This window comes from Chenopodium quinoa, unplaced genomic scaffold, assembly GCF_001683475.1.
Source record: "Chenopodium quinoa cultivar QQ74 unplaced genomic scaffold, ASM168347v1, whole genome shotgun sequence".
NCBI classification, from domain to species: domain Eukaryota; kingdom Viridiplantae; phylum Streptophyta; class Magnoliopsida; order Caryophyllales; family Amaranthaceae; genus Chenopodium; species Chenopodium quinoa.
The window spans coordinates 207,400-279,488 of NW_018744369.1; the positions used below are offsets into that span (position 1 = coordinate 207,400).

Genomic DNA, 72,089 nt, shown 5'->3' on the forward strand with positions numbered 1-72,089 from the left:
TATTTAGATGGGGCTTGACAAGAGCTTTCCAACGATATATTATAAGCCCAATTCCGATGAATATTGAGGAAGTTATGGCCAATTTACTAAACTGGGCCTGGTTTGAGCTTTATATGCGGCCCAATGATCTAGGGGAGGGCCTAATATGATTTATTATTTCTAATGCAATTAGGAATGGTTTTAGTCTTCTAGATTCTTCTAGAAGGTCCTTTTCATTCCTAATTCAATAAGCATTGATAAATTGACTTTTGTTAACTTTTCAGAGTTTTAATTAAAATCAAAGAGCATTTTTGAGGAAAAGATACGATTTTATCCTCCTGTACGGAAAAATTTATCTGTTTTTAGAAAATGCGTCAAAAACATGGTTAGCGCCTAACGCCAGGCATTGGCGCCTGATGCTAAGCATTGGCGCCTGGCGCTAATGTTGGCGCCTGGCGCTAATGTTGGCGCCTGGCGTCAATAAGCTAGCGTTGGCGCCAGCTCTGTTTCAGGTGCGCCAATGCTCTGTTTTGATATTTTATCTTTTTGCTGATTTTCTCTATAAATAACGTCGTAAAAACTCCGTTTTTATTCATCAACAACCACTTTTCAATTATATTCACCTACAACCAGTTTCATTCATCAATTTTCTCATTATCTTCTAATCCATCTCTCTCTCCCTCTCTCTAAAATTGCTTTTCAAATACAAAATTCCGCATTCACAAGATCTAGATACACCTAGCCATATTCGAAGTTGCCTTCGCCCTAGACGTGAAAGGCTTTAATTTCTCAGGGTTTGATCCCAAATCTCTCTTTCAATTATTTAATTTAATTGTTGTTTTATTATTTTCCTTGAAGTTACTAACGTGTTTATTTTGTTATTGTAAAGAGGTACGAGGCATCAAAGTAAGTACTTTAATGGTTTGATTGATGTTATGATGTATAAATCATGTTTAGGTTGTTATTATAATTCCTAATATCATGTCTAGGGTAGCTTTAATATCAAGTATGATTTCTATGATGCCTTTTATGTTCTTCCTAATATTTATTCATGTTAGTATCTTGTTAGGGCTAAAGATTTGATTTTTATTGCTTAGTGACATGCTAGGGTTTGTTATTAATCTTGTTAGTATCATGCCTCGGATCTTTGTATTATTATGCTTTAACATGATTATTATAATGATTAATATGATTATTATTATGTTGCTTGATGATATTTATTGTTTATTGCTTGATCACACCTTTTATGCATGTTTAAAGGGAGTTTGTACTTATAATCACACTTAATAAGATAATTAATAATCTTGTTAGGGTTAATTGGATTATAATTCAAGTGATCGCCAATAATAGATTTATTTGTGCATTAAATTCAACCAACATAGATAAACAGGTTTAGGTTAATCCTATCGATTGCATGTTAGTCAGAAAGCGCACATGAATACGATCAGAATAAAGTAGAGGCCTATTATTTGGGCAGGTTCAATCTCTTTTAGGTTGGATTTGTACCTTCATCCCCGAACCCTTATTTGGTTCTAGACCTTATGGAGTTGACGATCTCTTGGATCGTTAAGGGGTGTAACCTTCACCATGTGAACGGTTTAAAAGTTCCTAAAACTTGTTGGCGACTCTTTTGCTCTATTTTCTCCTCTTTTGGACGCCACCGTACTTTAGTGTATGATCACAGTGGGGTTCAAGCTAGGGGGTTAACGCTTGAAATTATTCCCTACACAACCGTTTCAGTTTCTTCAATTACCGGTGTTTTCTTTTTGAGTGTTTCCATTGCTTTAATAATTTATTTGTATTTTTCATTGTTACTTAAGCAATGCTCATTATCTTGGGTTAGAGAAGACAACAAGAAATAAGGAGAAGAAGAAATATTATTATACTCTGAGATCATTACATCAAAGAGTGATATGTCCTCAGGGACTTGATCACTAACTATTCTAGGAGGAGAAATAGAAGGGGAAGGTGCTACTACTAAAGACCTAGAAGACTCTATAGGGAGAGACTCCGACTTAGACTCTGACTCAGACGACTCTTCAAACATTGGTCCTTGCCCTGTCGTGATGGATATTTTTCTTCCACTTGGGGTAGTCACCTTGATAGTCTTGCGCCACCCTTGTAGTGATCCTTCAGCTGGAGTGATTAGCTTCGAGGGATCGAAGCTTTCGCTTTGTAGGACTGTTTGAATGAGCGAGGAGTTATCTTCTCTGTAAGTTGGCTCATTCTTTTCTCGCCCAAATAATAATCCCATGACGTTAAAGTCAAAGCATGGGGGTACTTTCTCATATGGACAGGAGTTGGGATTTCATCTATGAAGTAACAATCCAAGAAAATATCAATCCCGGTTGCCTTATGCCGTTTACAACAAATGGCTCGGGAAATTCATGGAATGGATAGTCCTCTCCCTCTTTTATTAATTGACCATTAAGTGTAAGAGGGTACTGATCCATTGGGATTGCTTTCTTTTGAGTGCGAGCATCTCTACGTGCCTTTGATTTTTCCTGGGCTCGCTTGAGATCTTTCCGAGTCGGTTCAAAACCAAGTCCGAAAGTGTCTAACTTAGGGAGGCCAGGTGACTCCAACGATTTTGCTATTCCTTTCTTCTTTCCTAGGGTCTTCCCAGGAAAATGGCCTTTTTTTTAGAATAGCACTTACAATCATGTTGGAATGGGGGTCATGGCAAAGAGGGGTCCTTTCAACCTCCTGGATTAAGGAGACTTCTTCGCTAAAGCCCCATAGATCTTCATCATCCTCGTCGTGCTCCACATTAATTATTGGGTTTTCTATGGACTTGATCCTCATAGGTGAAGCATCGATGGTGATAGGAATTCCCCCAACTATATCTTTTACTTGTTGGTGGAGAGATGAGGGGACGACCTTTAGGTCATGAAGCCAAGGGCGCCCTAACAGCAAATTGAACGAAGCTTTAATGTCTACTACTTGGAAAGTAGTAGCATGTTCTATTGCTCCCGCCGTTACGTTCATGGTAATTTTGCCAAGAGCTTGACGACGAGTGATGTCGTAGGCCCTTATTCCTTTTGTAGACGGAGTTAAATCTTCATCCCTTATGCCTAGCATCCTCGCATTTCTAAGTGGACAGACGTTGATGGCCGATCCGTTGTCTACAAGAGTCATAGGGACATTCATTCTCTTGCAAACTACTGTGAGGTTAATTGCCTTGTAATGTTTGTCACCTTCTGGAGGTAAATCCTTGTCAGAAAAGGTGATCAAATTTATTGGACTAGGAAGATCACTTGTGAGGAAGTTGGCTAACCCCTCAGGAGTAGTGTTAGAATCTATCCCTATTTTGTCCAAGGCATTCATTACAGCCAACCTATGTTCTCGAGATGTCGCCAAAAGTTTCCATGCGTTCATCTCAACTTTTGTCTTCTTAAACTGCTTAACGATATCATTGTCTTCAATGATAGGTATGGGAACTTGTTGTGTGGTTGGCATAGGTTGTGTTGAAACGGGAGGTTGCATTCTCCCAGATCTTGTGAGGACGTCTATTGATGAGTCTTCTTCATCCCAAAAGTCATCCATGGCGTATGACACAGACGGTGGAGACCCTACTATATCTTTTAAGTAGACATCGTCTTCATCACTATCCCAAACTCCATTAATGGTTGCATCGTTTTCTTGTGGAACTAGGACTAGTTTGTTTTCAGCAATCATTTTCTGAACTAAATCCTTGAATTTGAAACAGTTTTCGATAGTGTGATCCCCTGATTGATGATACTGACAGTAATATCTATCTGTCCTTTTCAATGATTCGAATGGTCTCGGTTCGAGAGGTTTGATCTCGCCACTCTTGGAGAGCATTTCGAATATTTGTGCATATGGGATCCCAATTGGAGTGTAAACGAGGGGAAAACTAGGTAGTTATCTAATCTTCCCTCGGCAAAACTAAATTTATAAACACTTAACAAACCCTAATACAAGTATAGAGGGAAGTCAAGGGTCGAACCCAAAGGAACGATAATGTTCAAACACTTTCAATTACGCGCCTAAGTTAGGTCGAAGACGAAGGTTAGAGAGAATACTTACAACTAACAAAACAAGTATCCAAGGAAATAAAACACTAGGAACGGGGATCAACAAGTAATCATGTCAATTGCAACAACTTGGGAAGAGCATGCCAATCAAAGGTTGTGAGGACTAATGATAAGAGCAATCAATAGGAATCAAAGAGCTATCTCCTAATTGTTAAGCTAGGGTTCACTATGAATAACAAATTAAGAGAATCACAATCAAAACCAATCGATAATTGCAATTCCTAAATCAATTGTTCATGTCATTAGCAATTACAATGCAATCTAGCATAATTCTCAAGGCCTAATTGAATTACACACATGAAAACCTTCACTAATCACTTTAATCTCAACAATCAATCAACACAATTCCCAAATTAATCACAATTAATCAATCATACAAGTTTCACCCAATTCCTAGCCAAACAACTATTCAAGAATCATCATCTATCAACTAACAACTATGGAAATCAAGAATAAAAAAAATATCAAGAACAATTACACTAATGAAGCATCAAACATCAAAATTAAACCAAACAAACATGAAATTAAACAAAGCAATAAGGTGAGATAGAGTTAAGAATGCTTATTGATAATAGAGAAGATCTTGAACACAATTGTCACCCTTGTATGTTCAATCTCTCAATCACCATTGAAATCCTTCACTTTCTCTCTCTAAAACTACTCCTAATCTAGCCTAATCTAGAGAGAGAAGCTCTCAACCTAAGAGAGAAACTATTCTAAGACTAAGAATTATGTGAATGAATGATAATAAAAACCCCCAAAAACAATATATAAACAAAAGCAGAAAAGAAACTTAAAATCGTAAAAGACCCAGAAGCTGTGAATGAATGATAATAAAAACCCTCGAAGAAATCGGCCGCGTCCGCGGACACCCCGGAAGCTGCGCCCGCGAGGCCAAGTCCCGCGCCCGCGGGGAGTTACTGCCCAAAATCGACAGAAATAGGTTGCGGCAGATTTGCAGGGCAAACTTTGGAAGGTTGTAACTCACGATCTAGGAATTGTATGAAGGCGTGCGACCTATCAATGGAAAGTTCGTCAAGTCTAGTTTCCAACCCAACTTTAATCACCTCAAACCGATCTGTAGAACTCGAGATATGTTCAAAACAATGCACAAAGGTCCTTTTTGATACTTTGTAAGCCTTCATTTTCCTTTGTTTCTTGGATTGGCTTGACTTGCGTGCTTGGCTTCCCTAACTTGGCTCCGTTAAATTCCTTGAATGCACTTGAGCTCCCTCCTTGATGATTAAATCCCGGGAAGCTCAACACACCTACAAAACAAGTCAAACAAGCGGAGAAGCGAGGGAAATAGCCGAGAAATTAATAAAATAATAAGAAAACCATTAAAAACACGCATTTCTCTAAACTAAACACAAACACGCAATCAAGAATTATTCCCTAAAAACACGATATAAACGACTAAAAACGAGCATAGAAATATAAAGAAAACATAGCTTAAAGGTGCCATAAATGGCACGGATCAAATTCCCCCAAGCTAAACTTTTGCTCGTCCTCGAGCAAAATAAAATCCAACCCAATGGGAAAATGATGAATTTATTCAAGCAAATAAAGAAACAAGAAAGATAGAGGATGAGAATATACACTAACTCACTTTCGTAGGAATCATGGTCAATTTTAGCAACTAAAGACAAACCATTTAAACCCCTAGATCGCCCTAGAGGACGAGTGATGCTCTCGTAAAGGTTTCCTAAGAGATTAACCCATAACTCTCATAATAATACAAACAAGGCAAAGCATAAAGAAGGAAATCAAAAGAAAAGAAGAGCAAACACATGTTCATGAAAGGACTTTTTAAAATGTACAAGCACAAATGAATGCAAATCATTCTAAATAAGTAAGGGAGTGCACGCTCCAAGATACCTAAGGTTGATTGAAACATAAATATGCTAAGCATAGGAACTAGTTATCACACTCCACTTTCATCCCAAACGGTCTTACCGCGTTCCCCCTACTAATCTCATATCTCCCATTAGTGAGTGTCTCATAGATTCCACGAAGGAACCGGAAAAAGATCAAATTTTTGGCTTACTCGACATCTTGACTTCGCATCCCCTTTCTTTAGGCTATAACCCATGATTCCCTCCACCGATGAATGACTCAACCCCTAGGTCAAAAGGTCTTCCCAAAGGTTGTAACGTAAGGTAAAAAGGGTTAAGGTAGGCTAAATTTAAAATTTGGTGGTTAACCTAAATTGTGAAGCAAAGATTGCACATTTCTTTACTCCATAACCAATTAATCACCAAACAAAAATACAAACACCCCCAAGCTTATTCAAAGCTAAGATCACAAACAAGATCACAAACATATACACAAAAAGCGTGAGAACGCTTCCCCCCAAGCTTAAATGGAGCATTGTCTTCAATGCTCAAAAAGGAAGAATACTCACATAAAAATATTTTTACATTTTTCACTTTTTTTTTCATATTTCTTTATTAGTTCTTTGTCCTCGCCTCTTTTAACTTTGGACGGCTTTTTCAAATTTGCACTTGCTTTGTCCTTGCCTTTTTTTTACTTTGGACGGCTTTTTCATTTATTCACTTGCCATTATTCACAAAATATACACAACACAAACTTGCTTTCAAGAGAACCAAATATCAAAACTCCTGCACCACGAACTCCAACAATAATGAACAATTGCTTCACAAAAACCAAGAATGGAAACGAAAATGAAACAAAAGGCTTAAGATCTAGAGATGTGGCTTGAAAAGAAGGGAAAAAGGCTCAAAGGGTTAGCAAGTAGGCAAATGTAAACCCAAAAACCGAAGAAAATGAAAACTATCCTAGAAAAGAAAAATTACCACCCCGAAAAGATGCCTTTGTCCTCCCTAGGTGGTTCGGTCTCGGTCTTGGGAACCATAAGTCAAGATTCTAGATTAGGTCTGCATAGTCAAGGATCCATGTCGATCATGCAAGTAAATGTTGAAGGCTTGAAAAATAATGAACCTCACACGGATGTAGCCAAAAACTCAATATGGGTGTCAAATCTACGTATTATAATTTCATTTAACAAAAATACAATTTCATTTAAACAAAAATACAATAAAAAAAATTAAAACAAAAATACAATTACTCTGCTTGTAACGATTACAACAAATACAACTAGTATATACATGTAAAAAATTTATACAAATCCCATACTAAAAAAAAAACTCTCTAATGTAGATGGTAATATCGGACTCGGTATTAGATCACATCCTTAAAACTGATGTGTTACTGTTCTTTGAGAAAATTTCTTAATTTAAGGAGGCAGTACTTATGTATTTGGATGGGACAGCCTTCACTTGGAAACAAATCCGCCTATTAGAAAAAAAAATTGCACCAACATATATTAGATTATAAGGAAGTAGCAAATTAAAGATAAAAATAATGATAACCACTGAAACGATGCAAAGCTTAACATAAGTAATTGACGACTAAGATTAAAGCTTATCAACATAACCAAAATTAAAAAGAACGCTGAAATTACATTTGCATTTAAATGGTAGAGAAATAACCCACCTTCACCCCAGCCTCATTGCAAACCTGATACGAAGGAATCTCATTTAAGCTGAACCAACTTCGGAGATCAAGGAATTGTGATGCTGCCTTTTGAGGATCACAAACCGCTAGGCTGCTACCGTCCGATGCCGACAACAACTAAACAAGGACGGACAGGAAGTTAAGAACACCACCGGGATTTACAAATTGACTTTGGAGCCGTTGAATTAGCTTGATTTAGAAGAGAAAGTAAATTTGGGCTTTGAGGTTGGGGTTGGCGATTTGAACGAGGAAAAGCATGACGGGGGAAAGGAAATCGGGGATCAAGCTTTAAAGAATAAATCAAAATTTGAGAGACATAGATGAAGGTTAAAGCAATTGTAGGAAAAAAAAATGAATGAGGAAGCAAATTTTTTGAAGAAAGATAAATGCGGTGACAAATAAAAACCCTAACAGATCTAAAATTAGGAAAGAGAAAGTGATGGGAGGAGAAAGGTAAGAGAGATTTTGAAATGAGGGGGTGAGGGGAGGGTGGCGGGCAAATGAATTTAGGGTATAGGTTTTTTTAATTATTTTTTTTTTAAAAAAAAAGGGAGACCATTTATTTAAGAGAGGTGGTCTCTCCTTTCTTAAATTAATTAAATAAATAAAAAGAGAGACCATTTATTTAAGAGAAATGGACTCTCCTTTTTAAAAATGGAATAAATAATAAAAAAAAGACCATTTTTCAAAAAAATGATCTCTCTTTTTTAAAAATTGAATAAATAAGAAAAAAGAGACCATTTATTTCATAGTAGTGGTCTCTCCTTCATTTTGATGTCCCTCAAATTACACTTAAGATTTATTTAAGATATTGGGTCTCTTGAAACAAAGAGACCACATATTTAATTAAATGGTCTCTTAATTGAGGTCTCTTTGAGCATTTTTGTAGTAGTGTATCACTCCTAACTTTGTACCCTATTAATTTTTATTACCCCCAATTGACTTAAAACCGGTTGAAGAGATAAACCTTGCTGACTTGGGATTGATTGGACACATGTCACAATCTGATTAGTTAAAAAAAATCATATTCCCAGTCCCAACCCTCAATTTCACTGGGAAACGGTCGGCCAATGATATATCCATTTTATATAGCGTTTTACCCCCGCCCCTTGATCATAGTTAGTAGTGTTTTTGGCTCTTTATTAGAGCCACTTTTATTACTAATTGGTGTTTTCTAGTGTTTTTGTAGATTTGGTTGACTTTTGTAGGAATTTGCACTATTGGAGCATTTTCCCGAGATATTATGGAGTGTCTACGAGCATTGGAGGAGCACGACCAGTTTTTATAGCCTAGAGTCGGTTAGAGTCATCGAACCGGTGATTAAGGGCTTAGCATTTGAGATTCCGAGGCATTTAGACCTAGTATTCAAGACTCGTAGAGGAAATCCGGATTGGGCTGAAGAATAGGAGCCTAATCAATAAGTCCAAGCTAGCCCAAGTGGCCGGGCCCGACCAAGAGAGCTCTCGCCCGAAGGCGCGCCCGGCCGGGAAGGGAAGAGAAGTTCGCGCCCGGCCGGGCGCGAGAGAAGCTCATTGTGAAGAAAAGAAGGGGCCCGATCGGGCGTGTGGTTTATTAGGAGCTAAATCCGGCGATTTATTTTAGTTTTAATTAGGAGTAATTGTTTTAGATATAAATACGATTTTAATGCTTTCGATTAGTATCTCTTCTCTTAGACTTTCTCACTCTACTTAGCTTTAGATTAGTTTCTCTCTACAACTTTGTTCTTAATTCAACTCCTTAATTCTGATTATTTTGGTAACGATTTCTTCTACTCGAATCTCAGTTATTTACTTTATTTCTTCCATCATGTCTCCTTTAATTGATTTGTTTAGTTTATATTTAATTATGTCTGAGTAGTTTAATTCTAGGGTTTTGGAGAATCCATAATTAATATTAAGGGATAATTTGTTATTGTTGATTATTGATGTTGCATGATGATTTCTTATTGAATTGTTTTAACGCTTTACAACCAGATTATGAATCGAGCAGATGTGATTTGCTTATAAAAGTATACACTACAAGAAAAATCTTTTTTCATAGCGATTATTTCGTAGCGATTGTACATTAGCTACAATATGCAAGTATGTTTGTGAAATAATTAAGGATGTCGTATCATTTTTACAATCGCCGTGGTTTTCCCATATAAAATCGATACGGAAAACATAATAATACATATCCACACTATTTTTACACATTTATATAATTTTGAGAAATCGTATCATTTACAATCGCCACTAAATCCTAAAAAACGATACGAAAAGCCTTTTCAACACTAGATATATAAATATTGTTTGACAAAGAAAATATTAAATATGTCATAGCTTATTGGTGAAACATTTAATATAAGAGTTTGAGGTTGCATGTTCGAATCTTGTAAAAATCATACGCATGTTTTTTTTTTGAAGAAAATGAGTTAAATATTTGTAGCGATTACAATCGCTACAATAATCACCACGATTGGATGTAGATTTTCATATCGATTATTGAGGCCAACCCAAGCGATATTGAAAACCACTACTACAGGCTAAGGCAACGGGGGATATTGTATCGAATGACCATTCGTTGGGAAAGCTTTTTGTTGCAATTACAATCGATATTAAAGGTTAAAATAATCGCTACGAAAAGGTTATTTTCTTGTAGTGATAGCAATATTGAATTGATGAATCGAGCAGATATTAATTTGATATTAAAGGCTATTTCTAATAGGAACTTAGATCAAGTAAATTGCGAGAGCCTGTTAGATCTATGTTGATTAATAAATTGCGAGAGCCTGTTAGATCTATGTTGATTAATAAATTGCGAGAGCCTGTTAATCATGTTAATTGTGCAATGTTAATTATTGGTTGTTATGTTTTATCCCTGAATATTAATTATTGGTGAACCTGTGACCCTAGGCTTTTTATTATTGATTTCTCCCTACTCTTAATCTCCTCAGTTTAGTTCCTTTTTACAACAACAATTTTGGTTACTTAATAGCACTACTAGAAAACAGTCAAATAACGACGGAAATTTTCCGTCGGAAAACCCGTTTCTGACGGAATTTTCCGTCGGAATTGGTTGTCGGAAAACCTTTTGTCGGAAAATGGGCCTTTTCCGACGAAATTTCCGTCGGAACCACTATTCCGACAGAATTCAGTCCGCCGGAAGATATTTTACGACCCGAAATAATCTGTCGGAAATTTCTGATGGAAATTCCGCCGGAAAATGCTTTTAAAAAAACAAAAAAAAAAAGGCCTACCCCCACCAGCAGCCACCACCCCAGCCCACCTAACACGTGCCTTCACCCACTACCCAACACACCAAAACCTCCACCAGAACCCACCTAACAAAACCATACCCCCTAACCCTACCCCCCAAAGCACCAGCCACCACCCACCACCCAACCCACCTAACCCGTACCACCACCCATACCAAACCAGAACCCACAAACCAAACCACACCTCTCTAACCCTACCCCCACAACACCAGCCACCAGCCACCACCCAACCCACCTAACCCGTACCACCACCCATACCAAACCAGAACCCACAAACCAAACTAGACCCCCTAACCCTAAACAACCAGACCCACCACCTAACCTATCGGAAGCTTGGAATTTTCGGCCCTAATGAGTAACTAAATAGATTTTGTTTGGATTTTCATCCTGTAGACACCCATTTGTGTCTCCCCAAAACCAAATCCAGTGATGAGTACCTTTCACGTCGAATCGTAATCGAATGAAGTGAAAGTGTGGAAAGTCTAGTGTTGCGGATAGTTTTAATTTCTTTTCTCTGTTTTTGAAAACCTATTTTAAGAAAATAGCCAATCCAGTTTGGTTGGTCCATGATATGGGTCTAATAGTAGTGTAGTTGGATAGGGATTGAAAAGAGCTTTCCAACGATATATTATAAGCCCAATTCCGATGAATATTGATGAAGTTATGGCCAAATTACTAAACTGGGCCCGGTTTGAGCCTTATATGCGGCCCAATGATCTAGAGGAGGGCCTAATATAGATTTATCATTCCTAATGCAATTAGAAATGGTTTTAGTCTTCTAGATTCTTCTAGAAGGTTCTTTTCATTCCTAATTCAATTAGCATTGATAATTGACTTTTCTTGACTTTTTAGAGTTTTAATTAGAATAAAAGAATGTTTTTGAGGAAAATACGATTTTATCCTCCTGCACGGTCAAGTTCTATTTGATTTTAGAAAACGCGTCAATAATTTAGTCAGCGCCAAACACCAGCATTAGCGCCTGACGCTAAGCTTGGCGTCTGGCGCTAGCGTTAGCGCCTGACGCTAACCTCGTTTTTACGCATCAGAACTTTGTTTCGATTTTTTATCTTTTTGGCTGATTTTCTCTATAAATAGCCTTCTAAAAAACTCCGTTTTCATTCACCAATTCTCACTAACTCTCATCAAGAATTTCTTGATTCTCTCTCTCTTTTCTAAACCAACCCTTTTTACAAACACAATTCCTCATACATTAACACTAGACACACCTAGCCAAGTTCGAAGTTGCCTTCGCCCTAGACGTGAAAGGTTTTAATTTATGAGGGTTTGGTCCCAAATCTCTCTTTCAATTATTTAATTTAATTATTTGTTTTATTATTTTCCTTGAAGTTACTAACGTGTGTATTTTGTTATTAGAAAGAAGTACGAGGCATCCAAGTAAGTGCTTTAATTGATTTATTGTTATTATGATATAGAAATCATGCTTAGGTTGTTATTATGATTCCTAGTGTTATGTTAGGGTGTTTTGATCTTCCTAGTATCATGTTTAGGGTAACAATTATAATTTCTATTATCAAACATGACAATTGTGTTTCCTGCTTCCTATTTTCTTTCCTAATAGCATGTTAGTATCATGTTAGGGTTAAAGCTTTGATTTTTTAATGTTTAGTGACATGCTAGGGTTTGTTATTAATCTTGTTAGTATCACGCCTAGGATCTTGCTATTATTATGCTTTAACATGATTATGATATTATTATTATAATTATAATTTTACTATTATTTTGTTGCTTGATATTTATTTTTAATTGCTTGATCACGCCTTTTATGCATGTTTAAAGGGAATTTGTACTTGTAATCACGCTTAATAAGATAATTAATAATCTTGTTTAGGGTTAATTAGATTATAATTCAAGTGATCGCCAATGATAGATTTGTTTGTGCATTAAATTCAACCAACATAGATAAACAGGTTTAGGGTTAATCCTATTGATTGCATGTTAGTCAGAAAGCGCACATGAATATGATCAGAATAAAGTAGAGGCCTATTATTAGGGCAGGTTCAATATCTTTTAGGTTGGATTTGTACCTTCATCCCCGAACTACCAGTCATGGTTCCAGACCTATTGGAGTTGACGATCTCTTGGATCGTTAAGGGGTGTAACCTTCACCCTGTGAACGGTTTACAAGTTCCTAAAACTTGTTGGCGACTCTTTTGCTCTATCTTCTTTCCCTTTGGACGCCACCGTACTTTAGTGTATGATCACAGTGGGGTTCAAGCTAGGGGTAATGCTTGAAATATTCCCTACACATCCAAATTTATTTTATTTTAAATTAATTTAATTCCTAGGTTTTTCTATTTTCCTAAAATAAAATCTTAATTATATTTTATCATATACTAGTTTAAGTCCCGTGCAATGCACGTTTATTATTAAATTTTATAAAGAGTTATTGTATTGAGTTTAAAAAAAAAATTAAACTCATAATACTAATTCAAAAATAAATATAATTTTAATTTTATATGTAACTCTATCAATGTCAAGATTAGTGACACTTAAACTTGATTTAAAAATTTAAAAAAAAGACTTTGAAGTTTTTATTTTTTTTTAAAAAAATTCTAACGATAGTACCCGTACATGCTGCGTTAGTATTGATATGACTTTTAAAAGTAGAAAATAAAGTGTACATATATATATCTTAACAAAATAATTTTATTTTTAATTCAATTAAACATCATTGCAAAGGTAACAAAATTGGAAGAAAAAAAAGTTAATAGTGTTATTATCGAAGACTAAAATAATATATAGCAGTATTGTTTAATAATAATTACCTCATTTTTTTTTTACAAATATAATACCAAATAAAAGACTACTTATATGTAAAAAATATATTAGTTGGGTTTATATGGAGAATTATTATTGTTAAGAATTTTAATTAGAAGAAAGATATTTTAAATTATTATAAAATGATTTATGTAAAGAATCTGCATAAAAACGGAAAGTAAAATGGGCGGGAAAATTGTTAATGAGATTGTGATATGTGTCATGTTAGATTCGCTTTTAGTATAGGTTATTGATTGATGTTTTAAACTTTTAATAATCACTTCTCTTATACTTTTTTTTCAAGCAAACCTCTATTGCCTTTTAATCATTTTCATGATCATCTTGCAATTCCGTATTTTCATAACCTAATTTATACTTGCTCACCAAGTTAGCAATGCTCAATCCTTTATTTTATTATTGCTTCTCAAGTAATTCCTTATCCTTTAATTTTCATATTTAATTCTACACTTAATTATATACCATAATTCTCACACTCTTACACCCATAAATAGTTAAAACCCCTCTTTTAAAAACCAAAAAACCCACAAAACTAAGGAAATGACTTTAATGCCCCCGTTATTCTTATGCATGCCTAAAGAAGTTATAGCTTTAGGATTTCTCACAATAATTCCATCTTTTCTTGTATCCCTAACTTTATTCACCTTTTTCATACACAAACCCACCTTATTATATTTTCTCTTACTTTATCTTACACATACTTACGATTTTTCAAAAATTTCTTAACTATATTTAATGACATATACGTAAAAAAGGAGGTAGTCTAATGAACGAATAATAAAATCAACACAAATTTTCATATATGGATAGCTAGGGCTTGTTTGACATTTTTTTTGTTTTCCTGTTTTTTTGAAAACTAAAAACCGAAAACAGGAAACAAGAAAAAAATGTTTCCACTTTTCAGTTGTCAGTTTTCAATATTATCATGATTTTAATAAGTTTGACTATTTTTTTTGTTTATTATATCATATGATTTAAAAAAAAACCAAAAAAATAGAAAATCACAGCGACGCCAAACGAATCCGTTTACATGTTTAGAAGTTATTTGATTGGTGAGAGGTTACTTGATCATGCGTTACTTAGTCGATTAAAGGTTATTCGGTTTTTGGTGTCTCAGACTCTAGGTACACCAAAAATGCATCATAAAATCAAATTAAAAGCTTCCACTAGGCAAACGGAAAAAAAAAAAAATCCCCAAATTGATTAAAAACAATAAAACAAAGAATAATAAAAATCACAGATCTGCAGCAGCAGCTTCTTCTTCTGTGAGTACAAGTTCGTCAAACATCACCAAACTCCCCAAAAATAAAAAAATCCAACTGACATTCAAATGACAATGTATAGAAATCCAATTTCTGAATCCCATGATTTTCATTTTCTCTCTCCTCTGAACTGAAATGCAGCCAGGAATTGGAGCATCTTCATCATCTTCATCATCGCCATTTTCGTTGAGTCCTTTACCTTTCATTTACAGTTTTAATGGCGAATTAAGCAATACCTCCGTTGAAGGTTTCGACAGTTCTAGGGTTTTTTTCTTGGCTTCTTTGTGGTTGTTTCGAGGCGTTGGCGGTGGTGGCAGCAGTGGTGGTTCAATGGATTTTTCTAAGGTTGGAGAGAAGATTCTGAGCTCGGTTCGCTCTGCTCGGTCTCTTGGTTTTCTACCGGCGGCATCCGATCGTCCCGAGGTTTGTTGTTTTCTTTCTGATTTTGATTTTTTTGGGTTTATTGTGATAATGTGGTTAGGTTACTGTAATTAGAATTATTGGAAGCCAATTTTTTTGTTATATGCTAATGATGTTCTGAATTTGAGTTGATTAGATGGTGTAGAATTCTGAATTTTTTCTAGGTTTCGTTTGGTTGTTGATTTGTGATGTTTGATGCGAAATCGTTGTGTTGGGCAATATTCGCTTAATGTGGCCTTGGTATGCGTCAATTGAGATTTTGTGATTCAAAGATGAGATGAATAAGGGGATAAAGTGGCAAATTTGATGTGATCAAATTCATCTGATACAGTGTATTAGCTGATCAGAGCTGAGCAATCGGATTAGCTTAATTCGGCCTTGGTATACCTCGATTGAGTGTTTGTGATTTAGAGACGAATAAGGGGACATAGCGGCAAATTTAATGTGATCAAATTCATCTGATAAGCACTATTAGCTGATCATAGCTGATAATTGGATTAGTTGATTAATCTCTGTTTGAGATTGAGATGCATGTTCAAGTCTGATAATGAGTTAATTAGCTTGTTTGAGCATTTGTCGGAGGCAGATGAGGTTTAAGTGATTGGTTTTAGGCAATTGTTGTCTGAATTCCATTGTACCACTAAGCAACACTAAATTAGAAATAGATCAAGCTTCAAAGTCCAATGCAATTATAGTCACCTATATTTTTTCCCCTGTTTTGATTGGATTTCGGAAAATATTATTTTTGTAGCACGTATTTGTACCCTAGATTACAATCAGAAATATATTATGCTAATTTTCTTAAGAATATGAAACAATATGATGGTAAGATTCCCTAGTTTTCATAGGCCTTATGCTTTCTCGTTTCTCTTAAACCTTATCTGCACCTCGTAAGCCTTAAGGACCAGTGCCATGCTTCGATTTTTTCAGTAGCTAACTAGCTATACCTGTTTAAATTTTAAAATTACACTTTTCTATGAACATGCATGGTGTTACAAATGCCATATGGTTATTTGTATTTGGAACTATTCGTCTTGTTTAGCCTTCTCTCTTTTGGAGTTGACCTATATCAATCCAAGGATTGTTACTTAAATTATTAAATATATATTTCCTACATTCAGATAGTTTAGGCAACTTACTCCAAACATGTTGATAGGTTCATGGGTTTTTGCTTCATTTAGAGAAGAATGGAATGATTATCCTTTCAGATTGAGTATGGGATGAAGCCATATAGGTAAAAATATTGATGATCAACTTTAATTGAATTAGGTTTCTGTGTTTGAGAGGGTGGCATCAAACACTAAACCTCAATGCTCCATTGACTCTTTTCTAGTGTATTTACATCTTCTGTTGAGGCATTGGACATGTCCAAGGTTTCTACAATGTGCTTTTACTCCATTAGATACGTATACGTTTCTAAAGTTCTGGGAGTTGGAAGCAGAAGTCAAATTATATCTTTGAGCAGGAAAAAGGATTCTTGTAAAAGATAATGCCTTTTCCCCACTCCAAAAAGAGAAAAGAGAGAAAAATGACAACCATTTAAAAAGCTGAGCTTTTCCTGTTTTCATTTCTGCCTTCAGAAGCATGGGAAAGAACATAGACGAACTTGTATTCTAGTAGTATAAGATCATATACTTATGCTACATAATTGTATACATTATGTTATTGGCTCTAAAGAAGGCAATAGGCATCTACAAATTATATGGGTGGAAAAGAGGGGGGTGGGGGAAAGGGTAGGGGAGGGCTATCATGATCATAAGACTACCTACATCCCTTTGTACGTACATGCCTTTTGAGGATCTTAATCCTGTGGCTTATGACATAGTCAACGAGGATTGTTGACTATAAATTTTTTGTTTTGTTTTTTTTTGCCCCGGGAGGTGGGGGTATTTTCTGTTAAGTTTGAATCGAATTTGTAGACCAAAGTAAGAAGGCTTAAGTTCTAGGGATTTGGTAATGACAATGAGTCAATGACTCTATGGCATGGTTGTATGTCTTTTTATTTTTTATTTATTTTTTTATTTTTTTTAAAAGAAATCCCACAACATGTTTGAGGGGCATGATAAAATTTGACTTCCCTTCTAAGACTATTTAAGGTTTAGGGCTCCTCATATAGTGTTTCATTGCTTGGCAGCTACAATAGGGTGGGGGGGGGGGGCTTGATAGGAAGCGAACTCAAATATTGTAGTCCCCTATTATCTGAAGGGGATCTGATGAAGGTTTAGTGAATCAGCTCATACATTTCTAACCGTGATTGCTTTTTCTGTGGCACTCAAGTTTGTCTTTGTTCACAATTACTTGAGTTTAACTGGCTAAATGTAATTTGCTGAAAGACTTGAGTGATCTATATGAATTGAAAGATTGCTACTTCTCCTTAATCTTGTCTTTGTAACATCCTCTTCTAGTTACTGAAAAGTGTTTGTTTATAAGAAGTCTCCATGGGCATATTTTTTCAGTGGCTGCAATCATTTTAACTAATTCTTCCATTGGTGTTTGGCTTTATGCAGGTTCCTGCCAGGGCAGAAGCAGCAGCAGCTGTTGCTCGAGCTCTTGCAACTCTGCCCCCTGATCAGAGGTTAAGTCTCCCATCAAGTTCGGCCGAACTGAGTTCCATGTACGGAAGCAGATCTCATGATCCAGTTGCTGAGGAATTAGAAGAAGAATTTTATGAAGAGGTTTGTTGCTTCTCAGTTTTTTTAGTTTCAATTATTGTATTGTTACCTCACGTTTCTTGTTGTGTATGTAGTAGAATGGCCAAGTCATTTTAGAATTTCGCTGCAGTTTTCGTTAGTTTTTGTTTTCTTTACCCTTTTCTGTACAATTAAATATGATTTTGACATTTCTTTGTGTCGAGAAAGTGGTATTCAAGTACTGGTCTATCTTGGGAATTTGGACATATATAACTACTTTTTTGTTTCTTTTTTATTTTGCATTTTCTTGTCTATTTTGAGGAGTTCCTCTTGCACATCAAGGCTTCTATTCCGAGGAACTATTTTTTTTTTTTAAATTTCTCAAGGGTCATGGTGATGATGTGATAGAATGCAATAATAAACATATTATTTGAAGACTTCACTCAGTCACGCACTCACATACATTTTTACTGGAATTTGTTCACTTAAGCAAGATATGTGGTTTGGATTTTCTTTTAGAACAACGATTGATTTGATACTTAAATAAATGAAAAATGCAAAACTTTTACAGGGAAATTTTCACTAATTAATTGATAAGATTGTAAAATAAAACATAACACTAGGCCTTTTATTTTGCTTGCCTAATTCTGTAAGCTTACTAGCCTAAAACATATACTAAATAAAAGTAAAACACTGAAATAATTGGGCGAACATTATTTGACGATAACATATCCTAATGAACTTAGAAGACAAGCTGGAAACATAGAAGTTCAGCCTTTTCAATCTAGGTAGGAACTTGTAGTTAGCTAAGTTATGAGCCAAAACAAATTCACCCAACACCCCATACCCTTATCCTTTGCTGTCTAATTGTATTCTAAGAAAAAGGATAATCCAAACATAGGTAGCAATCAAGTTGCAACATGATGAAATATGCATAGCTTGGAATGCTAGTTGCATTGGCTGGCTCCAGAACCTCATAGCAGTTGCAGCATTTCTGTGCAAGCGGCACATTCAGCCACTTTGCCAACACCAGCAACACCTAGAATGGGATGCTTCCACACTATGAACCTCCCCTCTGAATCTTCAAATATTAATTTTGAAAGCAAATTAAATTGTCGACAACAGAGTCGTTGTTGGCAATAAGATGTCTACCCTGACATGTATGTGAGATCCTTGTAATTATTGTCTTGTGCCTTCCCGTAGTCTTTTGTCTTCAATATGAGGAAAAAAGATGATACTTGAAACATTTGCTGGTTGGACAAGCTATGTGCATATTATAGTTGATAAGAATGACAAAGTTTGGTGCTTGCTTCTTTTTAAAATATAGATAGAAATCCAAATCCAATTGTACTTTACATAAGTACCTCATATATGTGAAGGCTCTTGTAAGAAACCTTCCTTATATGAGATCTCTGAATCTCTCTCTATGTTTTAAATTTTTACCTTAGTTTTAAAAAGCGCGCCTAGGCGCAAGGTACAATGAGGCGCCTTAGCTCTGTCAAAGACTTACAAAAGGCGCGCGCCTTTGCACTTTTTTTCTAGGCTGCTTCTTGCGCCTTATTTTGTAAAGCATTTAGAGCTATTTTGTGATGGGGAGGTTAATTCATTTCTAGAGGAGAGAGAAATCCCTTGTCCCCTAATTCGATTTGAAGAACCTAGCTATTGATCACATGGCCCTTTCACCTTTACACATAATTCCAATTTTACACTTATTTAATAGAAATTATTTTTTCTTTTCTATATGAATAAAGTGCGCGTCACCCACGAAAGGTGCGTGCCTTTGGCTTGCTCCTAGGCTTTAAGGAATTTTACAGTTTTGCGCCGTAGTGCGCCTTGCGCCCTTTAAAACTAAGATTTTTACTTATATGTTCTAAATTTTAAATTTGGCGCTCTAAATAATTACTCACATGCTCTAAATCTTAAATGAGTTAAATTAGATGTTCTAAATTATTACTCAAATGTTTAAAATCTTAAATTAGTTGTTTAAATTTTAATTTATTTGTTCTGTTCTAAATTTTAAATTGTGTGTTCTAAGATTTTAGTCATATGTTTTAGATTTTAAATCATATGATCTAAATTATTACTTATACATTCCAAATGTTTACCCACATGTGATCTAAATTTTAAATTAGGCGTTCTTAATTTTTACTCAAATATTCTAAATCTTAAATCAAATGTTCTAAATTTAATGAGGGATTTTAAATTTTACTCACACGTTTTAAAATTAAAATCAAATGCTCTAAACTTTTACTCATATGTATTAAATATTAAATCATGTGTTCTATATATTTATTCAATTGATCTAAATATTTACTCGTATGTTCTAAATTTTTACTCACATGTTCTAAATATTAGATCAGTTCTCATGTAAGTATGTTCTCACTTATGGACCTATTATCAGCGAATCTCACGTCAGGTACTATAGAAGTGCAAAATCTGAGTATCAATTTAATGCTCGCATGATCAATTCTACGTCGATTTTCATCCCCTTGTTGTGGCGAATTTGATACATCTTCACTCCATTTTACTCTGCATACTATGCATTGGCTCTCTTCTGTTAGCTGTTGTTGTTGTTTTTTTTTTTTTTTTTTTTTTTTTTTTTTATTTTTAATTTTTTTTTTTTTTTTGATGATGGTGTCCAATTACATTATGAAATTTATTTTCCTGAATATAATTTAATTTAGTCAATTTATGTGATATAGTTTTGGTCGTATGTCGGCAGGATTTTGATCCAGTTATGTTTGTTCTGGAGCATATTCCCTCAGAAGACGATGAGTTGGAACATTACGAAACCAAGGTAAGACTTTGGCCGCTTATTGTTCTTATTTGTAACAATGCACATTGTTAAATACAAAGTAACAATGACCCATATATATATATATATATATATATATATATATATATATATATATATATATATATATATATATATATACTACCTCCGTTAACAGTTATTTGCAACGAAAGGGACATGCGCGGACTCCTAGGCAAAACTTCTTAAACATGATTATTGAAAGTTATGGATATGTAATTAACTACATTATTTTAATTAAAAAAAAACCAATTCCAATTAAAGAGAACATCCCAGAACAACCACCACACGCCACCCAGAACCCACGAACCACCACCCACGCCACCCACAACTCACCGATAATCACCCACAACTCACCGAGAACCACCCACGAACTGACGGAATCCACCCAGAACCGACGAACCACCACCCACGCCACCCACAACTCAACGAAAGTCACCCACAAACCACCGAAATCCACCCAAGAATCACGGAAACCACAAAATACTACGAAAACCACCTTAGAACCACCGGATCTAAACCCAAAAACTAAACCCATCCACGAAACTACCCCCACGAACCGCCCAAAACCACCACTACTAACACCAACCCACGAATTGAAACAACCATCCGCGAATAACACCCACTAACAAACCACAAAAACAACCCCCGAACCATAAATTACCACCTAATCTACCAAACCCACCCACAAACCATTAACATCCACCACGATCTGAGGAAAAATGACGATACAGAAGAAGATGAAGTGGGAAGAAGATAAAAGATGAAGAGGGAAGAAGATGACGGATGAGAGAAGATGATGATGGTGAACTAAAAGATGAAGATCGAAAAAGATGAGAGATGATGAACTTAGAGATGAAGATGGAGGAGAGAGATGGTGGGTAGATGAGATTAATCAGATTTTTTGAGGGGAAAAGTTTGATAATTAAAAGTTAGATTAGAGTTATAATAATTTGTAATTATGTGTTAATAATTTTTAAATGAGGGTATTCTGGTCATTTTACCAGAAAAAAGTTACTATATTAGGAAAAAAACAGATTTGTTGCAAATAATAAGTAGCACCTTATTTTGGTAAATGTTGCAAATAACCGTTAACGGGGGTAGTATATATAGGGAAGGGATCCGGTGAGAATAGGTCCATATGTGAGAATTCATACTTATATGAGAACTAATTTAAAATTTAGAACATGTGGGTAAAAATTTAGAACATACGAGTTAAAATTTAGAACATGTGACTCAAATTAAAATTTTGAACATATGAGTAATAATTTAGAACATTTGTGTGAGTAATATGTTAGAACATCTGATTTAAGAATTAGAACAAGTGATTAAAAATTTATAAAATTTGCTTTATGAAATTTTAAACATATGAGTAACATTTAGAACACTTGATTTAAGATTATGAACATGTGAATAAAAATTTAGAACAAACTGATATTGAATATAGAAAGTGTGAGTAAAGAATTTAGAACATACGAGTAAAAAAATAGAACATACGCTTTAAAATCTGGAACATATAATTAAAAAATCTTAGAAAATCTGGAACATATAATTAAAAATCTTAGAACACACGTTTTAAAATTTAGAACATAAAAGTTAAAAGTTTGGAACAAGTTATTTAAAATTTATGACATCAAGCTTAACTAATTTATGGTTTAGAACATGTGAGTAATAAATCAGAACATTTGATTTAATTTAGAACACCTAAAAAAAAGTTTAGAACATCAGATTTAAAATTTAGAACATACGAGTAAAAATTTAGAACATAAAGAGTGTTCTCACATAAGAAAAATTCTCATATAAGAAAAATTCTCACGAGAGCCTTCCCCTATATATATATATATATATATATATATATATATATATAAACATGTTTAGTTTAGACCACCCAATTTGATTTTCCATTGGTAGTATACAATGTACAAACTAATACTGTATATGGAAAATGATTAAGTAGTATGAAGTATACTGGAAAAGGCAACTTAGGTTATACAAAATGAACACATCTAAGAGGAAGGTGTTAATTTTACCTTTTTTTTGAAAAGATAGGTGTTAATTTTACCTAAATCAATAGTGTCTCACTTCCAATGAAGCACCTCATTTTCACCCCTTAAAAATTTTTGAACTTTAGCTTGCTTAGTTTCCAACGCGTCCTATAGAGAAGTGTAAAACATGTGTAATTGTTATTGACACTATTTTTTTCTTGTTTTATGACTTTATCTTGATGTCACAGAAGATGATCTTTCATCTGTGCTGCCTGTTGTAAAATTGATGAATTCAGTTTTGCTAAGCTTTTCTTCTCTACTTGATTACTGTCTGTTCCTTGCAGGCTACTGTTAGGCTAGCCCAACTGGAGAAAATATCTGCACATTTATCCCGCCATGTCATGGAGCATCATGAAGAAATGGGTATGCTGTTTGTTACTTTTATTATTATTTTTGTTAGCATTTCAAAAGAAGGTTAGCATAGCAAATGCATATGTTAAGATGGATGTATGAGAACACCTTAAGGGATAGAATTTGGAATTAAGGTATTTGGAAGAAGGTTAGAGTTTCAGATGTTGAGGATGAGTTAAGAGAGAATCTGCACGTTAGGTTGGGCACGTGAGACATGATAGACCTTAAGCAATAGATGAACTGTTAAGGAAAGTGGAGAGTTAGGATTATGGGATTTTAGACGAAGTCAGGGATGCCAAACATGATTTGAATGGAGGGTGTTAAGGAAAATGTGAAGAATCTGGTTTGTAGGAGTATACAGCTGTTGAAGAAGTGAATGGAGGCAGAGTATCTCTGTTGGGGATGACCACTAGTGATAAAATCATGATTTATGCAGCCAACCCCATCTTATTGATTTCAAGGCTTTAGCATTGTTGTTTAGTTAGTAAAATGAGTTGTAACTTGTCAATCATGTTAGTTGAAAGTTATGTATAACATCTGAGGCTGTTAAGCGTAATAACTTCTGCTATTTTGATTGATGATTTGGGTTGAAATATATAGACTGATAATAGACTTGAAATGTCTTTGTTTCCAGTAAGGGGTATGCAGTTGGTCAGAGAATTGGAGAAGGACTTGAAGATTGCCACCGTGATCTGCATGGTATCCATTCGAAAGCAGTTTTGAAAGTTCTTTTAATGTCTACTGGCATGTTAATTGCAGGGAGGGTCCAATACAACTTTAGCATGTTGTATGATTAAATGTATTCTATATTGACTTTCTTGCAATGCAGAATGGGAGGAGGCACCTAACTTCTTCTATGCATGAGGTTTCAAGGGATCTCGTTGTTACAGAAAGTTCAAGAAAGAAGCAAGTTCTCTTGGTATTGACCTTTTCCATGATTTATATATAATTTAGTCGTCTCCATAAAGACCCTGCCGTTTGTGCTTTTGCATAAAAAACTAGGAGAACCATCAGAGAATAGAATGAATTATAAAATGAGAACTTGCGTATTTGTTTATCGAAATAGTTATTTATTAGTTTGGAGTCTTGTGATTATAAAATTGACACACTCTTGGTGTCTCTCTAGTACTATTTTATCATTCGCATTCTTTCTCTAGAATAGTCACAATTTTTGTTTTACAGTGTCTCTGAAAAAGTTGCCAACTTAAAATACGTATACTTGTGAGCTGTGTTTGGTTTCCTAAATATCCTTATCACACATAAGTTACGAAGAGACTCAAGAGAATGGGAATATTCCTATATCATAAAGGTTATTTATTTATTTATTTTAAAATTAGGGCTAGGGAGCAAGGTCACAATTAACTTTTACTGTGTCTTTAGATCAATGTTAAGGACTTTTCTCTATAATATGTTTGGGTTTATCGCTGAAACTTTATCAATATTTTTTTTTCTTAAAAAAGAAAGAGGCAAGCCTTAGTTTTTTAGCTTACTTTGTCTTTCGCATCTTAACTATTTTGCAGGATGTGCTTCCAGTATTAACAGAAATCCTCCATGCTCTGGACATGCAGAAAGAGCTTGAAACGCTCGTTGAGGAAGGGAATTTCTGTAAGGTTGACTTTTGTATAACTTTCACTGCTATTCTTCTGTAATTGGATGGCTATAAATTCAGTCATCATCTACCTCATCATTATTGCTTTTGCTACAAGATTGTGTCCACTTATTTCTCACCAAATACTACCTGATCGCAGGCATTTCAAGTACTTTCTGAATATTTGCAGCTTCTAGATTCTCTTACAGAGCTTTCAGCTATACAAGAAATGAGTCGCAGTGTTGAGGTAAATATTAATTTAGTCTGGTATAAATTTTTACATATGTGTTAAGTTGGATTTGGTGGTGGGAAACTGGGAACATATGTTTTCCTTCCATATAAATGAAGTAGAAACTGCAAAAATACCATTATGCCTTCAAGTTTCTTTCTTAGTGTTTATTTATTTATTTATTTATTTTTTTTGTTGTGTTTCTATGACACACCTCATCACCAATGTCGGATACATGTGACTTGTTTGGTAAGGTGTAAAGTCAGTAGTAAGCTTATACTTCCTCTGCTTTTTTTCACTTTTGACATTTCTACAATGTACACTATCCTCATACTCTGTTGTAGTATTATAATTACGTGTCGTAATTTATCATATGAGATCTTGTCATATGTCTTAGTGTGTTCTTTATGAAAGTTTAATTCTTATACTACGTAATTTTTATAGATGCACAACTAAAGATATTAAGGGTTGAATTTATCCATTGCTAAACGTGAAAAATAGAAAGTTGTACGTATAAAAAAGAGAAAGTATTGATCTGTCTTGGGACATCACAAGATTTGACATCTTTTACCTCCACTTGTTGCTTAGGTACTGATTGATAAATTGATATGATTCTTTGTATTGAAAATTAAATTTTGTTACACTTCTTTGATTAAATTGAACTTTATTGAGTCGTCTGTGGATAATTGAATAATTCAATGTAATTATTATATTGTTGTATCCATATATATCCAGATTAAATGACAGTTTCAATGTTAATGCACCAAGTTCCTTTTTTTTTTTAATCGAAATGTTAAAATTATTGCACCGTTTCCTTATCTGGTAGGTATATTCGGACAAAAGACTATATTGTCCTCAAATTATCCTTTTATGTCCCCACTCCCATCTTTCTCCCCATCCTTGGAAGGGTAGTGTTGTCTTATAAACATTTTCTTTCTCTTTCTTAAATGGAGGAAGTATACGAGAGAATAAATGTAGTAGTTGTAAAAGGTTCTGAAACAGTTCTTTTAATGTTGTAAATAAGCTATATTAATTCACTTTTAAAAACAACTTGGAGGGTAGATCGATTCTTTAATTCAAGCATTTCCATTTTTTCCTCATTGATTTCACAAGAATTATGGTTTCTTCTCTTTTGGTGAGTACTCAGGTAAAATTTTACTTGATGTATTTTAAAGGGGGAAAAAAGTGATTGAATAATGCCTATATGTGATAGCATGATGTATTTGTAATTAATACTTCCTCCATTTTATAATACAAATGAAAAACTTCTTGTTTCCCGCTTGCCAATGCATGTTTTTAATCATTAATATCCTTAAAAATTAATAAAATATGATTTTTGGAAAGTATAAATTTTAATCAAATCTAACAAGGCCTCACATGATTATGATTTTCCTTACTGAAAAATCACCAAAATAGAGATTGTGTACAGAGTGAATAGTGTAAATTTTGAAGTGTTTCATCTATAAATCCGGAAGATAAAGTTCTTAAATAGTGTAATTGGGACTTAATGCATGAAAATGATGAACCGAACAACATCAGTTTCTTCATAAAATTATTTATTTATTTATTTTTTCAAATTTATCATTTTTTCTTTTAATATGATAATGGATTTATGATGTTGCAGCCTTACTTCAACATTGTCAATGTGCATGTTGTTGCTAATATTTTGTTGATGAAGGCTGTTACACAAATAATCTCTTTAGATTTTACTCTATAATTATCAACTCTAAATTATCTTTTTTCTTTTATATGCTTTACAGTTTACTTGTGGCTTTGATAAAGAATGGTATGATATTCTTTTTTCTTTTTCCACGTATCAACAGGTTTGGTTGGGGAACACTCTTCAGAAGCTGGATTCTTTATTGTTACAAGTTTGCCAGGATTTCAAAGAGGAGAAATATGTAACTGTACGTATATGTTTCTTTTCTCGTTATGGATCATTGAAGTAATCTGTCATGTCATTTTTGTTTCCCGTGTCTTGTTATTAGCTGTTATCTGTATATGGCATGTAGCAGCTTGTGGTTTTCTTCATTAAGCAAGTAAATTACCTTACTAATTCAAGACTAATTCTAGAAGACCTGCTGATCAGTAGTAAAAGTCCTTGGTACTGAAGGCCAATGAAGGAAGGCATCTCATCTCGGCCTCATGACCCTAGTCAAGTAAAGTCAATGAGGGCTTTCATGAGATACATAATGTGCTATCATATGATTATAGATGTAAAGTGAGTGGTTTTGTTTTATAGGCAAATTAAACCAATTTCGTTCCAAGATTCCTTGCCCCTTGTTGCTTGATTTCATCTTATCATTTACTACGCCCTCTGTATTTTATTACTTGCTTCACTTTCCTTTTGCGGCCTTATTTTATTACTTGCTCCATGTCCTTTGGCATTTTTAACAATATTTTACCAATTTTCTCCCTACTAATGGTTTCATGTGGCTTTGATAAAAGAATGGTATTATTTATGCTTCATAGGTTTACACAAAATTATTTCCTTGTAAACTATTACACACCAAAACCATTGAGTCCTAATTGATGAAGTGCTTGGCTGCTTGAGACCTCTAAACTGAAGTAGCTGTATATTATAGCAAAGTACTAATACATGATTTTTAATTTTTAAATTTGGGCTGAAGATTTCAAATTAATTCACACTATGGTTCACAGTTTTTCTTTTGGTGGATAGGGAAACATTGCGATAATGAAAAAAAAAAAAAATCTGGTGGGATTTCTTTGTCTAGATCATGAGGCTGACAAACAATTTTGTAAATTTTGTATTCTTTTGAGGACTTTGCTTCCCTTCCTTTTGTTTCAATCATTTTTCTTTTTAATTTCTCAGAAGGTTTTGTGTGAGTCCGTTTCACGTGAGTCCACCACCACCATAACTCCACCACCACCGACCAAAGAGCCCAAACCCAGACCTTAATTTAATTGCGGCATTAAGAGATCAAGAAGCTAAGCAGCAAGCCATTGATGAGTAAAACATTGAACTCCGCCATTAACCTTCTGTTAATGTAGTAAAAGCTCGAATTTCGAGTAAAACCATTGATGAGTAAAACATTGAACTCCGCCATTAACAGCTCGAATTTCAAACTCCGCCATTGAACTCTGCCATTGAAGAGTAAAACAATTGAGTAATAGCTTGAATTTCGAGCTCGATTTGCTTTTGATGTAGAAATGATTCTTGAACTCCGCCATTAACAGCGTCAACCACCTGCTTTCGTCGCTTCCTTCTTCGCTTTCTCTAATCAACAAAATACTAATCGATTCAAATTACATGATTTCAGCAACTAATAATGTGAGTTGCAGAGAAGGATGAGAGAGATGGTGGTTGTTGAGGAGAGAGAAAGAGAAGAAGGAAGGAGGGGTTTTAATACCTGACCATTATATTCTAATTTCTGATATATTTAACCTATTTTCTGATATATACAACATATTTTCTGACAATTATAAATTTATAGTATAGTATATGATATTTATAATTTAATATCTGACCATTATAATCTAATTTCTGACCATTATAATCTAATTTCTGACCATTATAATCTAATTTATGACCATTAAGATTTGTTTTTTCCTCAATTTTTTTTTTTTCTGTTTGTATGACCGGACTCACGTGAGTCCGTTCTACACAAAACTTTTACTTAATTTCTCCTACATTGTCTATTTTGTTACTGATACTATACTCTTGATTCTAGTATTTACTCTCTGACCTAACTGTATCTAATTTTATCATATATTGTAGGTGGTTGATGCTTATGCATTGATTGGGGATGTGTCTGGTCTTGCTGAAAAGATACAGAGCTTTTTCATGCAGGAAGTCCTTTCAGAGACTCATTCTGTACTAAAGACTACAGTTCAAGAGGTAATGACTCTTAGGGTTGAATATTGAATGTGTTTCTCAACATTTCTGATGTGGCTACTCTCATGTCTTTAAAGATTTCTAATTAATAACTCGAACTACTTCTGTGCTGGTTGGATTCTATCCTCTGGTTCTTTGTAAGACCCCTCGTTAAAAAATTTTGTTAGCTATTGCAAATGTAAACATATATACAATTGAGTTTTTCTTGTAATGTGTCTTCTCAATCATTAGTTGCATATTTTTAAGATAATTACCATAAGATAGTGGGCCTCTAGTGAGCTAGGCCTATCACAAATTGCCAAATAAGTCAAGTAGACAAAGACATATCACATATAAGAAGAGCTGGAGGGATAAGAGGGTGAGGTAGTATCCTCATGCACCCAGTGGATTATTCCCTTAGTCTTAAATGTAGAAACATGAAAGTGCATTCAGTTGTAGGTTTCTGGTTTTCAGTTTTTTCTATTCAGGTTTTTTATTTTTCGTGATTGAAGGGTATGTTTATTTAAATGACTAATTTTGGCAGGATCTGGATACAGACAGTCTTCAATATAGGTAAGTAGTTTTTATCAAGTCACTTTCTGTTTTTTGTGTTTTTTGCTTAAAGTTCTGATGCGCTACCTACTTGTTTATTCAGTTCGAGACTTACCTACAGCGACCTATGTCTCCAGATACCAGAATCTAAGTTCCGACAGTGTCTGCTAAGAACACTAGCTGTACTTTTTAGGCTGATGTGCTCTTATCATGCTATAATGAGTTTCCAGACAGAGAACGAGGTAAACCTTCTGCAAATAGTGATGTGCTGATGTCTATTTTCGTTGTGAGGAGTAATCTCATGAGCTTTGTTAGAGTTATCACAAACTTCAACTCTTTAGCTGCATTTGTAATGTACTATCTTGCCTCCCTACTTGAATCATTGCCTACCCTTTAAGAACTTGCATGCATTCTGAATCAATTTAAATTTTGTGACTGATCATACTTTCTAGCTTATGTACATAATTACCTGTACAATGATTGCTCACCTTAATCTTGTGACTAAATAGGATTTCTTAAAGTTTTTCCCACTTTAAAGTTATGAGGGTTGTATTGATTGAGGAATAAAATAATGAAATGAAGACATCCATATCTTTCTCTGTCTCTCTCTTAAAATATATATATTTTTTTCTTCAAACAATTATTTCACAAAGTTTCCTCTATTTCTTTATGGATAATTGGATCAATTGATAATAGCAATCTTTAATTTTTCATATATATAGGAATACATTTCTGTTGGGAAAGAATAAGTAGTAATATTCTGTCCAATTTTCATTCGATATCTCATGTTAATACGTGGTGCATTATTTAAAAGCCCTTAAATCGAGTATGAAATGTCAATGCATCTTTATATATATACATACATATATATATATATATATATATATATATATATATATATATATATATATATATATATATATATATATATATATATAGGGGAAGGCTCTCGTGAGAAATTTTCTTATGTGAGAATTTTTCTTATGTGAAAACACTCTTTATGTTCTAAATTTTTACTCGTATGTTCTAAATTTTAAATATGATGTTCTAAACTTTTCCTTAGGTGTTCTAAATTAAATCAAATGTTCTAATTTAGTACTCATATGTTCTAAACCATAAATTAGTTAAGTTTGATGTCATAAATTTTAAATAACTCGTTCCAAAATTTTAACTTGTATGTTCTAAATTTTAAAACGTGTGTTTTAAGATTTTTGTTATATGTTTCAGATTTTAAAGCGTATGTTCTATTTTTTTAAATTTTTATTCACATGTTCATAATCTTAAATCAGATGTCTAAATTTTACTCATATGTTTAAAATTTCATAAAACAAATTTTATAAATTTTTAATCACTTATTCTAATTCTTAAATCAGATGTTCTAAACATATTACTCACACAAATGTTCTAAATTATTATTCATATGTTCAAATTTTTAATTTGAGTCACATGTTCTTAATTTTAACTCGCATGTTCTAAATTTTAACTCACATGTTGTAAATTTTAAATCAGTTCTCATATAAGTATGAATTCTCACATATGGACCTATTCTCACCGGATCCCTCCCCTATCTCTCTCTCTCTCTCTCTCTCTCTCTCTCTCTATATATATATATATATATATATATATATATATATATATATATCCGTTTTTATGTTATTTTGTACTATACAAATTCTTTATTTGTGTAATCGTTTTCCCACTTAAGGGGTGATGAGAAGAATTTTTGAATGGATTGATACCTATGCCTAGATCGCGGATAAATGGAAATTTTATTGATAAGACCTTTTCAATTGTGGCCAATATCTTATTACGACTAATTCCAACAACTTCAGGAGAAAAGGAGGCATTTACTTATTACAGAGATGGTGTGATTTGATTTTCTTTATTATTTAGTTTCTTTTTACTGCTCTTAGTCTTATCAGAAAAGGAGACACTTCGGGATAATAAAGAACAAATATTCTGCTTCCATATTATAGAAACAAACCTACGCTTGTTGAAGGTGAAGTTTACAAATAGAACGATTTCTTCCGTATAGTTACAAGATATAGAAAAGGAATAAATGCTTTCTTTTTTTTTTCCTTTTTATTTTCATCTATAAATTGTTAATGAACCCACCGGGTATTCATCGAAAGAAAGGAATTGCTTTCGATGAATACCCGGCAGAGCCATTTCGTTTTTTTCAATTAATGAATAATTTTTATTTTGATTTCAAGATGAAAGAACTCACTTTCTACCAAAATAGAAAATATTTCCAAAAATTGAACAAATTAACCATAGCACAAAAAAAGAATTTAAGACTTGAAGTGATAATAAAAATGGATGGCAAAACACGAAAGAATTTGGATAATTTAATTCTCGTTATAATTAGAAGAATTTGGATAATTTAATTCTCGTTATAATTAGAAATTATAAAAAATCAAATTATTTCATCATTAAAGCGAACAAAAGATTACTATATGGGCTTTTTCGAGTATTTTGTTATTAAGTATAGTTATGCTTTTTTCCATGAAGCTGGCTATTCCACAAATAAATAATATTCTATTTATCAATATTTATGGTCTTGGATGATTAATAATGATTTTTCAATAGAATGACTACTTAATAGATCCACTTACTCTATTATGTCAATGTTAATAACTACTCTTGCAATTCTGGTTCTTTTTTATAGTGATAATTATATGTCTCATGGTCAAGGATATTTGAGATTTTTTGCGTATATGAGTTTTTTCAATACTTCTATGCTGGGATTAGTTACTATTTCGAATTTAATATAAATTTATATTTTTTGGGAATCAGTTGGAATGTGCTCAAATGTTTTGTGCAAACAATTTTTTCTATGATATAATACGCCTAATAGTATGAACAAAAGTTGTATAAAAAAAAATAGTATGAACAACAGGGGGGGTTATTTATCATCAGTTCACTTATTAAATAGGAACTGTAGTTTACTGTAGTTGGCTAGTTGATATATACTTCCACCGTTCTATATAGAACTCCCAGCTTTCTGTTCTGGCTGTTTCAACCAGCACATGAAACAATACTTCTGCGTTTTTTAGTTTCCTTTTCTTTTCTTCTTTGGTAATTGGATTATTAAAATGGCTTTTTAATTTTGTTGTACTTTCCCCATTTTAGAAATTGCACCATTTGCTTTAGGCACAAGATATAAGAAATGGAGTTAAAGGTGGGGATACCAAAAATGTCCATGTTACTACCAAAAAGAAGAGAGAGAAAATGGTGCATTTCAATACAAAGAGAAAGTAGCTGCCACAAAATAATTTCGTTTGATGTCTGCTCTTTGACGTATATGTTTATAATTTGCTGAGATTTTGTTTCAGTTTCCTGTTTCCAGGGTGCAAGATAACTCGAATGAGCAATTTGATAATTCTCAGAAACCAGTAGAGGTTCAATCAATGAGTTTAGGTTCAGGAGCTTATGAGTATAGAGTAGATAATGGATCTTCAGTTGCCGCTGCTGAGATGTTGGAACGTTCTTCTACTGGTGAATATGCAAGCAGTTCTACTGATGCTTCTGGTACTAATGGCTCCCTTCCTGAAAATTCCAACGACTTGTCTAATTTGCCACTGGATGATGATGCTGTGTCCAATAGTGGATCTCCTTGGTATGAACTGCGAAGGGATGCAACAGCTCTTGTTTCTCAGTCTCTTCAGAGGGGATGTAAAAATTTTTGGCAGCTTATGACAAGTCGTGTATCAGTATTGCTTTCATCAGCTGCATTTTGTTCAACAAGCATTCACCAATTTCTCAAAAATTATGAGGATTTAAATGTATATGTTTTAGCTGGGGAATCATTCTGTGGTGCTGAAGCTTCTGAGTTCAGGAAAAAACTGAAGGCTGCATGTGAAAATTACTTTAGTAACTTTCATAAGCAGAATATATATGTAAGTTTGCTCTCACATGAATTTATTTCTCCTCAAGTATAATGCACCAAAAATAGAGAAAGTAGACTAGTAGAGTATGCGAGCATCTTAAAAAACAAAGTGTTTCTCTAAGAAAACAGAGGGCAGAGGGTGTAAAATTCAAATGATTCTTATGTTTACTCCCTCCGTCCCAAAATTAAAATCCACATTACTATGTTTGGATGTCTCAAACGATGAAATAAACATCCTCTTTCCCTCTAAGTTATTGACAATGCTTTAAAGAGTTTAGACCACTTGCAGGACTTGGAACTTTACCCTAAGTTATTTTTTTTTTGTCATGAACTTACAGAGCTGATGTATAATGAGAGAGACAAGAAAATGCAGTATTTTGAAATAGGACAAGGAATGGATAGAATATCTTTTGTAAATATTTTTTTTGACAAGATCTTTCGTAATTAATAATTAGTCTAGCATACCTTTTACATGGTCAAATGATGAAATGTGGAAACTTTGAAAAGGGTGTTGCATCAAAAAGCAGGTTATGTGTTATATTAAAGCTGTTAAAATGGGAGTACTTCAGTGCTTTTGTGAAACTTTTTGCAAGGGTATGTCTATGGTTCTTTGCTTCATTTATGTTTTCTCATATCAACTGTAAAGACATCTTGTCCATGGATTGTACTTTTCCTTAACATATATATTAAATCACATTGTTCACATGTTTACGTAATTGCTTTTGGGACAGAACTTTTTCTATTTTATGTCATTTTAATCATTTATACTCTGACACTCTGTATGATTGTGCTCTCTATGCTGCAATGATTCATTTTTCCATATTATCAGGCATTAAAGATGGTTTTGGAAAAGGAAAGTTGGCAGAAATTGCCTCGTGATGCTATTCAAGTTGTCAGTTTTGCTGGTCTTGTTGGTGATGGAGCACCTTTAATTTCTTCCTTAGATTTTGGCTCAATGAATGCTGGGCTACATCAATCTAACAAATTAGTGCCTTCTGGTGAATTTGGGTCTCGAAAGAGTGGATTTTCTCATTGGATTAAAACTGGAAACCCTTTCTTAACGAAAGTTTCCTCTCCTACAAACTGTCATACATCATCTCCATTTGTTGACGGAACATCAGGTTCTGTAGAACCTGATAATTCAGCTACTGGATCTGATACTACTGAGAAGGTTACTCATGTTGAAATTAACATAAATCATTCCAATGGTCGGGCTTCTATTCTAGATGATGAAAACGAAGATCTTCTTGCTGACTTCATTGATGAAGATAGTCAACTCCCTAGCCGAATATCTAAGCCCCACCTTCCGCGCAATCACTCTTCACAATGGAGAGATGATGAGGCTGCAGCACAAACAGGATCTTCACTTTGTCTCTTGAGGTAAAGATAAGTTTGTCTTGAGATTTTGAAACATGCAGACATAAAAGATGCAATTTGCTAAGCTTAACTTTTACAGGTTCATGGACAAATATGCTAGGCTTATGCAGAAGTTAGAAATTGTTAATGTTGAATTATTCAAGGCAAGTATATCCATATCTGTAGATTTGCTTCATTGCTAAACTATGTAATTCTAGGCTTCGAAAATCTTCAGTTTTCATTTTGTGTCTTGTTTTTCTGTATTCATTTTTCTTTATGTTTTAAAGTTTTAATTAATACTTTTTGTTTCACATGGTTACCTTTTGTAGGGATTATGCCAATTTTTTGAGATCTATTATTACTTTGTCTTTGACACATTTGGCCATCAAGACAGCTGTGCAAACGGAAGAGGTGATGCCGAGACTCTTAATCGTAAGTTTCTGCTTTCTATATTGTTTCCTAAATTATTTGATGTCCATCTTGAAGATTACCATTCCTCATCTTCTCCAGTGCCTTCAGTTTTATGACTTTTATCATGTGTCAAGTAACTCAGGTCATTCGTATTGGTATGGTTTGCAGATCGTCTGAAGACAGCTGTTAACAGAATAACTCAAGACTGTGAACAATGGTTAAAGCCTAATCTGCATTATTCTTCAATATCGATGCCTGTGTCTCTAAATTCATCATCCAAAAACATGGATCTTACACCTACAGTTCCTCCTGGCACAAATTTCGGCCAATCTCCAGGACTCAAGGTGTTTGCTTAGTAGGGCCACTAATCTTTTATCATTGTTTATGTATATTCCTGTGGCTGAAATAGAGAAGATCCACAAACAAGTTTCTAATTCCTCAAATACCTCTTCCACATCCTTAGGGGTTGGGGGATCCTCTATGAAGGTTGGCTGAAATAATAAGATGTTTTCAATTACACTGTGAATTTATATTAAGCATAGATGAAATGTAGCTCCTAGAATTCTTCCATCGTAGGTAAATCATCTCTAGCCTTAAGGTTAAATGTCCCTAGTATCAGTTGTACCGTGAACACTTTATCTTGTTCGCTGCTGTGACCTGTGAACTGAAGTTTTAAACTCATTGTGGTCTGTGGTGCTATTGTTTTTTCTCTCTAGCCTTGTTAAGGATTAGAAGGTTGTTGTACTACTAGATATCTGTATTGCTAAGGGATTCACTCTGAGCATGTCAGTTTTCTTAACTGCTCATATATCTTTCTTTATACACCCTAGATTCATTATTCTGTTTTGTATTGCTGTCTTATATCATGAACCTAGCCAGTCTGAATGTATTCTGTCTGTAAATGACACATGTTTTGGATGAAGGTTATATTCCCCCCTTTTTTTTCGACACAATATAGCTTAATAAATGGCCTTCCGGCTGAAAAATGCATATTTTTTTTTATGTCAAAAGACAATCTGCAGTTTGCATTTCTCTGTTAAAAGAGTGGTCCTTTTGATGTGCAGGAAACTTGTGCAGCTGTTGATACAGTATCTCTTGTTGCGAGCATATTGCGTAGGTCAAAGGCTCATCTTCAGTCCATGCTTTTGCAAAATAATCCAACTGTAGTTGAAGATTTTTTTGTGTTTCTGGTATGGACGTTTCTGTTCCACAAGCAGCTTGAACTGAGATTGATCTTAATACGCTTTATAAACATGTTGCTACATGATGGCATATTTTATTTTATATTTTTTTAACTTGTGTCACAGTGATCTGTAAAATCTGGACATCTTTTTATTGGCAATTTGATAACATGAACCTTATTGTGAAATCCTCACTTTCTAATTTGCTGCTGAAAATGATTATTAATTTGTCTCTAGTATTTTTTAATACAATTGTTGGCATCTAATTTTCTAAGTCACTTCTGTAATTGATTATGATATATGATATTTTTGATCCAGGTTGATTCTGTTCCGGACCTCACAGAGCACATCTATAGATCAACTGCAAGATTGCTTCTTCACATCAATGGGTAAGACATCCATAATTCTTAAAAAAATTTACTAGTAGATCTTTAAGTGTATTATATAGATAAGTTATTGTGTTTCAGTTGTATTTTGCTCAGTTGGCCTCGATAAATGTTTTGCCAGTTCTTGTTATCTGTAATGTCTTTGATTGCTTTATATTTTTGGATGTGTTGGGGGATGAATTGCTAGGGATAATTGCTTTGCTAAGTGACATGGAAATGGAATCATTGCATAAGTGACTGTTTATCCTTTACATGTCTCCTTAAAAGTACCGAGGAACAAGTAGTAGTTCTGTAGTTACCAGTGAAGGTATGTGTTGTCTAAAAGTCTAAAACTACTGCATGCTTGGGCTCCACTTCGAGGCTTCAGTAGGGTTTGGATGCAAACAGCTTTATCCCTGGAAAAGCAGAGATTTGGTTTTTAAAATCTTCAAATTACATTGGACTCTTCTAAATGAACTATTGCTGTTACATCCAAGACTCGTGAATTTTGTAAAAGATAAGCATCTAAAACTTGTTTTAAAAAGCTAGCCTTAGGCGCGCCTAGGCGCAAGGCAAAATCAGGTAGGAGAGTTGGCGCCTAAGGTCTGTGAGGTGCAAAGACCTGCAAAAGGCACGCGCCTATGTTCTAGTTTTCTAGGTTACTTCTTCTGCGCCTTAGGGCCTTATATTCGGCTTATATAGTAACGTGTCAATAGCTAATGTGTAAGATAATCTTTTTAAATATAGGAGAGAGAAACCCCATATCCCCCAATTCCATTTGAAGAAACCCATATTCTAGTTTCAAACTTTTTTTTTTTTTTAATAGGAATTAGTATATTTATTTATTTATATTATTAAAGTGCCCCTTGCCTACAAAAGGCGTGCGCCTTTGCCTTGCTCCTAGGGTTTAATGAATTATGCACACAACACACTGGTGGCCTTTGCACCCTTTATAATTAAGATCTAGAATCTTGAACGTCGTGTATTGATGGGATATCTGATATATATATACTAGGTCAAACCTATGCCATGCTCTATTTTTGAAGAGTAAATATTTCCTCCATTTTTATTCACTTGCAACACACCGCTTTGGCATGCACATAAAGGGAGATATTGGGCTAGGTAAACGGACAAATTAATTGACAATTTTACAACCGATAAGAAGAAAGTGATAAGTTGCTATGGTATAAATTTTATAGCTTAGTTCGTCTGTTTACTTAGTTTCATTTCCTCTCAATCTCTCATAGCGTGTCAAAAAGGCGTGTTGCAAGTATGTATATATAAAAAAACCGGAGGAAGTAATTTTTTTTTTTGATAGCAAATTTAATGCAAATTTAGGAAGGATTTTAGGAATATAGATATCATCATCATCCTTGATATTGTATGGTGACATTCATGCTGTGATGTTTTTTTTATTAATTTTCAATTTTATTATATTTTAAAACAAATTTAAATTGTCTAATGACTAAGTGAGCCTATGTCTTGTGGAAGCTATAAGATTGAAGAAAAAATTGCTGGAGCCAGATATGCTCTGCATATAAGTCAACATCTACTTGTTTGTATTGATTGTGATTGAAAATGCAGAGAGTTGGGTGGATGGGTGTGGGTCCTTATTTAGGAAATATAAAGAGAAACTTGGCATGAGTAGCTGAAAAGTTATATGAGGACATTATTGAAAAGTGTGAGGTGTTAACGAGGTAGTAAAAGCTTAGACTAATGAAGAATAATGTTGGCTTGCTATATCGCTGCCCTTTTATTTTAAGTATTGTTACATCACTTGATTATTGATGTGAATGTTGGTTGTTAGGATACTGGGTTAACATGGAGAGAGATTTACTGTGGTAACATTTAACTTTAAGTCTGAATTTTATTTCTAAGATGTTTATAATGGCATTAAGAGTTGGGTCCAGCGGGATCATTTTTGGAACAATGTTCGAAGTTTAATGCTATGAATTAACTTAGCTTAGACAACATTAAAGGCAGTAATCAAGTGTTTTGATTAATCAAATGTAATTGTGAAGTTAAGGATTTCCAAGCTATTGAGAGGCTCGATACTCTCCCAATTAAGCACTATAAAAACTAATCAAAACTCTCATAATATATTACACATCTTACCTCTGCCTATACTGTTCTACCTATAGCTTCCGTCCTACCTAACTACATTACTTTCAAGCCACTAATAACTATAGTATATAGTACTATTACCTTAAATGCCCTTCTCCCTTATATTGATGCTTAGCATTTTCTGTCGAACATTAACTTTATGTCATCTTCATTTCTATTATTTCTGAACCAACATGTTGGAAGCCATGGTGAGTTAATTACAGGAAAATTAGATAAGTATATAGTGGCATTTGAAAGCAATTGGATCAGCTACTTGGCAATTTTTAAAGTTATATTGCAAGAAAGCATCATAATGAGATAATGTCTGGATAAGTATATATTGAGATAAGTTATATACCTTACTTTAGCTTTTTTGTGATTTGATTAAATTTTTAAAATAAGTTATGTAAGCACATATAATACAAGTTTATTAATATTAATAATGTTTTTCAAGGTAGTTTTCATCAAATGGCTCAAAAGTTGACTGTAAACATAGTTTTTAGGGTTTTAAAGGTCCTTATGCGTTCACATGTCATCTACTGTACACAACTGACATGCCCCCCCGCCACCTTTTTTTCAAAGAATAAAAACTTATAATCAGAGCATATAATTTTTTATTTTTAATCAGGCATTGTTGGGGGGGGGGGGGACAGGGGAACAATATGATTCTGTCCCAATTCTCCGAATACATGCAAACCAAGGTGACATTTTCCATTCAGGAGCCTCAGGGCCATCATTAATTGTCTGAGCCTCAGGGCCATCATTAATTGCATGAATCTTCTTTGTTATGGCTGTAGTATATCAACGTATTTACGCTATTTTAGTGTTGTGTACACATATATTCTTTCATCATTAGCTTTATTCACGGCAAATGTTTTCTAGGTATGTTGAGCGTATCGCCAATGCTAAATGGGAAGTTAAAGAGCTTGGAATGGAGCACAATGGGTAAGTTTATATATTTTGAATAGAGTTTGTCTCAGTTGATAATTGATTTAGCATTAATGATCACATCTTTTGCTTTTTTTTTTTTTAAAAAAAAATAATTGTTTCTCACCCTAAGGAAAACCCATCTCGGCTTTAGCTCCTTCAAAATAAAAAATAAAAAGAAAATTTGTCAAAAATAAGCTAACCTTTATCCGGTTAGCTCAAAATAAGTCAACCTTTTGATTAACTAAAATAAGTCGACTTTTATAGGGTATTATCATTTAATGAGTCATGACCGGTTGACAACCTGCTAAACAAGTTAATATGACACGTGTTGCAATTTTATTGGTCTAACATACTCCCTCCGTTTCAAGTTACTCGCAACAAATGGGGTGATTGCGGACTCCTAGGCAAAAGATGGCAAGTGTAATTAATGAAAAATAAGGGCATGTGTTTAGTATTAATCCAACCCAAAAAAAAACAAAAAACAAAATCAAACATAACCACCAAGCACCCATCAGCACCACCGCCACAACCTACAAGCACCACCACCTAGCACCATACCACCACCACCACCCAACAGCACCATAAACCCAGAAAATTCGAACCAACCAACAACACCCAAACCCACCCAACAACTACAACCCACCACCACCCACAAACCAAATTTCGAACCCAGAAAATTCGAACCACCCAAAATCACCCAACAACCACAACCCACCACCACCCACGAACCAAATTTCGAACCATAAAAACCCACAACCCCGATGTCGAACCACAAAACCCACAACCCCAATTTCGCCCACAATCCACGAACAAAGAGAACCCAAAATCCATCCCCTGAGAGAAATGGAACCCTAAATATATGAGCCAAAGATTGTAAATGACAAACTAATTCATCAATTAAAGCTTTAATTGGTCAAATGTAACCATCAAAACTCTAGATCTAGAGTTTTCATGGGTAAATTTGACCATAAAACATTCAAATTTGAGCTTCACCGGCAACGACGAAACAACAAGAAAAAGAAGAGAGAGAAAACGGTGGCGGCCACAAGCAACGGGACAGTGGTAGTGAGTTGATAAACAGAGATAAGAGATCGCCGGTGGTGGTGGTGGTGGTGGTTGATAAACAGAGATGGGAGATCGGTGGTGGTGGTGGTGGTTGATAAACAGCGGTAAAGAAGTTCTTGGTGACGAAGAGATAGGAGATTGGTGGTGGTGATTGATAAAGAAGGTAATGAATTTAGATAGAAGGGAAATTATTTTGGTAGAAATGATTAGGTTAATTTATGATAATGCTTAAGTTAATAAGATAAAATTAGTAATTTAATTAGGGTGTTAAAAAAAAGTAAGGGTAATTTTGTACAATCACATAAAAAAACTTACTATAAGAGGGGGAAAAAAATTGGGAAATTCTCTTTGATAAACCTCTAATTTTTACTTTTCTCAGTGGTAAATTGCAAAAATTCTTATTATCTTTGGTAAACCTAAATTATTGGTTACCATTGATAAGTGTTATTTTAATAAAGATTCTTAACTATAGTTAGTTTTTATTTTTTTAATAATTAAATTATTATAAAAATATTTTATTTTAAAATAATAAAATCAAACCGGCCCTTCCCCCACCCAACCTAGCCACCGGCAGCCCCTCCCCCTGCCGGCGGCCAGGCCTCGGCCAAAGTCGCCCGACCTCCCCCACTATCGGCCGGCGACGCCCGACCTCCCCCACCCTCATTCGGCGACGCCCAACATCCTCCGCCTCACCTTCTCTCTTTCCCCGCATCTTCAAACGTCCCATTTCACCACCTAACGGCCACCGGCGACCGCAACACTAACCAACCCGAAATCTAACCTCCTTCTCCGACGACTCTCCTCCCCTTTTCGCGCGGCCCAGGAACCTTTAACCCCACCCAAAACCACCCGAAAACCAAACTTATTTTCTAGGTTTAATTTGGATTCAATACCCTAAATGGGTTTGGGCTTTTTGTGTTTTTGGGTGGGGTTTAGGATTTGTGGGTCGACGAACAAGGGAGAGGGGTCGTCGGGGAAGAGGGGCGATTTTCTGGGTGGTTAGTGCGGTCGGGGAAATGGTACATTTTGAGATGCGGGGAAAGAGAGAAGGTGGAAAGGGGGAGGCCATCGCCGGTTGGGGTTGGGGGAGGTTGGGCGTCGCCAGGTGGGTGGGGGAGGACGACGCACCGGCGATGGTGGGTTGGGCGCCGGCCGTGGGTAGGGGTGGCGGAGAGTTGGAGGAATTGGTGATCTTGATGATGAGTTAAGTGAGGGTATTTTAGGATTTTTTTTTTATTTTAAAAAAAATGTTAATCATGGTTCAATATTAACTAAATTGCTTCATTAAGTTCACCATTGAAAAAATATAACAAATTAAAGTTTACCAAGGATAATAAGAATTTTTGCAATTTATCACTAAGAAAAGTAAAAATTAGAGGTTTACCAAAGAGAATTTCCCAAAAAAATTTGTTGCAAGTAATGTGAAACGGCCATTTTTGGTAATTGTTGCGAGTAATATGAAACGGAGGCAGTATAAAATTTTAATTTTTTAAACTTAGTTTTTTTACTTCTTTTTCAAACAAAAAAAAATCATTTCTCTCTCCTACTTCCACCACACCCTTATCTCTCTTCCCCCCAACCACCCTTTTCGATCTCCTCCCTAAAGCCTCCATTAACGAAGGAGGCATCGCTTTACCAATTACTTCGGTACATTACAACCCAATAAGTTGGTCAGCTCACCGGTGATGACTCGATGGAAATGGCGGTGAGCAGCGATGCCCGTCCCTGAGCCCTGGGAGAAGAACTCTTTCATACTTCACTACTAATATTAAAAAGCTTCCGCAATGCTGTGTTAACCAAATAATTTCAATCAATTTTCATAATTTAGGCTCGAAACATCACTTACACATTTGATTCAATTATCAGATTAAGCAAAGATCCCTAATTTGAGTGAACTGATAATTTAACTAACGATAAACCTTAGATTGTGAGATTGATATTAGATGATTATAAAATAAAAATTACTGAAATTACCTCACTTAGAACTTAGAAGCTTCTTCAATGGAGAATAAAAATTGTCAGAAAGTGGCTCCTCAATATAAAACAAGAAGTGCGTTTCAGTGAAGAACATTGATTTCAGGTGAGGTAAGGCGACGGCCGGGGTGATGCGGTGGTCTCCATGTAACTCCATGTTTTAATGGTGGACAACTGCTGCGTTCATGGGTGACAAATGGTAGTTGGGTGGCTAAGTGGCTTTGGCTTGGTGGTGGACTGGTGGCTGGCAGTGGCAGTCTGGCAGGTGGTGTTCAAGCCTCATTGGAGTAGAGCATTTTTTTTTTTCCCAAAAAGAATAAAAGATTCTTTTTTAAAAAAGAAAGTGACTTGTTGGACAGGTTGAAGGTCATTTAACTTAATTAAAGATAATACCGTATAAAAATCGACTTATTCTTAGTTAATAAAAAAGTTGACTTATTTTGAGCTGACCGAGTAAAGGTTGGCTTATTTTTGACAAAGTTTCCAAAATAAAAAGCTGAAAAAGTGGAGAACACCTGAAATTTAAGTTTTGGAGGTTGCAATTTGGAAGTTAAAGAATTTTAAGCTTCACTTTTTAACTGATTCAAACCTCAGTTGACTTAATGTCCATAACCTAAAGTCTTTCTCTGAAGCTCCATCTTTTCCCCGTTTTCCAAAATCATGGGCTGCAGCATTCAACGTACTGATAGTAGTATTTATAACGAGGCTGTATTACTGTGTACTAAAACCTAAAACCTGTGGAAATGCATATAGTAGATGAACTTGGTGCTCATGCATTTCAAAATCACTGCAAGCAGTCTGATGGTTTTTCTTACATGATTAACATGAACAGTTATGTTGATTTGCTTTTGGGAGAGTTCAAACACTACAGGACAAGGCTTGCTCATGCGGGAATTCACAAGGAGGTAATTACTTGCAACTAGTTTAATTACTCCATTGAATTTTATTTTTAATTGATAAGGCTGATGAGCATTCTCGTGGGATTAAGGCATTCTGTCATTACTGGGTTTGAATTTAGCATTCACCATTTTGTAACTTGTATTAGATAGTCATACTAGTGTCATGTTTTGTATTATGGCATTATGCTCATTCAGGAATCTTGATTCTTTCACCAACATAATCTGTAGCTTCATAGTACAAATATCACTTTATTATGTCAGAATGTGGTTTGGGGATTTAGGGAATAAGAGGAATTAAGTGATCTTTGAGCTCACCTGGGAGGAAGAAATAAAAACCAGAAGGAATGAAAATGTAATTTTCTAAGGTGTGATTCTACTAGCATAGGAATCAACTTTCAGCTAGGAATATTTACAACTTTAGAAATTAAAGAAATTTTTAAGATGTGGTTTAACTGCCGTAGTGGCCTGTAATTTGTTATTGTGAGTGGTTCCTTCAGGGCTATAAATAAAGGGGGGGTGTTAAATACCGCCAACATTTAAGGTAAATGGACACCAATACCCTTACTATATTCCCACCTTCATCTTCTTCTTTCTCTCATCACCCATTAGGGCTACAACCACCACTTCCATCAACCACAACAGTGGCCGTACATCGGAGGTGGAGAGAAGCGACAGCCGTACATCGGAGGTGGAAGGACAGCGGTGGCGAGGATTGGAGGTGATGAACTCGCATCACGCGTGGTCAGAAATACCAGTCCGTCACCTCCAATTTTTTTTATAATTATCTCCGATGACCAGCACAACCGGCGCGAAAATCCGATTACCCAGGACGGGTGACCGGTTTTGCACGGCGTTTACCATGGTTAACCGACGCGGGAAACTGGCTATCGTCCCGGTTAACCAGTTTTGCACGCCGGTTGTGCTGGTTGCGGGATTTAAAATGAAACCACCACCTTCCTGTCGACGAGTGAAGGTGGTGGGTCGTTTTTCCGATGGTTGTTGCTGCATCGTTCGGGATTTTGGTACAAAAAAAATCTGGTACTTCTTGATGGATGTGGGCAGTGATGGTGGGGGTGGTGGTCGTGCTGGCGTGAGTGGTAGTCGTGGTGGCGTGAGTGGTGGTGGCAGTGTTGGTTGCTTTTGTAGTGATTGACGGTTTAGTTTGAGGCTTGATGCACTTAGGAGAGAGAAAGCAAAGCGGGGATGAGTAAGGGTAATTTTGTCCCTTTATCACTTTTGTTGGCTGTTTGATAAAAAAACGTTGGCGATATTTAGCAATTCAGTAAATAAATTTTTCTGGTACGATTCCATTTGAACAAATTCCTCCCCCCCCCCCCCCCCCCCTCTTTTTTTAGCAGGTTCAAGAGCTTCTTTTGGAATATGGTGTTGAAATTGTAGCAGAGACACTTGTTGAGGGACTATCACGTGTAAAAAGGTGTACTGATGAAGGCCGAGCTCTAATGTCATTGGATCTACAGGTTTTCTTCACAATTGCTGTACAATTCAGATGCTGTTTGTTTACAATTTCTACCCTCCATGTGTTTATTAATCCTATCTGACTTATGTTTTTTCAGGTGTTAATTAATGGACTTCAACACTTTGTGTCAAAAGATGTAAAACCAAAAATGCACATAGTTGAGACATTCATTAAGGTAAGAATATGTTGGCATGTTGTTACAAATTTATAGGTGAAAATTAGTTTACGGGTAGCCTTTATTTGTTAGGAAAATTTAACAAGAATAATCCAACTTTTGCTCCATTCTCTCAAAATAAGCCGACCTTTTGATTATTCCTGAATAATCTAACCTCTGCTACCCATTTTCTCCTAATGAACCCATGTGACAGGTAACCATAACGCCAAGTAATTTTTTTCCCCCCTTTTTCCTCTTACTCTATCTTCCTTCCTCATTATTACTTAGAGACATTCCAGGGAAGCCCCTTTAAACACCACCGCCCACCGCCACAAGCATCCACCACACTTTCTTCCTCACCCCATCACCTTTACCTCCTCTTCTTTCTCTATTCAATTTTTCTTTCCTCTGATTATTCTTAAAACAACCACCACCAGTCCATCATTAACCCTCCTCCCTAAACAATTTTCTGATTAACTGCACATCTCGGCCGGCAGTGACCCGAGATTATTGAAAAAAATGACATAAAAGCTTATCACATTGATTGAGCGCACTTCCTGACTCGATTTTAGTCAGTTGGTTTTAAATTTGTGGGTGGTTTGAGGTTCATGGTAAATGAGGGTGGTGAGTGGTAGTGGTGGTGAGTGGTAAGTAGGGGTGGTGATCTTTGTGTTAGAGTGGTGGTGGTGATCTTTGTGTTAGAGTGGTGGTGGTGCAGTGGTGAGTGATTCGTGGTGGTGGTAGCGAGGTTCGTGTTGAGTGGTGAGGTTCTTGTGAGTGGTTGTTGGTGGGTAAGTGAGAGGGGAGCTAAGGTGAGGTGATGTAGTAAATAGTAATGGAGGAACTGAGGAAGGTAGTGATAATGGGGAAATGCCATGGAAAGGAGAGGAGAGAGAAAGAAGCAGGAAGGGGAAGACTGGACGAGAGAGAGAAAAGTTTTTTTAAAAAAATATTAATTTTAATAATCAAAATTATAAAAATAAAAATAATATAATGTTTTAATAAAAAATTCAAAAACTTTATCCAATAAAGAAGTGACGTGGATTGGAACCTCTTGTAATGGTCAAGTGACCTGCTACTCTGCTAGGGTTGTGAAGGGAAAATGGGTAGCAAAGGCTGGATTATTAAGGAATAAGGATTAATTTGGAAGAACCACGCAAAGGTTGGATTATTCTTGTTAAAATTTCCTATTTGTTATTGGTTTTATTTATTTATCTATTTATTTTTTATAGGCATACTACCTTCCAGAAACTGAGTATGTTTACTGGGCTCGTGCACACCCGGTATGTAAAACTATAATTCTTTTTCCCTACTGTATTCTTCTGCTTATTTCCGTGTCTGTTGTTCATCGTGAATAATGGGTGAATATAAGTGAATGTATTGTCATATTCATTTATCTTACATCAAGTTGTATTCTTCTGATTATTGTCTCCAGGAATATACTAAAAGTCAAGTTGTCGGGTTAGTTAACCTTGTAGCAACTATGAAAAGTTGGAAGAGAAAAACGAGACTGGAAGTTATTGAGAAGATAGAGTCGTCTGCATGATTGAGTTGGATACAATGTTAGGGTTTTCTGTATTTAATCATCTTGTTTTTTTTTTTTTTTTTTTTTTTTTTTTTTTTTTATTATTATTATTTATTTATTTTTAAATGTAAATTGGAGAGTATTTTATCTTCAATTTTTCTGTAGATAGAAGCTGTACATCATGTAATTTCCATTTTGTAATATATGGTGGTGGTTTGGAATCACCCCTTATGAAAGCACAAACAAGAACAACTATGTAATTTTGGATCACATTGAATATCACTAAGCATATAATAGAAAAATTTTCCACATTTCTGGTGCATATTCAGCGATGTCTGTGTACACTGGTGACCTGGTGTTCCCTTCATTTTGATAGTTACTCAATATTGTAACATCATGTGATGGCATAGTTAGTTTTAGATTCAGATTTGAATAAGAAAGCGAGACCTTGTAAATTGATTAAAATTCCTGTCAAACTAGAATTTCATAGCAAAAGTTTACCAATTTGAACGATAATGCAGTAATATGAAAATCCCCAAAACGAAAGCAAACACCATACACAGTTTCTACTAATTGTGAATTTGAGATTGTCAGTGTGCTAGCCACCATGCCGGCGGGTTGGCCAGGCACAGACACTTGGTGGCTCATCCTGAACACTAGGCACGACCATTGAGTCATTACACGAGCCAATGGCCCTGTTCACATATTTCCTGGAGTGTGAACATATGTAAGTATCAGGCACGTCAAGGTTGATTGTTTCAGACACGGGGACGCAATGGATTCGCATGCCCGAACGCCATAATGGAACATATATTTTTGTTTTTGGAAGGTTGTTATAATTGAGCTTTAATGTGCAAATATATATACACACATTTTAGGTTGTTGAAATGCGATCTGGTGCTGATTTGTGAGCTCATTTAGCACATATATCTTTCATTCCTTTTGCTTATAAATATTTTCTACGATTTTATGGCTGAAGTATCAAGATGAGCATTGATGCGTCAAGTAAGGATTCCATACCCATGTCAGGGTGTCGATTATCGGACATAGCTACTTAAGACAAAACTAACAATCAAAGTAAAATTGCCTAAATTATCATATATAGTTAACTAAATATAACCTCTCTTTTTCCCCTTTCCTACATTACCTGTAAGAAGACTTTTTTTTTTTTTTTGAACAATTGAAAAGTTGCAATCAATCAGCTTTTTCACGAAAATAAAACCTCTCTTTCTCTATAAAATTCTCTTTAACTCATCTGTTGATTGTTGACTGATCAACCATCTGTACATTAAATTCCTAACATTTACCCTTTTTCATTCGCACACATTTAATGTGTGCACAGTTATTCATTGACCACACTGTAAATTTATCATAATCTTTCTATCTGATGCGTCTTTTATGTAGCAGGAGACTGCGTAATGTTACCCACCATTTTTAATGCAATACATGGCTGCTCCAAAGGTACCTGATTAATAAATATCATAAAGTAAAACGGATTAATGAATTTGCGACAGAATTTAAAAAACTCGTACTCAACTGTTATTTTATCGTACACCCATACTTTAAAATTATAACTTCACTAATAACAGTTAGTTGTACAGCTAACAGCGACCCTCACAGTCACAACTACTTTTGTCGAACAGGCTGAAACTGAGATGATAATACACAGGTTTTGTTCAGCTGTCAGCTGACTTTCTGTTTGGAGAAAATCTCTGCTAGTCAGCCAACAGTCTTTTTCCTGACTTCCATATCAGTTACTTCATGTAATAAATGATTGGGTCAAGCCTGTTGGTATGTGTATAGAAATGAAACTACCCTACTCGTTTTTGTAAGGTGATTCGGACACGGGTATTTATTAATGTAAATCAAAATTTGTCAAAGTTCGGATGTTTTCGGAAATAGAATTTACAAAAATTTAAAAGCTAAAATTAGTATCTCACTATTCAATCAGATTTGGTAATCTTGGCTGGAAATCACTTATTCCTTTTGATTTTAGTGATTTTTGGAAGCCCTTCCTATTTTTGGATTGGGGTAAGTGCATAACTGATCACAATTGATCCAACCAATTGTAGACATGATCATGTTATTGATAATGAGGTCTATCTATTTTACTAGTGGGATGCTAATATTGTCTTTGAATTTTTAAAAGGAAACTTTGGTAATAATTTGTTGGAACCAGGAAAAATAGAACAGTAAAATTAGTCATATTAAAAAAAAAAAAAAAAAAAAAAATCAATACAAGACTATTAAATCAACAAAAACATATGAAAATGACAAGGGTAAACCACTAGGAAAAAAAGGGGCTAAAATGGATAGATTGTCATCAATATCTTTGTTAAGCAAATTATTATTTTACTCATCCAACATGTTCAATTGTTAGACAATTAGCCGCACTTGCTCGTTACCAATGATGTTATTCACGATGGTTTCACAAATGATACAAACAGCTGGGTAGGGTCCCATGACCATGAGATAAAGGATGATGATGGCATGAAACTATTCATTGGCCATAATGATGATGTATGATGATAAGAATGATTCAAGAAATTATTCAAAAATAAAGTTGTAAAAGAGAAAAAAATAATTAAGAAACTTACAAAGTGTCCAGCTCCAAGAATCCAATAGAAATGCAGATTCTTGTATGACCTGTAAAACCCCTTTGTTCCTGCTTCACTGTCACAGTATAGGGGTGTCCTACTCTCACTTAGAAAACTCTTTAGACCTTCCCACCTGATAATTAATCACATTTTCATTAACATCATTATAAAATTTTAACAATTTAATTTCCTTAATTTACTAAATTAGGTGATTTATATAATTTTTTTTAAAAAAAAGATGCCTCGGAGAGAATTTATTTGCCAAAAACTAGTGAGTATTTGATGGACTTACTTGAGCTTCTCCACCCATGCTTGTGTTCCTTTGGTTGCACAAATGACATCAAGCTAATCATACAAAATGAAAAAAACATTATTAAATATTATTCGCTTAGATAGATGATTATAGTAAGCAAATAGTACCCGTTTTATCTTTTTGGGTACCACCTGTTTTGTTATACAATATACATATAACTTAATTAAATGATGGAGAGAAACAATAAATGATGAGAGCATGTTTACAATCAACCCTAAAATACCAACTAGCGGCATTTATCTTATAAATTGGATATGATACAAGCTCATGAAACCCTTTATGTAACTAATAAAGCTCATAATCACATTTTACATAATTCAAGTCACTTCATATTTACGGTGTATTTTTCAAGATCTTGGGTAATTTTTAGATTTTTTACTACCCCTTAAGCATTTATTAGTTGCGCATAGAATTATAAAAGCATATTGCTATCTAATGGAGATCTTGTAGCAAGAATTACATGTAATTTATAAATAAATAGGTGACACAATTAGTTGTATCTAGTTTATACAAATGCTTTTTGTCATTCCCTTTTTACTTTGTGAACCCAATGCCCCCTTAATGTACTGTCTTAAATAAACAGAATCAAGCGTATTATTATTTTTTTTAAAGACAATCAAGCGTATTATTTAAAAGTTGCTTAATTTTTGAAACCTAATAAACTAAGACAATCTTATTGAAATTAATGCAATAGATATTTATCAAATGGAACCGTATGGTATATACGGCGTAAACGTAACGGCATGGTTAGATAAGGTGGACACTACTTAAAAAGAATGGAATCAAGAATTCATTTGACGTGGATGACATAATAAAGTGTGGTGATATTGAGCCAAAGTTGTTGCTGAATTAATGGTCAACAAACCTAATCAACAAATTGAGGAAACCAATATGATAAAACAAAAAACTTAGGGACAATTTGGAAACAGTTGTTTCAACAATCATTATATAAAGTTGCAGTCGACATTCATAAAAATTGCAGCTTCAAATCTCCCACCCCATTTATACAGGGTATTGCCCTCATAGCTCATTTGAAAAAAAAAAAAAAAAAAAAATTCTATAGATTGAATTTCCAATCTCAAAGTTAATTAAACCGTATTTTATATTTAGATCGTTCGATAGATGTCAATTAGTTTAGTTTATTAAATGTTAAACTTTTTTTTTTATATCAATGCCTTAGCGAGTTAGACATAAGGACAAATAGATTCCCACCTATGAAGTGCAAGGATTAAACTCCCAACATTCGGGTTAGAGGTTTCTTTCCCATTATTATAACCTAATATTTATAGATAATATATTAAATACTACGCGCGTTCTATACTTCGCAAGAAATCAGGTGTGGCAGACATGGCAGCCAAACTAAGGGAAAACCGCATGCATTGGTTTGGACATGTAAGACGAAGCCCCGAGGATGCGCTAGTACGAAGAGTGGAAGAGTGGGACCATGAAGGGGTTAAATGAGGGAGAAGGGACTGAATTGACTTCGTTAACAGGAGTTATGAAGAATATGAAATATATGGATTTGTATGAGTATAAGGCATTGGTGCGTAAGGGATGAAGGAGGAGTATTTTTGTTGATGATTGTATGGAATAATTACTTTTGGTTCATGTAGTCGACCCCACTTATGAAATTAAGGCTTTGATTGATTGACGGGTTGATTGTAAATAGTACGTCCTATACTTCATATTACTAGGTTTCTTTATTTTTTATTTATTTATTTATTTATTTATTTATTTATTTATTTATTTATTTATTTATTATACTTCATATAAGACTAAAACTTTTAAAATACGTAGTAATTAGATTCATAGTATACACTTACTATCACCTCCAAACATAGATTGGGGTAGAAAGACTTACTTGTCCATTGTATATAGTAACGTCAACTCCTTTAGAAAGCAACTCGTCAACCTGTATGTATCACAATTATTCACAAATACATTACATGAGTTTGCTACAAAATATCTTGATTTTTTATAGAAGAGAGAAAATTTCTTACAATTGAATTTATCAGTCATTCAAGATTCTTTTTTTCTATATATAGTTTTCGACAATAATTATTTATTTTGTATTTTTTTTAATAAGTAATTTATTTTTTGAGAACACATTACTTAAGAGGTTTTAATAATGACATTGAACTTCAAAGAAAAAGGTTTTCCTCAAAAAAAAAAAAAAAAAAAAAAAAACATTCAAAGAAAAAGGTAGCTTCTTTGTATAAACGAGACTTTCTAGGATTATTAATGTCTTTACATTAATGTTTATATTGTCCAATAATAATCAAATAAATAATACGCCAAAAGCTAGAGTACAAATTGGTTCATTGTTCACTTATGCATTCAACATTATTTGTTTATGTTAGAGGAACATAAACACAAGCCGACATTAGCTAATGACAACAAATTTATCTTCCCATCATAGACTTCTTTTTTGTTCTTTGTATTGCTAGTTTCCTACAATGTTATCTATTATATTTCATCTAGTTTCATAACATATCACATTTTTATAATATGTCGGGTTTTAACAATTATGTAGCTTTGAGAGCCACGTGTAATCAATATACTTCCTCCGTTAATGGTTAATTGCAACAAAGGGGTATTATTTGTGAAATATAAAATATTCATTTGTTGCAATTAACCATTAACGGAGGAAGTATATAGAATCCTCTCTTTAATATTTCAATTATAAGTATGAAGTACCAAATCAACTAAACTGTGACATTTAAAAATAAATACTATATTATTTTAATAATGTATCGAAAATATATCAATTAAAAGGTGAGGAACTATAGGACGATTTTTCTAATGATCGTTGCATCTTTACTAATTATTGGTACATCCTATTTTATGAGGCTATATTCCGTATCTGCCAAACTGCCAGACTGCCATCATGGTTTCTTATAGAATAGTACACATTTAAGAACTAATAGAAGATGTGAATAACAACAATTGCACAAATTATTTACCTCAGCAATCCTAGGCTTCATGAAATCACTTTCAAGTGCATCAAAAACCAGGCCACCTTGGCCTCCCCACCTAACAAAATCATTTTATATCAAACATTAGTTATATTCATCATTAGACAAATTATTGGGAAATTCCCTGTTTCTAGAAACAATTTGTTTCTCATAATGGCATTTTCGTGAATAAATCAACAACTTTTTCATTATTGTGAGCTCCACAATTAAATAAAGTTGTTGGTTTATTTACGAAAATGCTATGTGTTTGTTTCTCACCATGAAAAACCGGGGCATCCTCCAAATTATTACATAATACTTCTTTTGTTCTAGATATCATAATGGGCACAAAAATTTAAAAAGTGTGAAAGAAACGCAAAATACATGTGAAATTGTGAATCACACACAAAAACCTTAAAAACCCACAAAAATCTTAAAAATGCGAGTATAATATGGGTAGTTGTTGCAATTTTTAAAGAACGGAACAAACATTTTTTATTCTTAGTAAGGAAAAAAAAAGCAAGGAAAAGTTTCTCTTACGTGACATTATCTGGAATAATTTTAAGCTTCTTTCTAACAGGACCATCCATTAAAGAACCAAGACCACCCTCATTTCCAGCAGGATAACTCCTTAAAGAAGAAAGGTAAGTTGAGTATCTGCCAAACACTAGCTTTTTTGATAATCCCACATTTGTTGTCATCGTTGTTGTTGTTGTTGAAAGTGGGTCCAAACCAGAATCCAGTAAAAAGTTGTAAAAGTCCTGCAAAAATTTGTACAAAATTACATAGGAAGACAACACACACCTTTCTCATAATTTACAAGTTACCTAAGTAGTTATTGCCTCTACCATTATTCTTAAGGGTTCGAGTTAGCCTGGCTCGGTAGAACCTTCTCCTCACTCAAAATAAAGATCATATTATATGTAACTTTGGAATTTTTTGTATCTCACAAATAATACCCCAAAGTTGCATATAATATGATTTGGAGGTAGTGGATTATCATTTATGTTCGTTGATATAAAAGGTGAAAATTACTTAGGCGATATGCATTAAGGGTAAATAGGTAAATTAGAGTAACTATTATTATGTCAATAGACTCAAAGCATAAATTAGGGTGTATTTTTAGATTACTAAATCGCGATAGAAATCATATTGATTAACTACCACTTACCACACTATTACTTCGAGAGCTGATATCACTCTCTAGTGCAGACCATGTTTCTGTGGCATTCTCAAATTGTCCCTTGCTTAATTGCTGCTTAATCTGCTCTGCTAAACTGATAGTACAAAATATCAATTAGAATGAAATAATATTTTGTCAAATTATGTTTAGACTCTTCGATGATTGAAAATGTGTCATTAGTATCATGCACGAGTTAAGATACACATAAAAATTAGGTACTTCTTCTCTCAGCTTAACTTTTATTAGTAAAATAACTTGATATTTATGCTAATACAAAATAATAACAGAGGTTTTTCCAGTGTGACAAGCCACATGGTACAACACGGTTACTTGTATTTTAGGGTTACTTGTATTTTAGGGTTACTTGTATTTTGGGGTTACTTGTAGGGTGTTACTTGTATTATGAGGTTACTTGTATGGGTTACTTGTATTGTGGGGTTACTTGTACTCTGAGTAACTCCAGACCAAAATCCCATACCAAACCAGTATCAACCTACAAGTAACCCCTGATCAAAACCAATAACAATCATACAAGTAACCCTAGAATACAAGTAACACCTGACAAAACCAGTAACACCCTACAAGTAACCCCGACCGAAACTAGTAACACCCATACAAGTAACCCCTATAAGTAACCCCTGACAAAACCAGTAGCACCCTATAAGTAACCCCGACCAAAATCAGTAACACCCATACAAATAACCCCATAATATAAGTAACACCTACAAGTAACCCCTGACAAAACCAGTAACCCTTGCCGCACCATGTGACCAGCCACATACAAAAATTTGTAAAATAATAATACTTTTGTAAAGATAGACCCCTTTACCTGTTAGCATTTTGAAATCCTTCATCATCAAGCCTTGAAACATCTTTAAGAAGAGGCCCCCACGATGACTACAAATAGGCACACAAGAATACTTAGAAATGAAAGGACAAAATAAAGGACAAAGGAAATATCTATGTTTAATAGAATGTCAAATTTGAATTTTCTCTTTTATTCTCCACATAAAACCCAAAGGAAGTATCTTTGTGTAATAGAATGTTAAATTTGAATCTTCTCTAAAATTTTCCACATATTCCCTCTCGCACACGATCAAACATTCATATACTCTGTCTCTTTTATGAAAAAAAAAATCAAATTTTAAATCTGAGTTAAATTAATAACCAATTATGATATATGCATGCATACATAAGGACTTAATATATATAAACGCTATATATATATATATATGGGAGGGATCCGGTGAGAATAGGTCAATATGTGAGAATTCATACTTATATGAAAACTGTTTAAAATTTAGAACATGTGAGTAAAATTTTAGAACATGTGAGTAAAAATTTAGAACATGCGAGTTAAAATTTAGAACATGTGACTCAAATTAAAATTCTGAACATATGAGTAATAAATTAGAACATTTGTGTGAGTAATATGATTAGAACATCTTATTTTAGAATTAGAAAGTGATTAAAAATTTAAAAAATTTGCTTTATAAAATTTTAAACATATGAGTAAAATTTAGAACATCTGACTTAAGATTATGAACATGTGAATAAAAATTTAGAACAAACTGATATAGAATATAGAAAGTGTGAGTAAAGAATTTAGAACATACGTGTAAAAAAAAAAATAGAACATACGTTTTAAAATCTGGAATATATAATTAAAAATCTTAGAACACACGTTTTAAAATTTAGAACATATAAGTTAAAATTTTGGAACAAGTTATTTAAAATTTATGACATCAAACTTAACTAATTTAGGGTTTAGAACATGTGAGTACTAAATTAGAACATTTGATTTAATTTAGAACACCTAAGGAAAAGTTTAGAACATCAGATTTAAAATTTAGAACATACGAGTAAAAATTTAGAACATAAAGAGTGTTCTCACATATGAAAAATTCTCACATAAGAAAATATATATATATATATATATATATATATATATATATATATATATATATATATTGAAATTCGCATTATACATTCTTTTCACAAGGGACATAATAAATCTATAGGAAGTGGATTAAATTAAGGTAACTTACCGCAAAATCTTCAGGAGAAATCCAACTATCACCAAGGGCAATACCTAACATATAATAGAAAAATAAAATCAATATTCAACCTCTAATACAATAACATATATATAGAACAAAAAACAAGCATTAAAAGGTTATGCACAATTTTAAGCTTCTTTGAGCCTCTAATGGTTGTTGTTAAAACAGTAAAAAAATAATCATTTAAAGATTAAGGTCTACCCTTTGCACGATGGATTTTCTTCTTTATTCACTTTTTTTTTTTTTTTTTTTTTTTTTTTTTTTTTTAAATCATTATCCACATTAAATTGAATAGCTTAATTATAATCTAAAATTATGTAACCACTAAAACTATTAGATGAACAGAATAAAAACCAAATAAACAGTTTTTATTTTGTGTAAAACTTTAATTTATAAACTTTCTTTTTTACAAGTCAAAAACTATGATTTGATTCATTGATTCCTCTTCTTCACTTTATTAACGGTCTGATCAACTTCACCTACCATAATTTTTCTTTTTTCTTTTTTCTTTTTTCTTTTTTTTTTTTTGGTTGGAATCAAAGATTTTGTTCCCTGATAAATAGTTAGACGAGTAAATTTTTTTAAAAAAAAAGTACTTATCTTTACAATATGTTGCTGATCAGTTCACCTACTGTTAAGCTGGAATTGGTGATTAATATCATAGCATGAATCATAGAAGTGTAATTGGTTAAAATTTGTTTTACTTGTCTAATAATCTAATACTTAACATGTACGGACTATGGAATACATATGAAAGGTTAACTAGCTACAAATGTTATGTTGTGCATGTGATAATAAATCACGATGTAGTACATAATGTGCATAATCTTAAATGATCTTTTTTATATATGGGTTTAATTTCAATCATTAGGGAATAGATTAATTACTGTTTTTATCAAAATGTTACAAGGAAAAAAATAATGTGCATTACAATTATTGTGTACAGTTTTTAACAGCTATACATTACAAAAGGTTATTTAAATTGTAAAATCTATAAACAAAAAACCTAAAAATAATAATATTAAAAAAAAAAAAAAAAAAAAAAAAGACGTACCTCCAAGCTTGAGGTTCAATTGGCCAGAAAGAATGGCTTTATGTGCAGCTAATCCAAGAGCAACCGCAAATTTACCACCATAAGATTCAGCAACAATAAACAATGGACTTTTTTGTAACTTGACATTCTTGTTAAATATCTCTTTTAACAATCTTGTTAGATCTTCTCCAGCTTCTTCATCACTTTTCACCACTAATTTCTTGTCTTCTACATAACTAAATCCTGTTCCTACTGGATTATCCTGTTGTTTACTCGTAACGTTATGTGTATGAATGATAAGTTGTATGTTAAGGTCGATAAGGTTTAATTTACTTACGACAAAGAGAAGGTCTGCTTTCTTCAACCATGTCGAATTTCGAGTTTTTAAATTTGTGTCTAATGGTCCGACCTCTTCGAAATTGCCAATTCCTGTTCCTGAAGCTCCCTGCATTATTTCAAATTCTACCAATGAGTGTCACTAGTATTTTTTGTAATATGTTAGGTTATCGAGATCTAATAGGTTCAGATGTACGCAACCTTATTGTAATCCGGAAATGGGAATTACTTACCGGCCCACCTTGAAGCCATAGAATTATTGGCCATGGCTTGTTTGGATTATCAACTCTAAATGGACTTTTGTACAACCACCAAAACATGTGTGCTTCTACAACAAATAACAAATTTAATTAATAACCAAACCAAATAATTAATGCAGCAAAAGTTGAAGAAAAAATAGAAATACTTGCTTGGTCTAACTTCAACATAACCCCATTCTTCTAAACCATTACCACCATTTCTTTTTGATTTTCTAGCAAAATTTCCATGAAAAAGAAGAAACAGAGTTGCAAAAAACAGAGCATTTTGGTATAAAACAGAGCTTTTTGCCATATTGTTTAAATTACTCTCTAAAAAAGGGTTTGCAGTTGAATAAAAAGTGCTGGATTATTGGGTATATATAGAATTGAGAACCCTAAAAGCTTTGATTGTCAGTGTGTACAGTCTAGCATAAAGATATAATTTGATAAAGTGAAGAGGATTTGATTAAGAATGCACTTAATAATGGATATTTGTGGTGTTAATAATTATAGTGGTAATAGTAATTAAAAGATTGGGGTAGTGTGGTACGATTGTTTTTCCATAAATGGGTTTTGTGGGGTTTGAGTGTTGGGAAGTTTGGGTGATATTAGCGTGTGAGAAATTGAGAATGCAGTCTGTCAAATATTTATATTCAAGTAATGTGTAGGAAAGGCCGAGGTCGGGTAGGCCGCTAGACCGGAGTCAAAAGGGTATTTTAATAATTTTTTTTTTGAAGAAGGTATTTTAATAATTTTATTCATACTAAATATAATTTTGTACAATACATTTTATTTAATTTTAAATTTCAATTTATTGCTCATAAATTAATTTGAGTTATTGTAGATGACACTCACGAATTTCTATTTTAGGGTAAATTACACATAACTTTCAATAATCATATTCATAAAATAGGTTAAATTAAAACATGTTTTTGGTGGAATTAAAAATTAACAACATAGGAATATATTCCATAATAGGGCCCTGTTGATTGTCATACTAACTTTTGAAACCATTCAAACATTTTCTATTAATTATGGAAAAAACATAACCCTTAAAGCTACATATAAGAGACAAAAAATGGAAAAAATTAAAGAAAATCTATTAACTATTACTAAAACAAAACTTTACTGATGTTATCACTGTTCATATGTCACTCTCATAATAAAAATTTTCCCGCCTAAATGCATGATGATGTCATCTTTTTTTTTTTTGAGCTATTATATATAATAGATTTTGAAATTTGAATAATAGAAGTTTCTATATTACAAATACAACCTAGCAATTTATCCTTAAAAAATGAAATAATTTAAAGTTGTACACTAATAAATAGACTCCTACATTAAAATATGTATTAGGCAAAGTTGAACATGTATTATATCATAATTTTGATGAAAATCTAAAATTTTCAAAATATAGATATTTTAAAATTTTCAGAAACAGATATTTTGTACAAGGTGCATAATCTTATTTATATTTATCCAATTTTTTTAAAAAATGTACAAATTATAAAAATAAATTTTATATAAACCATGCATCGCACGGGTTCTAACCTAGTATAACATTAATTACACTGATTTGCGAGTCAATTTGCCATGCATTCCTAAATTAATACCAAAGAAGGAAAGTTATTAAATACTTATTCATAGTCATAACTCTCATAAGGGCTACATATATCATTACTCTTTTAATTATCTTTTGTGATTCATAGGTATTGAAAAGTAGGTGTGTAATGTTTTAGATTTATCTTGATGTATATACCTTAAGTTATCAACTTTTTATTAATTCTGCATGAAAATTAAGAACATTAACGATTATACTTGAAAAAACTTAAAGAAACTGATGTATTAACTAAGGTTTGTTCATGATTTTTCAGTTTTTTGATATTAATAGTCATATGATAAATTTCATTAAAGAAAAAAAAGTCAAATCTATTACTCCATAGAATAATCATTATTTGGAAAACTAACAACAAAAAATTCCAAACTTTTTTTAAAAAGACAAACTAAAAACAAAAACGAAAACGAAAACTAGCAATCAGGCCAATCACTATATAATGTATCTAAACGTTATTTCATGAATTGGGTCATTGGGGTTGGCTTGAAAGTTGCATAGAGAAGTAGAGTCCCGCAACAAACCTTCGAGAATCGAGATTTTTTTTTCCTTTGGGATATGTTTGAGATAGTAGACTCACTTCACTATAGAAAGGATCCCACCAAAATAGAAAGTGGGATTTGTTTTACAAACTACGCCTTTTTAGTTTTTACCATTTCAAAATGGGATGTAGTACAACTTGTACAACTATAATGTTGTTAATTTGACTTTTGACATGGTCTGGCTAGGAAGAGATTAAGAGAAATAGCACTAGCACACTATGATTGTCTACTAGACGATCACTGATTCACTAAAAATGTAATAATCGTTTTTATAGTATTAAATCAATATATTTATATTTTTACTACGACTATGTTCAGTTCGTCTGATCTGATCTAATATGTTTTGAAATTTTCTGATTTGATCTAATTTCACTACTCAAAATCGGTCAAATTACGACAATTTTTAACTTTTATTTTTCAGCCTTTTTAGGGTTTGATGAGAATAAGAGAAAATCGTGGAAATAGAGGTGAAAAGGGGTGGGAAATTAGGATATCAGATAAGTGGGCATCACAATAGAAAATTTTACTAGACATCATCAATGGGTGTTGAAATCCAAAGGTTGTTATATACACTCTTGTAGTCTTGTGTATGATGCACCCAAGATATTTTTGATTATTTTGATGAGACTGTTCACTTCAGCTTAATTTCAGTTTAGTTCGGCTCAGCTCTAATCAGTTCAGTTCAGTTCAGCTCATAATTTCCTTTTCTCATAAAATATCCATTTCAGCTTCTAATTTCCTTTTCTCATAAAATATTTATTTTAGCTCAGTTCAGTTCAGTTCATTTCATTTCATCTCCAATCAGTTCAGTTTAGCCTAATCAGTTCAGTTCAACTCAACTCATTTCGATAAATGTGAACAAGCCCTTAATGATGATGGTTATTGCTCATTCAATCATCAAATCATTCAAATGAGCAAAAAATAACTAAATATAATTTTTTTGAAAGGATAAAAAAAAACCTAAATATTACGAGTTCTAATTTACAATAATATGAAAAAAGCGATTAAATCTGAATTAGGTGTTTTGACAAGTGATAAAAGAGAAAATATAAAATTTTACCACAATATTTTGAAAGAAATTTAATAAAAACAAAAAAACAATTAATTAAGGGCTTGTTGGCATCAGTTTTGGTTTTTAGTTTTCTGTTTTTTTGAAAACCAAAAACCAAAAACAGGAAACAAAACAAAGGTGTTTTTACTTTTCTGTTGTTAGTTTTCAAAATTATCATAATTTTAATAAGTTTATATAATTTTTGATTCATTATGACACACATATCATATACTTTTAGGAAAAAAAAAACCAAAAATAGAAAACCATAACAATGCCAAACGAACCCTAAATTATGACATTTTAATAAAACGGTGGAAGTATCTCAATAATTGATAGGACCTTTTTGGCTTTTTACTAACGAAATGCGTATGTAGTCAAATCAATAATCAGATTAGTCACAATGCACACTCCGTAATCAAGTCGATATTACATACATTCACAATAACTCGAGATATTATTCAATCCGATAACTAATATTCGCGGCTACATTATTTTGAAAATTTAAACAAGAAAAAGAATCCACAAGTCTAAGTCGCAAATACATTCAAACAAACAATTAAAATAAAATAGAAGTACTACTCACAAAACCTTATCCTTATCTCCTACCATAGTCAATTGTTTTTTCTTGTTATAATTCTTAGAATGAAAATCAATAAACAAATACAAAAGGGAAGCATTAAACGCAGCGTTGAAGCACCAACCCAAAATCCCAGAACAAGGATATCTCGTAAAATGAACAAACAACATAACCCCAGAAACCAAAAAACTAAACACAAACTGAACAATCTGACAGTTGGTGACCAATCTCTTCCATGACGGACGAATCCCAACCGTACACATCAGATAATACCCATACATCACAGTATGCACACTCGCATTCGTCACCAACGCAACCGGAAACAACGACTGAGATGTTTCAAGCCAAATGTAGCACATAATCAGAACCGTTGAATGATGGTACACGTGGAGGAACGACAACCGTCCAGTACTCCCACTAAGAATTATCAAAAGTGTGTCAATAAACTCAACGATTTTAGAGAGGTAGAAGATGTACCCCCAGAAGAAGACAGGTCCACGTGGCGGGGTTTGATTGGCGGGGAAGCAAAAGATCCAGTGTGGCGAGGGCATTTGAGAAAAGGTGGAGAGCGAACATCCAACGGCCATAATTAAAGAGAGGAGGAGGATGATGAGGTTGTGGACGGCGGAGATGAAGCGGAGGAGGGGTGGTGGGAGAGGAGAGAGAGTAGAGTGAGAAAGGAGGAAAGTGAGAGAAAGGTAAGTGAGGATTGTGAAAATGAGGAATTGGAGTGAGGAGAAATGTGTAATTTCAGGGTTCCATTCGAAATTGGTTACGATTGGGTGATGAACTAGATAGTATTTGATTGATGAAATCAACATATTTTTTTTTGGTTTTGGGGGAGAATGTTTATGATTGTGAAAGATTGAAATGAAATGAGTTGGGATTTGATGAATGGGTGTTTTTATGAGAATGGGGTGAGCTTGTCAAAAAAAAGAATGGAGTGAGGATGATGTGGACTATTGACGACCATGTTTTTTTTTTTTCCTTTAAAAAATATAAAAAAATTATTGTAGTATGGGGAAATTAGGGATTTAAGGAAATGGCTAATTTTGATAATGTAGTATTGGCAATACTTGTACTACCTTCATTAAAGGTTTGTTCACATCTACTTAATTTCAATTCAGTTCAGTTCAATCTAGTTCAGTTCAGTTCAGCTCCAATCAGTTCAGTTCAGTTCAGTTCAGCTCCAATCAGTTCAGTCTAGTTCAGTTCAGTTAAGTTGAGTTCAGCTCCAATTAGTTCAATTCAACTTAGTTTAGTAAATGAGAACAGACCCTAAATATTAATTTCAACTTTGGGCTATCATTTATGAGATATAAAATAATTTAAAGTTACAACTAATATTTACGGATGTAGTACATAAAGTAATGGGTGTTAGAAATTTATGACAGAGGTGTTAATTCAGATTGATGGGTTAGATTTGATTAAGGGTCTGTTTACATTTACTGAATTGAATTGATTGGAGCTGAATTGAACTGAACTAGATAGAACTGAAATGAATATTTTATGAGAGATTGAAATTAGGAGCTGAACTGAACTAAACTGATTGGAGCTGAACTAAACTGAACTGAACTTATTGGAGCTGAAATGAACTAAACTGAAATTAAGATGAAGTGAACAAACCCCATAACTCTAATCGGATATAATTTTGTAAATTTGAGTCATAATTAATAAATTATTGAGTCATCTATCAAATCATAGACGTTAAAATTTGATTTAAATGACTTACAAAATAGATAAAGATTAGTTCGATCATGTCATTTCTAACACCTTTATCTAGGATTAGACATCATAATTTAAATGGATAATTTATTAGATTGGTTATTTTGTCTTGAAAAACTTTTCTATACATACATCGAGGTAATTTTCCTTAAATTTAGGGTAACTTTTGTTGAATTTAAGATAACTTTTATTTATAAAGCTTAAATAACTTTTATTTATATTATGATTACTTATATAAACTGGGTAACAATAATTCATTATGTGATAAAATTTGTTCATTTTAAGATAACTTTGAAACGAATGTTTTATTGTACATTCAATTTTTTTTTTTTTTTTTTTAAATGTTAGTCTTTTGTTTTATCCATAGCCATATGAGGCCAAGAGGCCCAAGAGTAGCAACGTTAAGGTCACATCAATTCAACTATTTTAAGAATGTCTATTGTACTTCTTCCTCTTTTTTGGGGGGACGTAGTTTAACTTTTGCACCGTTTAATACACATTCTCATTTCTTAGGCCCCGTTCTTCAGAGCTGCTCTGCTGTAATCTGTTATTCTCTGCCCTACTTTGCTTCATCTGCTATTCTCTGCTTAAAATAATACTTAATATTGAATTATAATAGCAATAATAATTAATATATAATAATAATAATTAATGTTGAATAATAATAATAATAATACTTAATATTTAATAATAATAATAAGTAATATTTAATAATAATAATGATATTAAAATTAATATTTAATAATAATGAATAAATAATATTTAATAATAATACTAATAATAAATATTTAAGAAGAATAATAAATAATAAATAATAGATAATAAATAATTAATATTTATAATAATAATAATAATAGTAATAATAGGTAATAATAATAATAGTAATAATAAAAGTAATAATAATTTATTTTGAAAACCTGTTAAAAACGTCATTATATTGATAATTTGTCTATCAATACATACGGAGAAACCTTACCTGAACTATGATTCTCCCAAATTTGTTCTATACCAAAAGGGGTTGAACGGGCTAAATTATGGGCAACTATATTACCGTCCCGTTTTACATGACACCAACTAACGGAATTAAAAGAGACACAAGAAGCAAGAATATCATCTAGGATGTTATCAAGATCAGTGAAGAAAGTCGAGGCCTTGGACAATCTGTTGATGAGCACCTGACAGTCGCCTATTATTATAATATCTATCATGCAAGTTGTGGCTTTTTGCGAGCTCAATTAATTGCCATGGCAGCAGCTTAATTGCCACGACATCAGCTTTTTTCGATTTCTTCGTGACATCCCCATAGATATTCTTAGTATAGGAGTTACAATCAGCTGCTAGGCGATAAACTCGGTCAATTATGATAGGATGGTAGGTATCCTTGCCATTAAAGACCATATCGTTTCTTATATTCCACAAAAACCACATCAAAATAGCTCCCCTGCATACCTTCTTTGCATCAAGCTTACTCCAAGATTCAAGTAAATCAAGGAAGGACATGTGATTCGGCCATAGGGACATTTCAGTGCACTTACACTCCACCCAAAGATGTCGAACCGTATGACAGTCAAAGAATGCGTGCTGAACTATTTCCGGGATGCCGTCACACCATGGGCAATCTGAAATCTTAGTCATATGCCTGTATTTAAGATAAGCTTGTACAGGTAGGGTCCAAATGCACACCCACCACAAGAAATGGCGTACCTTCGGGGTGATGTCCATACTCCAAATATCCAACGAAGATTTATGGATTAGATTAGATCAAGATTGCAAGACTTACAAAGAATATAAGAGGATTATATTTGACATAATAGTAGCCACCGGAGAGAAAACCCAAGTGAGTAAATCAGGACCAACATTTGAACTCAGAGGGATAACTAGGATGCTACGAACGTCACTGTCATTGAAAATGCCCTCAATACATTGCGCATCCCATTCTCCCGAATTGTGATCAATTAATCCGCTAACAAGCTGGACATATTCTGAAATCAGTGTGCTAATGAAACGTCTATCACTATTGTCAACCAAAGGTTCACTCCAAATATTCACTCGACCCATTCCCAATTCTTCCAATTAGGCCTTCCTTAAACAAAGCTTTTGAAGATCAAATACTTTGCCAAGAGTTGCTACCACCTACACCAAGATGGGTATTGTAGACACCCATTTGTGTCTCCCCAAAACCAAACCCGGTAATGAGTACCTTTTGCGTCGAATCATAATCGAATGAAGTGAAAGTGTGGAAAGTCTAGTGTTGCGGATAGTTTTAATTTCTTTTCTCTTCTCTCTGTTTTTGAAAACTTATTTTAAGAAAACAGCCAATCCAATTTGGTTGGTCCATAATATGGGTCCAATAGTAGTGTAGTTGGATGGGGCTTGATAAAAACTTTCCAACGATATATTATAAGCCCAATTCCGATGAATATTGAGGAAATTATGGCCAATTTACTAAATTGGGCCCGGTTTGAGCCTTATATGCGGCCCATTGATCTAAGGGAGGGCCTAATATGATTTATCATTCCTAATGCAATTAGGAATGGTTTTAGTCTTCTAGATTCTTCTAGAAGGTTCTTTTCATTCCTAATTCAATTAGCATTGATAAATTGACTTTTTGACTTTTCAGAGTTTTAATTAAAATCAACTAGCATTTTTGAGGAAATTATATGATTTTATCCTCCAGTACGACAAACTTATCTGATTTTCGAAAACGCGTTAAAATCAGGCTTGGCGCCTGACCCCAGGCTTTGGCGCCTGGCGCCAGTGTTGGTGCCTGGCGCCAGTTAGCCAGGGTTTGCGCCAACTCTGTTTTGTTTATTTAATCTTTTTGGTTGATTTTCTCTATAAATATCGTATTAAAAACTCCGTTTTCATTCACCAATTCTCATCTACATTCATCAACAATCAGTTTTCATTCGCAATCATTAATTCTTTAGTATTCTCTTAATCATTCATCTTTTTCTTCTAAACTTTGTTTTCTCATACAAAATTCCGCATTCGCAAGATCTAGAAACACCTAGCCATATTCGAAGTTGCCTTCGCCCTAGACGTGAAAGGTTTTAATTTCTGAGGGTTTGGTCCCAAATCTCTATTTCAATTATTTAATTTGATTGTTTGTAAATTATTTTCCTTGAAGTTATCAACGTGTGTATTTTGTTATTGGAAAGAGGTACGAAGCATCAAAGTAAGTACTTTAATTGGTTTTAATTGATATTATGGTGTAGAAATCATGTTTAGATTATTATTGTGATATTCCTAGTATCATGTCTAGGGTAGTTCTAATATCAAATATGCTTATTATGATTCCTGCAATGCTTCTTATGTTCTTCCTAATATTTATTCATGTTAGTATCATGTTAGGGTTAAAGACTTGATTTTTATTGCTTAGTGACATGCTAGGGTTTTGTTATTAATCTTGTTAGTATCATGCCTAGGATCTTGCTTTTATTGTGCTTTAATATTAACATGAACATGATTATGATTATAATTGTTATAATTTATGATGATTATGAATATTATGATTATTATTTTTATCATTATTTTGATGATTATTATTATGATTATTTATTATGTTGCTTGATGCGTTATTTATTGCTTGATCACGCCTTTTATTGCATGTTTAAAGGGAATTTGGTACTTGTAACCACGCTTAATAAGATATTAATAATCTTGTTTAGGGTTAATTTGATTATAATTCAAGTGATCGCCAATAATAGTTTATTTGTGCATTAATATTCAACCAACATAGATTAAACAGTTTTTAGGGTTAATTCTATTGATTGCATGTTAGTCAGAAAGCGCACATGAATACGATCAGACTAAAGTAGAGGCCTATTATCAGGGCAGGTTCAATCTCTTTTAGGTTGGATTTGTACCATCATCCCCGAACCCTTATTTGGTTCTAGACCTTATGGAGTTAACGATCTCTTGGATCGTTATGGGGTGTAACCTTCATCTTATGAACGGTTTACAAGTTCCTAAAAACTTGTTGGCGACTCTTTTGCTCTATCTTCTTCCCTTTTGGACGCCACCGTACTTTAGTGTATGATCACAGTGGGGTTCAAGCTAGTGGGATTAAAGCTTGAAATATTCCCTATAGTTTTTGGCGACTCCACTGGGGAGGATTTCTATTTTAATTCCTGAATTCGTTTCGGCAATGATGTAGAATGAGTGGATGAGACTCGAAAAGTTCTAAGTATTTCATGTGCGTAATTTTGATTAACATTATTGTCATATGCATAAAAAAGATCTCATTGGAAAGACCATCCGTAATGAGTTAAAAAACATAGGATTTTACACGTAGGAAATTTGAGAAATATCTTTCACAACTAGGACCGAAATAACACCGCGCGAAACTGGAAAATTTTATCGAGCACAGAAAGCTGCCGAGGCATGTGGGAAGTAGCGTCAGGGGCCAGAGCTTGGCGCCATCATTTTAGTCGTAGCGCTAGACGCTAATATTGGCGCCTGGCGCTACAGTTAAAAGCTGGCACCAGTCTCTGTTTGCTGGCGCCAATTCCCCCAATACTGAGCCAAAAATATGCGTTCTAATTTCGACCGGTTTTTCGTATTGTTTGCTCGATCCTACTTCCTGATTGAATTTTTTCTCACTTTTCTGAAACCCATATGTGTTCTACATATGGACATAACCCTCTGGGAATTCATGCTCCATCTACCCGATTGAACGCTCCGTGCAACAAAGGGTACATCCGAGATGTTGAATTCACCAAACTATGGAAGCGAGTTTTTTCTAAACTCGCGATGTCCCATCCACTCGCGCCAACCCTTCACGGTTAGGCTTCCGCGCGGTGCATCCGGACAATTAATCATGGACCCTCTATTGACTAAACCCATATCCCGAACTTTAGAGAAATAGAGCCATGGTTAGGTGGCAAACGCATTGCATCATATTGTGCCTACTTGACTAATTGTGCATTATTTGTTGTGCATATATATTCTATGTTTCTCTTAACCATTTGTTGACTTGTGTTGATACTAAATAAATTAATGACTTAAAGAACTTTGCCTAATTAATTAATTAATTAATTTAAGTCAATGAAGTCTAATATTTTAAATCAGAATTGACCTAGTACGACTTTAGGCATACCCCGATTGACTAATAAAACCGAAAACAGTCCCAGATCGAAGCTCCAATATTGGCGCCAAGATCTGAGCTGTAGCGCCACATTATGGAGTGTAGCGCCTGACGACAGCTCTGTCGTCTGGCGCCAAGCTCCACAGTGCGATGCCAGTCCCGTCGCTTGGCCGACAGTTCGGATTATTGGTCGAGTCATCACTTAGAGTCTAATTAATCAGTTTTCTAATTAATTCGGTTAAATTTTGCTGTCAACAATATTTATTTGAGTAAATGATCGAGTTTAGGCACTAAGTCCCATGGTCTTACACAAGAGTCCAAGCATGTCACTTACACTCAACGCACACACCAATACACATACCTTGACCATGTTTAAGAGAGTCGTCTTGTGTGCGCGTTTTTCCGTCATTTTTTTAGGAGGGTAAGTCGGATATTAATCCTCCAATAAAAAATATACTTAGTTCCCTAAAAATATGTACATTATTTTTGCCAAAAAATATGCACCCTTTTTCTTTTCTTTTATTTTTTCCTTAAAATAAACCGTAAAGTCAAGTTGATTCGAGTCGAGTAATTAAAACGCAAAATGGTTTATTTACAACGCGTGGTCAAGAAAGGAAGGACGGTTAATCAAAGACAACCTCTTTGTACAAGTCCAACTTTTCGACAAACCCATAGCTCGTAAGAGGAAAGCTAAGGTTATAATGGCAACACAAGAAGAAGTCAATGATCTTAAGAACCAACTGGCTACCGTGACTGTGACACTGAAGCTTCTCGCACTCAAGATCGATGATCCCGTGAAGCAACAACAGATGGACCTCATGCAAGAGAGTTTAAGAAAGTTGTCTAGAGACTACAAGTTTCAAGAGCTTACATCACAAGGGGTCTCGGTGGACAAAGATCTTCTTCCGCAGAAGTTCAACGCCAACGACATCCCAAAATTCAGAGCAACTGACAACCCTTACTTTCATTTAAGAGCATTCGAAACAATAATGAGTATTAAGGGTATCGATAAGAAAGTTTTCCCCTCTCTGTTCTCACTATCTCTCGAGACTGTTTGCCAACAATGGTTCTTTTCTCTCGAGAAAGAAAAGACCTCTACTTGGGAGTCAATAGCAAACGCTTTCGTTGATAGATACAAGTGCAACATTCAAGTCGAGACTGACCATAGGGAACTTGAAATCCTCAAGCAGAAAGAGAATGAAGGCTTCACCTCCTTCTTTAACAAGTGGAGAGAAACCTCAGCTAAGATGATTGAGGTGCCAAGTGAAAAGGAATCTGTGAGACTGTTCATAAAAAATCTCCAAGAAAAATATTCCAAGCATCTCAAATATCAAAATAATCTCCATACCTTCAAGGCCGTTTATGACATTGGGATCAATATTGAAGATGACTTGGCTAAATTAAAAGCTGCCAACAATAACTCCAACAGTGGCTGGAAAGGAAAGAAGAACGACAATCCTTCTTCTTCCAAAACCGCCCACTCAAACAATGTGAGCACCTTTAATTTAGGAGAAGTCCTTTCTATGAACAATCAAGGACAGAAGAAACCATTTAGGAGGAACTTCACTCCTATTAGCATGAGTTATGACACCGCATTTGATCGATTAAATGCAAAGGGTCTTATAACTCCTATTGGACCATTTAGGGGCCCACCAGTTGAAAAGAGGTCGGCTAATTGGAACCCCAATGCACACTGCAACTATCACCAAGGTAGGGGCCATCTCACTGAAAACTGTTGGAAGCTTAAGGAAGCTATCCTAGACTTGATCGACAACAACAAGCTGCCGTTGCCCCCTGCCAGTAAGAAGCCAAGCATTGACAATGCACCTCTAGCTCATACCCTAACTATCTCCGATGAAGAAAACAAGGTTGACCCCTCATCTCTCATTAGACCCGTCAAAGAAATCAGCGCCATAGAAAAAGAAGAGGAGATCTTTTTCGATGTCAAGGATAACCTTCCAGAACCGGCCAATAAAGATGATATACAATTGCTCACACTGTCTATGAGGGAGGTATCGCAACTATTACGTGAAGCTCTCAAAGTTATGAACAAACTCCATAAGAAATATGATGAGCTTCCACTTCCGAAAGATGAACCTAAAAGAGAATTCACACCAGTGAGAACGACTTATGAGGCAAAGCATTTTCCCTTACAAGTTACTGAAAGACCCAAGAAGAGTAATAAAATTTACACTCCAATTGGGATCCCATATGCACAAATGTTCGAAATGCTCTCCGAGAGTGGCGAGATCAAACCTCTCGAACCGAGACCATTTGAATCGTTGAAAAGGACAGATAGATATTACCGTCAGTATCATCAATCAGGGGGTCACACTATAGAAAACTGTTTCAAATTCAAGGATTTGGTACAGAAAATGATTGATGAAAAGAAACTAGTCCAAGTTCAACAAGAAGAGGATGCAACCATTAATGGAGTTTGGGACAGTGATGAAGAAGATGTCTATCTAAAAGACCTAGTAGGACTTCCACCTTCTATGTCATACACCACAGATGACATTTGGGCTGGAGAAGACTCATCGATAGACGTCCTCACAAGATCTGGGAGAATGCAACCTCCCGTTTCAACACAAACTATGCCAACCACACAACAAGTTCCCATACCTATCATTGAAGACAATGACATTGTTAAGCAGTTTAAGAAGACAAAGGTTGAGATGAATGTGTGGAAGCTTCTGGCAACATCTCAAGAACATAGGTTGGCTGTAATGAATGCCTTGGACAAGATTTGGATAGTCTCTGACACTACTCTTGAGGGACTATCCAACTTCCTCACAAGTGACCTTCTTAGCCCGATTAATTTGATCACCTTTTCTGACAAAGATTTACCCCCAGAAGGTGACAAACATTACAAGGCATTAAACCTCACAGTAGTTTGCAAAAGGATGAATGTTCCTATGACTCTTGTAGACAATGGATCGGCCATCAACGTCTGTCCACTCAGAACTGCGAGGATGCTTGGTATAAGAGACGAAGATTTAACTCCGTCTACACAAAGAATAAGGGCCTACGACAACACTCGACGTCAAGCTCTTGGCAAGATTACCCTAAATGTAACGGCAGGAGCAATAGAACATGCTACTACTTTCCAAGTAGTAGACATCAAAGCTTCATTCAACTTATTATTGGGACGCCCTTGGCTTTATGACCTATAGGCCGTCCCTTCATCTCTCCACCAACAAGTGAAAGCTATAGTTGGGGGAATTCCAATCACCATCGATGCTTCGCCTATGAGGATCAAATCTATAGAAAATCCAATTATCAATGTGGAGCACGACGAGGATGATGAAGACCTATGGGGCTTTAACGAAGAAGTCTCCTTAATCAAGGAGGATGAAAGGACCCCTCTTTGCCATGACCCCCATTCAAACATGATTGTCAATGCCATGTGATGTGCCTCAGTCGTATGCAACCAAAAATATCACAACTAAGCTAACTGCAAATAAACGTAGTTAGGGGAGTCGAGTTCGAATCCACAGGGAAAAAGGGACTAATAACTGCAAACCTAAGTGGAATTACTCTAGGAACGTAGTAATCTAAGTAACAAGGGGGTTTTGACAAGCAATGGTGACAATTAAACTAAATCAGAACAATGAACGTAAATAGTATGCAATCAATGAGAATAACGGTCTTGGTTATGCGAAATCCACAATTGAACATACAAATTGATCATAGAAGCCTCTTCAATCAAACACTATTGAACACCTTGTTGTAGAATTCTAAATTCTAAATTCTCATAAGCTAGTTAGAAATAGCAAAGCGCTCCTTTCTAACCCTTTCTAATGTATAATTTAAGACAAGCGCTCTAAATCATCCACAAGAAGAACATAAACGGAGAAATCAACAAGGATTGAATAAATTAACACAAGCGGTCTAATTTCTTCAATAATATTATTCCCTCTTTAAGTTATCAATCAAAAGCATGCATTCATAACCCAAAGTTGCTACTTTGGAAAGATTAATTAGATGCAAGCGAATCTAACAATTCTAACCTAGCAATTGATTAAAGCAAATCATGAAATAATTCAAAGGAATAATAAACATTCAATAGATAATAATAAAGAGAAGAGAAATCTCACAA

At 34.1% G+C, this 72,089-nt stretch overlaps 3 protein-coding genes across 5 annotated transcripts; 1 reads left to right on the forward strand and 2 right to left on the reverse strand.

The window, feature by feature from the left end:
* Positions 1-14,503: 14,503 nt before the first annotated feature.
* Positions 14,504-46,990, forward strand: LOC110696827 (syndetin-like). 3 transcript variants are annotated; one of them, XM_021874157.1, is made up of 25 exons: positions 14,568-15,311; positions 17,816-17,983; positions 20,661-20,735; positions 23,080-23,158; positions 23,781-23,845; positions 23,976-24,065; positions 24,667-24,756; positions 24,895-24,981; positions 26,787-26,870; positions 28,703-28,822; positions 29,343-29,371; positions 29,454-29,592; positions 32,686-33,249; positions 34,069-34,619; positions 34,696-34,759; positions 34,925-35,027; positions 35,175-35,350; positions 36,071-36,196; positions 36,506-36,576; positions 39,538-39,600; positions 43,457-43,529; positions 44,879-45,001; positions 45,098-45,175; positions 46,387-46,437; positions 46,590-46,990. In XM_021874157.1, the coding sequence occupies exons 1-25, from the start codon at positions 15,024-15,026 to the stop codon at positions 46,698-46,700; spliced, it is 3,468 nt and encodes a 1,155-aa protein (XP_021729849.1). In that variant the 5' UTR covers positions 14,568-15,023; the 3' UTR covers positions 46,701-46,990. The 3 variants fall into 3 exon arrangements, with proteins under 3 accessions (XP_021729851.1, XP_021729849.1, XP_021729850.1); XM_021874158.1 differs by having other exon boundaries at positions 14,571-15,311; positions 44,882-45,001; XM_021874159.1 differs by lacking the exons at positions 36,506-36,576; positions 39,538-39,600; positions 43,457-43,529; ... (2 more) ...; positions 46,387-46,437; positions 46,590-46,990 and having other exon boundaries at positions 14,504-15,311; positions 35,175-35,361; positions 36,071-36,160.
* Positions 46,991-47,745: 755 nt separating this feature from the next.
* LOC110696828 (serine carboxypeptidase-like 51) lies at positions 47,746-58,201 on the reverse strand. Its single transcript, XM_021874160.1, has 13 exons — positions 57,566-58,201; positions 57,389-57,483; positions 57,157-57,264; positions 56,841-57,081; positions 55,775-55,818; positions 54,556-54,623; positions 53,715-53,820; positions 53,084-53,304; positions 52,553-52,622; positions 51,451-51,501; positions 49,569-49,621; positions 49,277-49,409; positions 47,746-48,144 (listed from the first exon to the last, which is right to left on the reverse strand). The coding sequence occupies exons 1-13, from the start codon at positions 57,705-57,707 to the stop codon at positions 48,076-48,078; spliced, it is 1,401 nt and encodes a 466-aa protein (XP_021729852.1). The 5' UTR covers positions 57,708-58,201; the 3' UTR covers positions 47,746-48,075.
* Positions 58,202-61,115: 2,914 nt separating this feature from the next.
* LOC110696829 (elongation of fatty acids protein 3-like) lies at positions 61,116-62,236 on the reverse strand. The gene has a single exon (XM_021874161.1). The coding sequence runs from the start codon at positions 61,995-61,997 to the stop codon at positions 61,179-61,181; it is 819 nt and encodes a 272-aa protein (XP_021729853.1). The 5' UTR covers positions 61,998-62,236; the 3' UTR covers positions 61,116-61,178.
* Positions 62,237-72,089: the final 9,853 nt, after the last annotated feature.

Coding starts and splice junctions, on each gene's coding strand:
- LOC110696829 (XM_021874161.1), bottom strand. CDS start 61,997: ATGTTGATTTCATCAATCAAATACTATCTAGTTCATCACCCAATCGTA.
- LOC110696827 (XM_021874157.1), top strand. CDS start 15,024: ATGCAGCCAGGAATTGGAGCATCTTCATCATCTTCATCATCGCCATTT. Junction 15,312..17,815: donor CGGCATCCGATCGTCCCGAG/GTTTGTTGTTTT, acceptor GGCTTTATGCAG/GTTCCTGCCAGGGCAGAAGC. Junction 26,871..28,702: donor AAGAGGAGAAATATGTAACT/GTACGTATATGT, acceptor CATATATTGTAG/GTGGTTGATGCTTATGCATT.
- LOC110696828 (XM_021874160.1), bottom strand. CDS start 57,707: ATGGCAAAAAGCTCTGTTTTATACCAAAATGCTCTGTTTTTTGCAACT. Junction 54,624..55,774: donor TTTCTCCTGAAGATTTTGCG/GTAAGTTACCTT, acceptor GCCTATTTGTAG/TCATCGTGGGGGCCTCTTCT. Junction 49,410..49,568: donor GCATGGGTGGAGAAGCTCAA/GTAAGTCCATCA, acceptor ATTAATTATCAG/GTGGGAAGGTCTAAAGAGTT.